This window comes from Phyllobates terribilis, unplaced genomic scaffold (assembly GCF_046119375.1).
Source record: "Phyllobates terribilis strain yellow unplaced genomic scaffold, ASM4611937v1 Scaffold_5__5_contigs__length_657084704, whole genome shotgun sequence".
NCBI classification, from domain to species: Eukaryota; Metazoa; Chordata; class Amphibia; order Anura; family Dendrobatidae; genus Phyllobates; species Phyllobates terribilis.
In genome coordinates this window covers 636,131,528-636,203,616 of record NW_027362765.1, presented here as the reverse complement: position 1 = coordinate 636,203,616, position 72,089 = coordinate 636,131,528, and positions in this window count along the sequence as shown.

Here is a 72,089-nt window from a genome sequence, read left to right as displayed (position 1 = left end):
TATGTGTTCCATTATTCTGTATCTATAATTATATTGGGCCCATTATTCTGGATGGAGCTTTATATTGGGCCTATTATTCTGTTTGGAGCATTATATGTGTTCCATTATTCTGTTTAGAGCATTATATGAGGTCCATTATTCTGTATGGAGCAATATATGAGGTCCATTGTACTTTACGGGGCATTATATGGCGCCCATTATTCTGTATGAAGCATTATATGAGGTCCATTATTCTGTATGGAGCAATATATGGGGTCCAATGTACTTTACGGGGCATTATATGGCGCCCATTATTCGGTATGGAGCAATATATAGGTTCCATTTTTCTGTATGGAACATTATATTGGGCCGATTATGCTGTATGGAGCAATACATGTTTTTTCTTATTCTGTTAGGAGTATTATACAGGGCCTATTATTCTATATGGAGCATTATATGAGGCCCATTATTCCATATGGAACAATGTATGGAGTTCTTTATTCTTTATGGAGCATTTTACGGGGCCCATTATTCTATATGAAGCATTATACGAGGCCCATTATTCTGTATGAAGCATTATATGGGTCCAATTATTCTGTTTGGAGCATTATATGGGTTCCATTATTCTGTATGGAGCTTTATATTGGGCCCATTATTCTGTATGAAGCATTATATGTTTCCATTATTTTGTTTGGAGCATTATATGGGGCCCATTATTCTGTATAGAGCAATATATGGAGTCCATTAATCTGTATGGAACATTGTATGGGGCCCATTATTCTGCATGGAGTGTAACATCCCTGGCGGCATGCTTGCATGGTGCACCACCTTCCACCATGCAAGACTGCAATCTTACCCATCAGTCCAGCCTGCAAGCTGTGCTCCAGTTCTTGCTGTGTGCATGCCTCTTGACTGTCTGCTTAGGGCAGCGGCCCGGTTTCTTCCTGATTCTTATAGCTGCTGTGGGCACACCCCTAATGCGTATCCAGCCTATTGCTGTGAGTCACTGGATATTTAAACCCCCTCCACCCAGAAGGAGGTGCCTGAGCAACACTATCATTCAGTGTGCTCCTTGCCTCTGAGTTGCCAGGTCTGTCCTGTTTCTAGCCTGTTTCTGCCTCCCTGGGGTCCGTATTCCCAGGCCTGTTTTCTGGGACTTCTAGTCCATTTCCGCCATCTCTGGGGGCTGCATGCCCAGACCTGTTATCTGTGACTTCTTGTCTGTTTCCGCCATCTCTGGGGGCTGTATACCCAGGCTCGTTCCTGTATCTCGTTGAAGTATCAGTTCCTGTCTGAACTGTCTCTTAGCCTGTTATCTGTTTTATCTCTATGTCTGTACCCTCCCTTTTCCTGCAGTGTCTGAACCAGCACCTAACTCCTACTTGTTGTCTCTGTACTTCTGTTTGTGAGTTTTGTGTCTACTCGCTACATCATTGCAAGTACCTTGTGTGTATCTGGTTCTGCTTGTCCCTTTTCCCTTCCTCCGTATCTACCTCCTGTGTTCTAACCATCTTCCTGTATCTTTCAGTCTGTTCCATGTGAACAGAGCCCTGTCCTCTCTGCCTACTTCGTCAACCTTGCTCTGCCTTGCTCACCGCTCCGGCGGTTCCCCTGTGTTCTACCTTGCTCACTGCTCCGGCGGTTCCCATCTGCTCTGCCTTGCTCACCACTCCAGCGGTCCCTCTCTGCTCTGCCTTGTTCACCGCACCTGCAGTTTAGTTCTGCTCTGCCTTGCTCACCACTCCAGCGGTTCCCCTCTGCCCTGCCTAGCTCACCGCTCCGGCGGTTCCTCTCTACTCTGCCTTTTTCATCGCACCTGCGGTTTAGTTCTGCTCTGCCTTGCTCACCGCTCCGGCGGTTCCCCTCTACTCTGCCTTGTTCACCGCTCCGGCGGCTCCTCTCTGCTCTGCCTTGTTCACCGCATCTGCAGTTTAGTTCTGCTCTGCTTGCTCACTGCTCCGGCGGTTCCCCTCTGCTCTGCCTAGCCCACCGCTTCAGCAGTTCCTCCCTGCTCTGCCTGTCTACCGCATCCGCGGCTCTGTTCCCGTCTCCCAGTCTGTACTGGCCTCTATCGAGCCTGCGCTCCAACCCGCTAGTACCTACCTGTCGGCATACCAGCCGTGCTTGCCAGCACGCACCTGTCTGCATACCAGCCGTGCTTGCCAGCACCCACCTGTCTGCATACCAGCTGTGCTCACCAGTACCCACCTGTCAGCATACCAGCCGTGCCTGCCAATACCTACCTGTCTGTACGCCAGTCTTACCTGCCTGTTCCTGCATTCCCCGGTGTGGGTCAACAGCTGTGACCGGGGTCTGACCTGGAGTAGCCCCTGGTCCCTCTGCTCAGTTCCTCCCTGGTTCACGGAGTCGTTAGCCGCCGTGCGACCTTGGTCGGATCGGGTTGATACTTAGTTACGCCCCTCCAGGCACTCCTCGGTTCATGGTACAGTGGGATCACTAATCACGCTCACGCCAGTCAGTCCGGGCGCGAGCGAAACATGGAGCTTTATATTGGGCCTATTATTCTGTATGAAGCATTATATGTTTCCATTATTCTGTTTGGAGCATTATATGAGGCCCATTATTCTGTATAGAGCAATATATGGGGTCCATTGTATTTTACGGGGCATTATATGGTGCCCATTGTTATGCACACGCCCGGGCTAAGCGGCGTGTGCGTGTGATTGTAGTGATTCCACTGGACCGTGCCGGAGAGTGAATGCCTGGAGGGGCGTGACTAAGTATTCACCCGATCCGACCAGGGTCGCACGACGGCATACGACGCCAGTGCACCAAGGAGGAACCGAGCAGAGGGACCAGGTGCTACTCCAGGACAGACCCCGGACACGGCTGTTGACCCACACAGGGGAATACAGGAACAGGCTGGTAGGCTGGCACACAGACTGGTGGGTATAGGCAGGCACGACTGGTATGCAGGCAGGCGGGTATGCAGGCAGGGGGGTAAAGGCAAGCACAGCTATAGTGCAGACAGGGAGGCACTAGCAGGTAGGAACACAGGCGGGATAGGACCCAGTACACACCGGGACTCAGGAACAATACAGGCAGAGGGTTACAGGCAAGCACAGCTAGAGTGCAGACAAGGCTGAGCAGGGCAGGACAGGACTGCCGGAGCATCGGGCAGAAGCAGGGCAGGACAGGACTGCCAGAGCAGCGGGCAGAAGCAGGGCAGGACAGGACTGCCAGAGCAGCGGGCAGAAGCAGGGCAGGACAGGACTCTGTTCACACGGAACAGACAGGAAGGGAAAGACAGAGCCAGACACCCACAGGGTACTTGCAGTGAAGTAGCGAGTGGACCACAAACTCACAAACGGGAGTACAGAGACAACAGGCAGGAGTTAGGTACGAGTTCAGACTCTGCAGAAAAAGGAAGGGAACGGACATAGAGGCAAAACAGGTAAAGGATAGGAGAGAGTTCAGACTGGAACTGAGTGTACGGAGGAGACCGACACTGCAGCGGGATACAGGAGCGGGTCTGGGAATACTGCCCCAGAGAGGCGGGACGAACAGGCAAGGAGCGTGTTCAGACAGGACAGACAAGATACAGGAGCGGGTCTAGGTAATCGGCCCCTAGAAGGCGGGAGGAACAGGCTAGGAGCGTGTTCAGACAGGACAGACAAGATACACAGAAAGGACTCAGTTCAGACACGGGAACTAATACCGCAAAGCAGGAGACATACAGGACTCAGTTCAGACACGGGAGCTGATACCGCAAAGCAGGAGACATACAGGACACAGTTCAGACACGGGAGCTGATACCGCAAAGCAGGAGACATACAGGACTAAGTTCAGACAGGCCTGGAAATACAGCCTCCAGGAAAGGCAGACAAGGAAACAAAGACGGGACCTGGCACCTTCAGAATGCAAGCACACACTGAAGGAAACACTATGCTCAGGCCGGGATAGAAGGGAGCTGCTGAGCTATATACCAAGTGTCAGACAGCAATAGGCTGAGGACGCACAAGGGGTGTGACCCACAGCAGGTACAAAAAGCAGGAAGTGATCGGGCGCCGCCCTTAAGCAGCAGAGACAGACACAAACAGACAGCATGGAGGGAAGCCAGAGAGACACTCTGGACAGGAGATCAAGTGCGCTCTCTTGCACAGTGGGAGATGGACCACCATGCAAGGACGCCGCCAGGTATGTTACAGTACCTCCCCCCTTACGCCCCCTCTTCTTCAGGCCTGCCAGAATCTTCCGCAGGGAATTCGAGGACCAGTCGTTCACTGGGTTGGAGGGGGACAGAGACTTGAGGGTAATCTCTGCTTCGAGGTACATCTTGTCAAGCTCACAGGAAAAAATAGACGGGTTATCAGGTACATAATGAGGAAAAGTCACTGTCTCTTTGTTATCTGGTGGTACCCCGGAGGATTCAGGAAACAACTGGAGGTCCTCCGCCGGGTCAGAAGAGTGCAGAGGCTCAGAGAAAACAACTGCTTCAGAGTACACTAGGTCGGACTCACTGGAGGAAGCAGGTGAGGTATCGGGTACCGAGTATAGGAAAGTCTCTGTCCATTCACCACCAGGTGGCACCCCGAAGGGTTCTGAACACAACTGGAGGTCCTCCGCCTGGTCGGAGGGGTGTAGAGACTCGGGAGTAACCTCTGCTTCGGAGTACACTAGGTTGGACTCACTGGACGAAGCGAGCGAGGTATCAGGTACAGGATATAGGAAAGTCTCTGTCCATTCACCACCAGGTGGCACCCCGAAGGATTCTGAACACAACTGGAGGTCCTCCGCCTGGTCGGAGGGGTGTAGAGACTCAGGAGTAACCTCTGCTTCGGAGTACACTAGGTTGGACTCACTGGACGAAGCGAGCGAGGTATCAGGTACAGAGTATAGGAAAGTCTCTGTCCATTCACCACCAGGTGGCACCCCGAAGGATTCTGAACACAACTGGAGGTCCTCCGCCTGGTCGGAGGGGTGTAGAGACTCAGGAGTAACCTCTGCTTCGGAGTACACTAGGTTGGACTCACTGGACGAAGCGAGCGAGGTATCAGGTACAGAGTATAGGAGAGTCTCTGTCCTTTCGCTACCAGGTAGCACCCCGAAGGGTTCAGGAGACAACTGGAGATCCTCCGCCTGGTCGGAGGGGTGTAGAGACTCGGAGGTAACTACCACTTTGGGGTACCCATTGTCAGGCTCACAGGACGAAGCGGACAAAGTATTGAGTACCGGGTGTAGAGAAGTCTCTCTCCATTTGTCATCGAGTGGTATCCCGGAGGATTCAGGAGGCAACAGGGGATCCTCCGCCAGGTAGTAGAGGTGCACAGACTCAGAGGTAACCACAGCTTTGGAGCATCCTTGGACATGCACACCGGTTAAAGAGAGAGAAGCATCTGATGCCGGGTGCAGGAAGTTCTCCTGTGTGGAGTCTGGATGGGCAGAAGTCTCTTCGGGCAGGAGAACTGGTGCACTACCCACGCACACTACCCATTGGGGTTTCTCCGGGATACAGGGAGATGAAGCTTCAGTAGGGACTTCAAGGTTGGGGTCAGGAGGTCTCAGGGAGGACAGGCCCTGGCGTGACGGCTTGCCTCTAAGTCTAGCACGTCTGGACTGCCTCTTGAGGTTGAGAGAAGTATTCCGGAAAGCGTAGTCACCCTGAGAGGATTCTGGGTGGGCAGTAGTCTCATTGGGCTGGAGGACTATTGCGCTACCCACACACATTACCCATTGGGGCTGCTCCGGGATATTGGGAAGTGAAGCTTCAGCAGGAGCCTCCGGGTTAGGATCATCGAAGACCATTAGAAAGGCCACCAGGAAGGCCATTAGGTCCCGGAGGATCGGATCCTGTGTTTCATATAGGGGGTTGATCCATTCCAAGGCATCACCCGCCAGGTAAGACATCATAAAGGCCACTTTAGCCCAATCGGAAGGAAAATAAAGAGGGTAGGCCTTAAAGTGTAGCATGCATTGCTCCACAAATGCACGACACTGTCTTGGATCCCCATAGTAACGTGGCGGATCCGCAGGAACGAGAGCTGATAGATCCATCTGGACGGTGCGTAATTCGCCTGGAACTCAGCTAAGGGAAAAAAAAATTTATTTATTTATTTTAATGCATATATTCGCTGGAAAACTTCTCAGAGGGCGAAGGCCGTGGGGCTCAACGGGAACCATGGCCTGAGCATGCTGTTATGCACACGCCCGGGCTAAGCGGCGTGTGCGTGTGATTGTAGTGATTCCACTGGACCGTGCCGGAGAGTGAATGCCTGGAGGGGCGTGACTAAGTATTCACCCGATCCGACCAGGGTCGCACGACGGCATACGACGCCAGTGTACCAAGGAGGAACCGAGCAGAGGGACCAGGTGCTACTCCAGGACAGACCCCGGACACGGCTGTTGACCCACACAGGGGAATACAGGAACAGGCTGGTAGGCTGGCACACAGACTGGTGGGTATAGGCAGGCACGACTGGTATGCAGGCAGGCGGGTATGCAGGCAGGGGGGTAAAGGCAAGCACAGCTAGAGTGCAGACAGGGAGGCACTAGCAGGTAGGAACACAGGCGGGATAGGACCCAGTACACACCGGGACTCAGGAACAATACAGGCAGAGGGTTACAGGCAAGCACAGCTAGAGTGCAGACAAGGCTGAGCAGGGCAGGACAGGACTGCCGGAGCAGCGGGCAGAAGCAGGGCAGGACAGGACTGCCAGAGCAGCGGGCAGAAGCAGGGCAGGACAGGACTGCCAGAGCAGCGGGCAGAAGCAGGGCAGGACAGGACTCTGTTCACACGGAACAGACAGGAAGGGAAAGACAGAGCCAGACACCCACAGGGTACTTGCAGTGAAGTAGCGAGTGGACCACAAACTCACAAACGGGAGTACAGAGACAACAGGCAGGAGTTAGGTACGAGTTCAGACTCTGCAGAAAAAGGAAGGGAACGGACATAGAGGCAAAACAGGTAAAGGATAGGAGAGAGTTCAGACTGGAACTGAGTGTACGGAGGAGACCGACACTGCAGCGGGATACAGGAGCGGGTCTGGGAATACTGCCCCAGAGAGGTGGGACGAACAGGCAAGGAGCGTGTTCAGACAGGACAGACAAGATACAGGAGCGGGTCTAGGTAATCGGCCCCTAGAAGGCGGGAGGAACAGGCTAGGAGCGTGTTCAGACAGGACAGACAAGATACACAGAAAGGACTCAGTTCAGACACGGGAACTAATACCGCAAAGCAGGAGACATACAGGACTCAGTTCAGACACGGGAGCTGATACCGCAAAGCAGGAGACATACAGGACACAGTTCAGACACGGGAGCTGATACCGCAAAGCAGGAGACATACAGGACTAAGTTCAGACAGGCCTGGAAATACAGCCTCCAGGAAAGGCAGACAAGGAAACAAAGACGGGACCTGGCACCTTCAGAATGCAAGCACACACTGAAGGAAACACTATGCTCAGGCCGGGATAGAAGGGAGCTGCTGAGCTATATACCAAGTGTCAGACAGCAATAGGCTGAGGACGCACAAGGGGTGTGACCCACAGCAGGTACAAAAAGCAGGAAGTGATCGGGCGCCGCCCTTAAGCAGCAGAGACAGACACAAACAGACAGCATGGAGGGAAGCCAGAGAGACACTCTGGACAGGAGATCAAGTGCGCTCTCTTGCACAGTGGGAGATGGACCACCATGCAAGGACGCCGCCAGGTATGTTACACCCATTATTCGGCATGGAGCTTTATATGGCTTAGATTTTTCTGTATGGAACATTATATTGGGCCCATTATGCTGTATGGAGCAATATATGTTTTATTTATTCTGTTTGAAGTATTATACGGGGCCTGTTATTCTATATGGAGCATTATATGAGGCCCTTTAATCTATATGGAACAATATATGGAGCTCTTTATTCCGTATGGAGCATTATACAGGGTCCATTATTCTATATGAAGCATTATACGAGGCCCATTGTTCGATATGGAGCATTATATGGGTCCAATTATTCTGTTTGGAGCATTATATGGGTTCCGTTATTCTGTATGGAACTTTATAATGGGCCCATTATTCTGTATGAAGCATTATATGTTTCCATTATTCTGTTAGGAGCATTATGTGGGCCCCATTATTCTGTATAGAGCAATATATGAGGTCCATTATTCTGTATGGAGCTTTATATTGGGTCCATTATTCTGTGAGAAGCATTATAAGGGTTCATTATTCTTTTTGGAGCATTATATTGTGCCCATTATTCTATATGGAGCATTATATAAGGCCCATTATTCTGTATGGTGTGATATATTGGGTTCTTTATTCTGTATAGAGCATTATATTGGGTCCATTATTCTGTATGAAGCATTATATAAGGTCCATTTTTCTGTATGGAGCAATATATGTTTTTTTTTATTCTGTTTGGAGTATTATAAGGGGCCTATTATTCTATATGGAACAATATATGGAGTTCTTTTTTCTGTATGGAGCATTATATGGGGTCCATTATTCTGTATGGAGCATTATATGGGTCCAATTATTCTGTTTGGAGCATTATATGGGTTCCATTATTCTGTATGGAGATTTATATTGGGCCCATTATTCTGTATGAAGCATTATACAGTACAGACCAAAAGTTTGGACACACCATCTCATTTAAAGATTTTTCTGTATTTTCATGACTATGAAAATTGTACATTTACACTGAAGGCATCAGAACTATGAATTAACACATGTGGAATTATATACTTAACAAAAAAGTGTGAAACAACTAAAAATATGTCTTATATTCTAGGTTCTTCAAATTAGCCACCTTTTGCTTTGATAACTGCTTTGCACACTCTTGGCATTCTCTTGATGAGCTTCAAGAGGTAGTCACCGGAAATGGTTTTCACTTCACAGGTGTGCCCTGTCAGGTTTAATAAGTGGGATTTCTTGCCTTATAATTGGAGTTGGGACCATCAGTTGCATTGTGCAGAAGTCAGGTTAATACACAGCTGATAATTCTACTTAATAGACTGTTAGAATTTGTATTATGGCAAGAAAAAAGCAGCTACAGTTAGGTCCATAAATATTTGGACAAAGACAACATTTTTCTAATTTTGGCTCTAGACATTACCACAATGAGTTTTAAACAAAACATTTCAGATGCAGTTGAAGTTCAGACTTTCAGCTTTCATTTGAGGGTATCCACATTAAAATTTGATAAAGGGTTTGGATGAAGGGTTTAGGAGTTTCAACTCCTTAACATGTGCCACCCTGTTTTTAAAGGGACCAAAAGTAATTGGACAATTGACTCCAAGGCTATTTCATGGACAGGTGTGGGCAATCCCTTCGTTGTGTCATTCTAAATTAAGCAGATAAAAGGCCTGGAGTTGATTTGAGGTTTGGGGCTTGCATTTGGAAGGTTTTGCTGTGAAGTAAACATGCGGTCATAGGAGCTCTCCATGCAAGTGAAACAAGCCATTCTTAAGCTGCAAAAACAGAAAAAACCCATCCGAGAAATTGCTACAATATTAGGAGTGGCAAAATCTACAGTTTGGTACATCCTGAGAAAGAAAGAAAGCACTGGTGAACTCATCAATGCAAAATGACCTGGGCGCCCATGGAAGACAACATTGGTGGATGATCGCAGAATAATCTCCATGGTGAAGAGAAACCCCTCCACAACAGCCAACCAAGTTGGAGGTAGGCGTATCAATGTGCAAATCTACCATAAAGAGAAGACTGCATGAAAGTAAATACAGAGGGTTCACTGCACGGTGCAAGCCACTCATAAGCATCAAGAGGCTAGACTGGACATTGCTAAAAAACATCTAAAAAAGCCAGCACAGTTCTGGAAGAACATTCTTCGGGCAAATGAAACCAAGATCAACCTCTATCGGAATGATGGAAAGAGAAAAGTATGGCGAAGGCGTGGTACAGCTCATGATCCAAAGCATACCACATTGTCTGTAAAACAAGGCGGAGGCAGTGTGATGGCTTGGACATGCATGACTGCAAGTGGCACTGGGTAACTAGTGTTTATTGATGATGTGACACATGACAGAAGCAGCCGAATGAATTCTGATGTATTCAGATTCATACTGTGTGCTCAGATCCAGCCAAATGCAGCCAAACTAATTGGTCGGCGTTTCATACTACAGATGGACAATGACCCAAAACATAAAGCCAAAGCAACCAAGGAGTTTATTAAAGCAAAGAAGTGGAATATTCTTGAATGGCCAAGTCAGTCACCTGATCTCAACCCAATTGAGCATGCATTTCACTTGTTAAAGACTAAACTTCAGACAGAAAGGCCCACAAACAAACAGCAACTGAAAACCACTGCAATGAAGGCCTGGCTGAACATCAAAAAGGAGGAAACACAGCACCTGGTGATGTCCATGAGTTCAAGACTTCAGGCAGTCATTACCAACAAAGGGTTTTCAACCAAGTACTAGAAATGAACATTTTATTTACAATTATTTAATCTGTCCAATTACTTTTGGTCCCTTTAAAAACAGGGTGGCACATGTTAAGGAGCTGAAACTCCTAAACCCTTCATCCCATTTGAATGTGGATACCCTCAAATGAAAGATGAAAGTCTGAACTTCAACTGCATCTGAATTGTTTTGTTTAAAATTCATTGTGGTAATGTCTAGAACCAAAATTAGAAAAAATTTGTCTCTGTCCAAATATATATGGACCTAACTGTAAGTAAAGAAAAACGAGTGGCCATCATAACTTTAAGAAATGAAGGTCAGTCAGTCCAAAAAATTGGGCAAACTTTGAAAGTGTCCACGAGTGCAGTTGCAAAAAAACATCAAGCGATACAAAGAAACTGGCTCACATGAGGACCACCCCGAGGAAAAGAAGACCATGTGTCACCTCTGCTTCTGAGGATAAGTTTATCCTAGTCACCAGCCTCAGAAATCGCAGGTTAACAGCAGCTCAGATTAGAGACCAGGTCAATGCCACACAGAGTTCTAGCAGCAGACACATCTCTACAACAACTGCTAAGAGGACACTTTGTGCATCAGGCCTTCATGGTATAATAGCTGCTAGGAAACCACTGCTAAGCACAGGCAACAAGCAAAAGAGACTTGTTTGGGCTAAAGAACACAAGGAATGGACATTAGACCAGTGGAAATCTGTGCTTTGGTCTGATGAGTTCAAATTTGAGATCTTTGGTTCCAACCACCGTGTCATTGTGCGATGCAGAAAAGGTGAACGGATGGACTCTACATGACTGGTTGACACTGTGAAGCATAAAGGAGGAGGTGTGATGGTGTGGGGGGTGGTTTGCTGGTTACACTGTTGGGGATTTATTCAAAATTGAAGGCATACTGAACCATCCGGTTTGCGTTTAGTTGGACCATCATTTATTTTTCAACAGGACAATGACCCCAAAACACACCTCCAGGCTGTGTAACGGCTATTTGACCAAGAAGGAGCGTGATGGGGTGCTACGCCAGATGACCTGGCCTCCACAATCACCAGACCTGAACCCAATCGAGATGATTTGGGGTGGGCTGGACGTCAGAGTGTAGGCAAAAGGGCCAACAAGTGCTAAGCATCTCTGGGAACTCCTTCAAGATTGTTGGAAGACCATTTCCGGTGACTACTAGTGTTGAGCCATCCCCGTAGTGTTCGAGTTCGGTTCGGTTCGTTGAACACCTGTGTGTTCGCCGAACTGTTCGTCGAACTGTTCGTCGAACACCTTCGAACACCGTTAAAACCAATGGCAGGCGAACAAAAACACATAGAAACACATAGAAAACACCTTCAAAGGTGTCCAAAAGCTGACAAACTGCTCAGAAGACATAACTAACACATGGAAAAGTGACAAGTACATATAGTCATGCAAAAAGAAAAGAGGTGGAGGAGTAAAAGGAGGGGGAGACACAGATATAGGCATGTCATGCCCTTCTAAAATCCAAAAAGTGAGAAGCCGACACGGCCAGTCCCTTCCTGCCCGTGCCACCTCCGTGTCGCCGGGTTTGTGCCAGAGCCGCGGTGGACCCTGACGGCCAGCCCCCCTCTCCCAATACTGGTGCCTGTCCGCTGGTGGGTCGAGCGAGCCCCATTGTGGTGGAGGCAGCTCTAAGCTTTTTAATTTAAATTGTCTCTCTAATTTGAATGAATACACTTTAAATCCTTTTACAAGGATCTATTGGAAGGCAAGTCTCATGCCAGCAGCCGCGTAATTCCAGCTCCAGTAGCGTCCACTAAAGCTGCTGCAGTTAAAAAGCTTTTATAAGGATCGAGCTCGGCTGTCCACCGCAAGGCGTCCTACCGCCAGTCCCAGCCCCTATGCCTTGGGGTGCCTCCTGATGCTCTTCACTGAGTATCCCGTGGTCCCGAAGCATTTCCTTTGAAAAAATTAAGTGTCCAAACTACAGGTGGTGTAGCTTGCTTAACAGCCGGGATAATCCGCTGACTAGCAGACGCTGCTACTAGGCACAAAGTATTTCCTGGGCTAGATGCAGTTAAAAATTTGTAATTAGATACTCTCGTTGGATGCTGAGAAAGCATTCCATAGAGTCTCCTGGCACGCCATATATTATTCTCTTAAAAAGCTTGGGGTAGGGGTCTAGGGGACCCTTTTATAGCCAAAATCACGGCCCTGTATCGCAATACGTCACCTAGGCTGAAGATAAATGGAACTGTAGCACCCTGAGGGCTCGGTTGCTACAGAGGTATTGCACCTCACCCAGAGGTGTGATATCTCACTCTCAGGTAAGGATGGAGTGTGGATCAGGACCCGACACCTGCATGCATTACACCACATTGCCGTGGGGCAGGGCGACCAATATGCCCCTGAGATGGGCACGACAGTCCCTGTCCCTGGCTGGAGTGGGGGGAGGGAACACTGAGGAAGGGGAACCCTGTAGTGCAGGAGCAGGGAGGAAGCAGTTCCTGGGTGCATTGAGAAGGGAGTATAAAAGGTGAGCACCATCTTAGTTCAGTGCAGAGAAGTCTGAGCAGAAGTGACAGGGAGCAGGGGCTCTGCATGAGCTCTGCTCCGGAGGCGGGCCTAGTAACAGAGGCCCAGGCCTGGAAGAGGGAGAAGGAAGGAAGAGGAGCGGAGAAGGCTCCAGGAACGAGGAACGAAGGGATCCCAGGGGTGCGGACGGGCGAGTCGCCACCGCACGCCCGAATCCACCTGCGTGGAGGGGTCAGGCCAAAGGGGGAGACCAGTCCCCGAAACTAGTGGAGGCGGGAAACGACCATCAGCTAGAAACCGGAGGCTGTGACATTTTATGTGGCGCAGCCCCTCGCTACACCCGCTAGGAAGGCACCACATAGGGTCAGGGAAACTGGCGCCAAGTTTACCAAAAGGAGGCCCGAGGCAGCCGGACAGAAGGGTTGGTAAGAAAGGCCAGACAAAGGACACACAAAGGGAGTCCTGTGAAGCGCTCCAAAGTTATCTGGGAGTTGTCTGAGCCACTCACCTGGTGAGCACAGTACGACGTGGACAGCCGTTACCTGCAGAAGTGGTCTGGATAATAAGAACTGTGAGTAAAGGCCCTGGACTTCATCACTGACTCTGTGTCGTTACTGCTGCTGCCCTGCACCATCACCCCCATCCTCCGCATACAGTGCCCTGAGGCTATACTCCTCCCGTGGGGAGTTATGCTACGCTCTGCTGCACCCACAACACCAGCCTCAGCGGTCTGCCCTGCAGCGGCGGTTCACTCTGACTGCAATCCACGGGTGGCGTAGTCGGACATTTAAACATCAAAACCACATAAATAGTTCCGCCACTGGTTTGACCGCCCTGAGCCACGGAACCGGGTCGCCGCCACGGAGACTACAACCACCAGCATCTACCAAAAAGGGTCCGGCTCCGGGTGTCCCAAGGCCCAAGGGGCGCGTCAGAACATTTTCATCACCTTTCATAATCACCAATGGGACAAGGCAGGGATGTCCTCTGTCTCCTCTCTTATACATCCTAGTGACGGAGCACCTGCTCTCATCAATTCGCCATAACCCCAATATTAGGTGAATTGAGGTGGGAGGCACCGAGTACAAGTGCTCTCTATTTGCTGATGATGTCCTAGTATATATCACTCAATCACATATATCCATCCCTGCTGTTATGGCTGAAATAGATCACTTTGTTACATGGTCAAATTTTAAAATCAATGCAGCGAAGTCTGAGGCCCTCGATGTCCCCCTCCCCAAATCCATACAGGATTCCATCCAGTCCAACTTTCCCTTTGCCTGGCCCTCACAGGGTATCAAATACTTAGGAATTCCTATTCATAGAGACCTCTCCCATCTATGTTATCTTAATTTTGGGCCCTTTATTGAACAACTACATACAGACCACGGTTGGCAAGTTAGAACTGTAAGATTCACTACGTGAACCACTGGTGTTTTGTGGAAAAGCACATGTACACTGTGTTCCAAATTATTATGCAAAAAGTGTTTAGGAGTGATAAGGGAAGAATTTGTTTGTTTGTCAGTTAAACTCATTGATGGTGATGTGTGTCAGGGCTCTTTATATCACTGTAAGCAATTGCAGACACCTGTGCTAATTAGTTTGGCAGGTGTGTCCAATGAAAGGCAAGACTACTTAAGAAGGCTGTCCCACTTTATTAAGCAGCCTACATTTTCTGCCAAAATGGGAAAGAAAAAGGCTGTGTGAGAAGCAACAAATTGTGGAGTGTTTAGGTCAAGGCATGACTACAATCAACATTGTGCGATGATCAGAATGAAGTGTCTTGGCAATCAAGAAGTATGTAGCTGATTCACAGTACACACGTGTGCGTGCTGATAAAGGCAAATTGAGGACTCTTTCCTACAGGCAATTACGTCAGGTTAAAAGAGCAGCGGCAAAAAAGCCTTGTCATAGCAGCAGACAAGTTTTTGAAGCTGCTGGTGCCTCCAACGTCCCCCGAACAACAAGATGCAGGGTCCTTCAGAGGTTTGCAGCTATGCGTACGCCATCCTGTCGACCCCCTCTATCCACTGCACACAAGCAGAAACGGCTCCAGTGGGCCAAACAATACATGAAGACTGACTTCAAAACTGTTTTGTTCACGGATGAGTGCCGTGCAACGCTCGATGGTCCAGATGGATGGAGTGGAGGATGGCTGCTTGATGGACACCCCACGCAAACACGGCTACAGCGCCAACAAGGAGGAGGTGGAGTAATGTTTTGGGCTGGAATCATGGGGAGAGAGATTGTCGGCCCCTTTAGGATCCCTGAAGGGGTAAAGATGAACTCCATAATGTATGTGGAGTTTCTCAAACAGCACTTCCTGCCATGGTTCAAGAAGAAGAACCGTGTATTCCACAGCAAGATCATTTTCATGCATGATAATGCACCATCTCATGCAGCACATAACACATCTGCATCTCTGGCTGATATGGGCATAAAAGGGGACAAACTTATGGTGTGACCCCCATGCTCCCCTGACCTCTACCCCATTGAGAACCTCTGGAGCATCATCAAAAGGAGTGTCTATGATGGCGGGAGGCAGTTCACATCTAAGCAACAGCTCTGGGAGGGTATTCTGTCCTCATGCAAAACAATTGAAGCAGAAACGATCCAAAACCTGACAAATTCAATGGACGAGAGAGTTCAGAAGCTCCTTTCGAACAAGGGGTCCTATGTGCAAATGTAACATCACCTAGAATAAATTTTTGAGTTGAAAACTGTTTGATTTCAGTTTCTAATAACCTGCTAATGCTTATAATTTCAAAAATGACCATTTTTTTGGTCTTTATTAAAATGAAAAGGTTGATCGAAGAGTGTGGGGGATCTAAAAGTGTGGCAACCCAGTAGTCAGGATTACTTCGAATTCTGACAATCTGAGGGTCATGTTGCAGGTAGTGCAGCAAGAAGGCACTTATGTGTCTTGCGCATCTCAGAGCCCCAAAATTATTTTCCGGGCTAGATGCAGCTAAAAATTATTATTAATTTTAAATCTGGTGGAGCTTAGTATAGATGGCCTAATAGAATCAGTACTGCACACTGCTACAAAGCCCAAATTATTTTCCAGCCAAGATACAGATAAACATGATTAGTAATTTTAAATCTGGTGGAGCTTAGTATAGATGGCCTAATAGAATCAGTACTGCACACTGCTACAAAGCCCAAATTATTTTCCAGCCAAGATACAGATAAACATGATTAGTAATTTTAAATCTGGTGGAGCTTAGTATAGATGGCCTAATAGAATCAGTACTGCACACTGCTACAAAGCCCAAATTATTTTCCAGCCAAGATACAGATAAACATGATTAGTCATTTTAAATCTGGTGGAGCTTAGTATAGATGGCCTAATAGAATCAGTACTGCACACTGCTACAAAAGCCCAAATTATTTTCCAGCCAAGATACAGATAAACATGATAAGTAATTTGAAAGCTTAAAACGGTTGGTGAGGTGATTTTAACCAATCATCAAGCTTTTACTCTCCCCAGGATGACACATGGGTAGAAAAGTCGTTTCGGATCCATGATTTGTTCATCTTTATGAACGTGAGTCTGTCTACATTATCAGTGGAGAGCTGCGTGCGCTTATCTGTCAGCACACCACCAGCAGCGCTGAACACACGTTCAGACAGAACGCTGGCTGCGGGGCATGACAAGATCTCCAAGGCGTAAGTGGCGAGCTCCGGCTATTTATCCAGATTGGAAGCCCAAAAAGAGCAAGGGTCCAGTGACATAGTCATGGCTTCAATGTTTACTTGGAGATACTCCTGTACCATCGTCTCTAGGCGTTGACTATGTGTCAGACTTCTTGTCTCCTGTGGCCTTGCAAAGGATGGGCTAAAAAAGTGGTGAAATTATTCCGCAAAATTGATGTTACCAGCAGATACTGTGTTTCTGTTACGGTTTGAGTGCTGAACACTCGACGGCCCCATGGTTGGCAAGTTGGAACTGTGAGATTCACTACGTGCACCACTGGTGTTTTGTGGAAAAGCACATGTAAGATTCTGCAACAGTCTCTGCTGATACTCTTGCATGCGTGCATCCCTTTCTATGGCAGGAATAATTTCTGCAAATTTACTTTTGGACCGGGGATCTAACAGTGTGGCAACCCAGTAGTCAGGATTATTTCTAATTCTCACAATTCGAGGGTCATGTTGCAGGTAGTGCAGCAAGAAGGCACTCATGTGTCTTGCGCATCCAGGAGCACCAAGTCCCTGTTGTGCTGGTGGCGAGGTAACAATCATGCTTCCTTCCTCTGTCCTCTCCCCCCAACCTCGCACAACAGAAATGTGATCAAGGTCTTCCTCATCTGATGAGTCTTCCATCAGTTCGTCCTCCACTTCTTCCTGGGCTCCTGCACCTTCCTCACTAGTTTGGCTGCTACCATGCGCCCTGGTAAAACCATCTCCCCCACCCTCACATGCCTGCTGCCTTGGTGCTGCCGACCGTCTGGACCTTGCAGATGTTAGCCCTTCAGCATACAACTCCTCCTCCTCTACTTCCTCCACCTCCTCTTTTGCCACCACCTGACTCCGAATTCTGTTTAACATGTGCTCTGTAGCGTCGGCGTCCCTGCCTCATGCTAGGCAGGGACGCTGTTCCCCTCACCTCTCCGCTCCGTGCCCGGCGTCTTCCTTCCACTCTGCTGGCAGCGCGCACTCCTCCCCGGTCACTGTGCTTAGGGCGCGCGCGCGCTTCCCCTCTCTTAAAAGGGCCACGCGCGCCGTCCTAAGGAGTCCCCGGCCAATGGCCGGAGAACTTCTCCATATATAAGGCACCTCCTCCAAAATGGAGGTGCCCGAGCAATTTTGTAGCATAGTTCATCACTCCGCTTCAGCCCTCAGGTCCCGTTTCCAGTTACCTGCCAGTTACCTGCCAGTTTCCTGTCTGATACCTGCCTGACTCGTGTCTATCTGCTGTTATTCCTGCGGTCCGACAGTCTGCCTACCAGCCCTGCCAGTCTGTCTATGGATCCGTCTGCCCGCTCACCTGGGAGCGCTCACCTGCTACCTGCCTGCTAGCCTACCTGGAGGCTCTGCCGTCACGTGTTGTGACCACCTGCCCGTCCAGAGAATCTTGCCCGCTCACCTGGGAGCGTCCACCTGCTACCTGCCTGCTAGCCTACCTGGAGGCTCTGCCGTCACGTGCTGTGACCACCTGCCCGTCCAGAGACTCTTACCCACTCACCTGGGAGCGTCCACCTGTTACCTGCCTGTTAGCCTACCTGGAGGCTCTGCCGTCACTTGCTGTGACCACCCGCTTGTCCAGAGACTCTCGTCCGCTCACCTGGGAGCGTCCACCTGCTACCTGCCTGCTTGCCTACCTGGAGGCTCAGCCGTCACTGGCTGTGACCACCCGCTTGTCCAGAGGCTCTCGCCCGCTCACCTGGGAGCGTCCACCCGCTACCTGCCTGCTGGCCTACCTGGAGGCTTAGCCATCACTTGCCGTGATCTCCTGCCCTCTTACCCAGAGACTGTCCCCGTCACTTGCCGTGACCTCCTGCCCTCTTACCCAGAGACTGTCCCCGTCACTTGCCGTGACCTCCTGCCCTCTTACCCAGAGACTGTCCCCGTCACTAGCCGTGACTGCCTGCCTGCCTTCCCTGGGTGTCACCCGCTTCCTTACAAGGACTGCCCCTTTGTATAGTTGCTCTGTGGTTCCACCTCCCAGACCCGTTACATGCTCCAGCATGTAAATCACCGGAATAGTCATGCTGATAATGGCATCGTCAGCACTAAACATCTTCGTCGCCATTTCAAAACTGTGCAGAAGGGTGCATAGGTCCCTGATCTGAGACCACTCCTCCAGCGTGATTTGCCCCACCTCTGGATCTCGTTGGCCCAGGCTATACGTCAGAACGTATTGCACCAGGGCTTGTCGGTGCTGCCACAGTCGCTGCAACATGTGCAGAGTTGAATTCCACCGGGTAGGCACATCGCATTTTAGCCGGTGAAGTGGCAGGCCCAACGACTTCTGTAGACATGTAAGTCGCTGAGCTGCGGGATGCGAACAGCGGAAGTGAGCACACAGCGACCGTGCCCTCTGCAGAAGGCCATCTAGTCCGGGATAGTGGGCTAAAAATTGCTGGACAACCAAGTTCAACACGTGAGCCATACAAGGCACGTGTGTGACATTGCCCCGGCGAAGTGCCGCACCCAGGTTTGCAGCATTGTCGCACACGGCCTTCCCTGGTTTCAGGTCCAGTGGAGACAACCATTCATGAAATTTGTTCTCCAGAGCTGACCACAACTCCTCAGCTGTGTGACTCACATTTCCCAGACATTTCAAAGTAAAAACCGCCTGATGACGTTGAGCCCTACTGCCAGCATAGTAAGGAGGTGTGCAGGATCCCTTCTGCGCAGTTAGAAAGCTTGTGGCATGACCAGACAGGCTTTGGGTGCAGGTGGAGGACCGAGAGGAGGTTATGGAGGCAGAAGTAGTGGAGGAACTTTGACATAAAGAGGATTGAAGCACAACTCGTGGGGACGGCAAGACTTGGACAGCAGCCCCTTGTCCTGCTGTCACCATAGTTACCCAGTGCCCAGTCAGCGACATGTAACGCCGCTGTCCATGCCTACTCGTCCAAGTGTCTGTGGTGAAATGCACCCTGTCACACACAGAGTTTCTCAAAGAAGCGGTGATGTTGTGTGCGACATGCTGGTGGAGCACAGGCACACCTTTCTTTGAGAAGTAGTGCCGACTGGGCATCTGGTACTGGGGCACTGCGACGGACATAAGGTCTCAAAAATCCTCTGTGTCCACCAGGCGGAAAGGCAGCATTTCTGTAGCCAAGAGCTTGCAGATGGTGAAATTCAACCTCTTAGCTTTCTCATGGCTAGGAGGAAATGGTCTTTTACTTGTCCACATCTGAGGGACCGAGGGCTGGCTGTTGTGCTTAGACAGGATTGATAAGGGTGTCCCCGGCAAACTTCCGGTCTGTGAGGAAGATGCAGGCGGACATGTTAGGTTGCCTTGATCCAAAGGTGGTGCTATCGATGTCGGACAGCGCTCAACACCAGCTGGTGTTACCACCTCCAAAGAAAATGATGACCTGCCAATCACGCTGGCTGTTGCGGGTAAAGAGGTGGCAGGTCTGCATCCCAAAACAGGTGTGACTGCTGTCCCCCCAGTCACAGAGGATGAAGAGGCCGCAGATGCACAAGATGGGGCAGACGGTGGTTGGCCCAGCCGGCTAGGCCGCATTGTAGCACAGTGAGCTTCCCACTACAACTTATGCTTCATGTCCATGTGCCGGTTCATGCATGAAGTACTCAAACTATGTATTTTTTGGCCTCTACTTAGCTTTTGCTGACAAATGTTACAGATAACACGAGTTGGGTCATCTTTATCCATCTGAAAAAATGCCCAGGCTATGCAAGGCTTAGAACCCATGCGACCTGAAGAGCCACCACGACTTGTGGTCAGAGGCAGAGTTGTGTTTGAGGATGCAGTTGTTGACGTGCTTCCAGTACTACGTCTCTGTCCAGGAAGGCGCAACCTGACCTTGTCGTCACTAGCATCCTCCTCCACCTCCTCTGCTGACCTCATCTCTTGGCTGACTGTGGGTTGACAGTAAGTGGGATCTCCAACCTCATCATCATCACCCTGTGTGTTATCACAGCCGTGGTCCTCAGAGCCAACCTGTTCCTGCCCTGACAAAAAACTAAAGTTGTCGCTCCAATCAGGTATTTGAGTCTCATCATCGTCTTCCTCATTCTCTCCACCAACAGGAGCTACAGTTTGGGAATGAGGGTTTACATTATGGTCAGAACCTTCTGCGTCTGGTACTGGATCTGACTCATAAAGATTCTGGGCATCAGTGCAGATCATTTCCTCGTCTGGATTCACAGAAGCGCTGGAGCCGACCTCTGATTCCCAGGCTATAGTATGAGTAAACAGCTCTGCAGACTCAACCATCTGTTCTACCTCATACTCAGACGGGCAGCTGGAGATTTGGGAGCTGTGAGGAAGCAAGTGCGATTGGGGTGACACGTCTGAGGACTGGAGTATTTGTGATGTTGAAGTTGATGTGGAGGAGAGCCCACTTAAAGGAGCACATGATATCAGTTGAAGCACCTGCTGTTTATGTGCCTCATCTGGAATTTGTAGTGATTGGCGTGGCCGTAAGAAAGGGATCTTATCACATTGTCCGCTAAAAGAAGTAGACATTTTACCTTGGCTGGAAGATGGTCTTTCTTCTGCAGATGTTACTGTTACTTTAACACCTACCCCACGGACACAGCCTTTTTTCCCCTTCCCAACACGCCTATTCCCCTTTCCACCAGCAGCAGGCCTTTTTCCACTCATTTTGGTGGTTAACTAATTCACAACTCTGGAGTTGTTTGCACAAAAAAACAATGGATGGGAACCGAGCAGAGCTGAGTGGCCAAACTGTGGTATTAGGCCAAAACTATTGGCTGGGTTAGATGCAGAAAAAAATTATATTCAATTTGCAACCTGATGGAGGTCAGTATAGATGGAATAATAGAACAAGTCCCACACATTGCTAGAAGCCCAAACATTTTTTCAGAGCTAGATGCAGAAAAAAATTATATTCAATTTGCAACCTGATGGAGGTCAGTATAGATAGACTAATAGACCAAGTCCCACACACTGCTAGAAGCCCAAATATTTTTTCAGAGCTAGATGCAGAAAAAAATTATATTCAATTTGCAACCTGATGGAGGTCAGTATAGATGGACTAATAGAACAAGTCCCACACACTGCTAGAAGCCCAAATATTTTTTCAGAGCTAGATGCAGAAAAAATTATATTCAATTTGCAACCTGATGGAGGTCAGTATAGATGGACTAATAGAACAAGTCCCACACACTGCAAGAAGCCCAAATATTTTTTCAGAGCTAGATGCAGAAAAAAATTATATTCAATTTGCAACCTGATGGAGGTCAGTATAGATGGACTAATAGAACAAGTCCCACACACTGCAAGAAGCCCAAATATTTTTTCAGAGCTAGATGCAGAAAAAAATTATATTCGATTTGCAACCTGATGGAGGTCAGTATAGATGGACTAATAGAACAACTCCCACACACTGCTAGAAGCCCAAATATTTTTTCAGAGCTAGATGCAGAAAAAAATTATATTCAATTTGCAACCTGATGGAGGTCAGTATAGATGGACTAATAGAACAAGTCCCACACACGGCTAGAAGCCCAAATATTTTTTCAGAGCTAGATGCAGATAAAAATTATTTTTAATTTGCAACCTGATGGAGGTCAGTATAGATGGACTAATAGACCAAGTCCCACAAACTGCTAGAAGCCCAAATATTTTTTCAGAGCTAGATGCAGATAAAAATTATTTTTAATTTGCAACCTGATGGAGGTCAGTATAGATGGACTAATAGAACAAGACCCACACACTGCTAGAAGCCCAAATATTTTTTCAGAGCTAGATGCAGAAAAAAATTATATTCAATTTACAACCTGATGGAGGTCAGTATAGATGGACTAATAGAACAAGTCCTACACACTGCTAGAAGCCAAAATATTTTTTCAGAGCTAGATGCAGAAAAAAATTATATTCAATTTGCAACCTGGTGGAGGTCAGTATAGATGGACTAATAGAACAAGTTCCACACACTGTAGATTTGTGCGAAAATTGGCTTTAAATTAACAAGGTATAGCGCACACAGCAACAGCGGTGCCGTCTAACACGCAGCTGCAGCAGTGAGAAAATGGTGGCGACGGGGAAAATGGCTGGGTCTTATAGGGCAAGGACATGTGACATACACTGCCAATGACACATGCCCTTGCTTGTGTGAAAAAAAGCAGTTCGCTCCGTGTGTGCGCTGCTGATAGGCTGACAGAGTGCACCTCCCCACTGTAAATGCGAGAAAGAGAAAAAAAAATGGAGATCTTCATTATTCCTGCAGAGATCCATCCCCTGCCCCTCCTCCCGCCCCACTGTACATTCAAACTGCGTATTAATTTTCAGCATTACTGAGAAAAAATCCAGTTATGATTTTGGTGCACGAACAGTTATCGAACATAACCTCGAACAGCTGAATTTATTTCAAATCGTTCATGTTCGCCGAACGGCTCGAACACCACCCAAGACAGCTCGAATTTGAGATTGGCGAACAGTTCGAGTCGAACAACGCTCATCTCTACTCTGAACTCCACGTCTCTTCCAAGGAGCATTAAAATCGTCTTGTTAAGCTACTGTGACCGCCAAGTCTCTTCCAAGGGGCATTAAAACAGTCTTGTTAAACCACTCTGAACTCCACGTCTCTTCCAAGGGGCATTAAAACCGTCTTGTTAAGCTACTGTGACCTCCACATCTCTTCCAAGGGGCACTAAAACTGTCTTGTTAAGCTAAAGTGACCTCCACGTCTCTTCCAAGGGTCATTAAAACCATCTTGTTAAACCACTCTGAAATACTTGGCTCTTCCAAGGGGCATTAAAACCATCTTGTTATGCTACTGTGACCTTCATGTCTCTTCCAAGGGGCATTAAAACCATCTTGTTAAACCACTCTGACCTCCACGTGTCTTCCAAGGGGCATTAAAACCATCTTGTTAAACCACTCTGAACTCCATGTCTTTTCCGAGGGGCATTAAAATCGTCTTGTTATGCTACTGTGACCTCCACATCTCTTCCAAGGGGCAATAAAACTGTCTTGTTAAACCACTCTGAACTCCACGTCTCTTACTAGGAACATTAAAACCGTCTTTTTAAGCTACTGGGACCTTCACGTCTCTTCCAAGGGGCATTAAAACCGTGTTGTGAAACCACTCTGTGACCTCCATGTCTCTTTCAAGGAGCATTAAAACCGTCTTGTTAAACCATGCTGAATTCCACGTCGCTTCCAAGGAGCATTAAAATAGTATTGTTAAGCTACTGTGACCTCCACGTCTTATTCCAAGGGGCATTAAAACAGTCTTGTTAAACCACTCTGAACTCCACGTATCTTGCAAGAGGCATTAAAACCATCTTGTTAAGCTACTGTGACCTCCACGTCTTATTCCAAGGGGCATTAAAACCGTCTTGTTAAACCACTCTGACCTCCACGTCTCTTCAAAGCGGCATTAAAACCGTCTTGTTAAAACACTCTGTGATCTCCACGTCTCTTTCAAGGGGCATTAAAACTGTCTTGTTAAACCACTGTGAACTCCACGTCTTTTCCAAGGGGCACCAAGTTAAGCTACTGTGACCTCCACGTATTTTACAAGGGGCATTAAAACAGTCTTGCTAAACCAGTTTGACCTCCACGTCTCTTCAAAGGGGAATTAAAGTCATCTTGTTAAACCACTCTGTGACCTCCACGTCTCTTCCAAGGGGCATTAAAACCGTCTTATTAAACCACTCTGAACTCCACGTCTCTTCCATGGAGCATTAAAATCGTCTTGTTAAGCTACTGTGACCACCATGTCTTTTCCAAGGGGCATTAAAACAGTCTTGTTAAGCTACTGTGACCACGTCTCTTCCAAGGGGCATTAAAACCGTCTTGTTAAACCACTCTGACCTCCACGTCTCTTCAAAGGGGCATTAAAACCGTCTTGTTAAACCACTCTGTGACCTCCACGTCTCTTCCAAGGGGCATTAAAACCATCTTGTTAAGCTACTGTGACCTCCACGTATTTTACAAGGGGCATTAAAACCGTCTTGCTAAACCAGTTTGACCTCCCCGTCTCTTCAAAGGGGCATTAAAGCCGTCTTGTTAAACCACTCTGTGACCTCCACGTCTCTTCCAAGGGGTATTAAAACTGTGTTGTGAAACCACTCTGTGACCTCCATGTCTCTTTCAAGGGGCATTAAAACCGTCTTGTTAAACCACTCAGAACTCCACGTCTCTACCAAGGGGCATTAAAACCGTCTTATTAAACCACTCTGAACTCCACGTTTCTTCCAAGGAGCATTAAAATCGTCTTGTTAAACCACTCTGAACTCCACGTCTCTTCCAGGGGCATTAAAATCGTCTTGTTAAGCTTCTGTGACCTCCACGTCTCTTCCAAGGGGCAATAAAATCATCTTGTTAAACCACTCTGACATCCACGTCTCTTCCAAAGGGCATTAAAACCGTCTTGTTATGCTACTGTGACCTTCCCGTCTCTTCCAAGGGGCATTAAAACCATCTTGTTAAACCACTCTGACCTCCACGTGTCTTCCAAGGGGCATTAAAACCATCTTGTTAAACCACTCTGAACTCCGTGTCTCTTCCGAGGGGAATTAAAACCGCCTCGTTAAACCACTCTGAACTCCACGTCTCTTACTAGGGACATTAAAACCGTCTTTTTAAGCTACTGGGACTTTCACGTCTCTTCCAAGAGGCATTAAAACCGTGTTGTGAAACCACTCTGTGACCTCCAAGTCTCTTTCAAGGGGCATTAAAACCGTCTTGTTAAACCACTCTGAATTCCACGTCTCTTCCAAGGAGCATTAAAATCGTATTGTTAAGCTACTGTGACCTCCATGTCTTATTCCAAGGGGCATTAAAACAGTCTTGTTAAACCACTCTGAACTCCACGTCTCTTGCAAGAGGCATTAAAACCGTTTTGTTAAGCTACTGTGACCTCCACGTCTCTTCCAAGGGACAATAAAACCATCTTGTTAAACCACTCTGAAATCCACGTCTCTTCCAAAGGGCATTAAAACCGTCTTGTTATGCTACTGTGACCTTCACGTCTCTTCCAAGGGGCATTAAAACCATCTTGTTAAACCACTCTGACCTCCACGTGTCTTCCAAGGGGCATTAAAACCATCTTGTTAAACCACTCTGAACTCCATGTCTCTTCCGAGGGGCATTAAAATCGTCTTGTTATGCTACTGTGACCTCCACATCTCTTCCAAGGGGCAATAAAACCGTCTCGTTAAACCACTCTGAACTCCACGTCTCTTACTAGGGACATTAAAACCGTCTTTTTAAGCTACTGGGACCTTCACGTCTTTTCCAAGAGGCATTAAAACCGTGTTGTAAAACCACTCTGTGACCTCCAAGTCTCTTTCAAGGGGCATTAAAACTGTCTTGTTAAACCACTCTGAATTCCACGTCTCTTCCAAGGAGAATTAAAATCGTATTGTTAATCTACTGTGACCTCCATGTCTTATTCCAAGGGGCATTAAAACAGTCTTGTTAAACCACTCTGAACTCCACGTCTCTTGCAAGAGGCATTAAAACCATCTTGTTAAGCTACTGTGACCTCCACATCTTATTCCAAGGAGCATTAAAACCGTCTTGTTAAACCACTCTGACCTCCAAGTCTCTTCAAAGGGGCATTAAAACCGTCTTGTTAAACCACTCTGTGACCTCCACGTCTCTTCCAAGGGGCATTAAAACTGTCTTGTTAAACCACTCTGACCTCCACGTCTCTTCCAAGGGGCATTAAAGCCGTCTTGTTAAGCTACTGTCACTTTCACGTCTCTTCCAAGGGGCATTACAAACGTTTTTTGAAACACTCTGAACTCCACGTCTCTTCCAAGGAGCATTAAAACCCTCTTGTTATGCTCCTGTGACCTCTGCGTCTCTTCCAAGGGGCATTAAAACCATCTTGTTAAGCGACTGTGACTTCCACGTCTCTTTCAAGGAGCATTAAAAACGTCTTATTAAACATCTCTGAACTCCACGTCTCTTCCAAGGGGCATTAAAACCATCTTGTTAAACAACTCTGAACTCTACGTCTCTTCCAAGGGGCATTAAAACCATCTTGTTAAACCACCCTGACCTCCACGTCTTTTCCAAGGGGCATTAAAACCATCTTGTTAAACCAATCTGCGATATCCACGTCTGTACCAAGGGGCATTAAAACCATCTTATTAAACCACTCTGAACTCCACGTCTCTCCCATGGACCTTTAAAATCATCTTGTTAAGCTACTGTGACCACCAAGTCTTTCCAAAGGGCATTAAAACAGTCTTGTTAAGCTACTGTGACCTACACGTCTCTTCCAAGGGGCATTAAAACCGTCTTGTTAAACCACTCTGACCTCCACGTCTCTTCAAAGGTGCATTAAAACCGTCTTGTTAAACCACTCTTTGACCTCCACGTCTCTTCCAAGGGGCATTAAAACCGTCTTGTTAAGCTTCTGTGACCTCCACGTATTTTACAAGGGGCATTAAAACCGTCTTGCTAAACCAGTTTGACCTCCACGTTTCTTCAAAGGGGCATTAAAGCTGTCTTGTTAAACCACTCTGTGACCTCCACGTCTCTTCAAAGGGGCATTAAAACTGTGTTGTGAAACCACTCTGTGACCTCCATGTCTCTTTCAAGGGGCATTAAAACCGCCTTGTTAAATCACTCAGAACTGCACGTCTCTTCCAAGGGGCATTAAAAGCATCTTGTTAAACCCCTCTGACCTCCATGTCTCTTCAAAGGGGCATTAAAACCGTCTTCTTAAACCAGTCTGTGAACTCCACGTCTCTTCCCAGGGGCATTAAAACTGTCTAGTTAAAGCACTCTGAACTCCACGTCTCTTCCAAGGGGCATTAAGATCGTCTTGGTAAGCTACTGTGAACTCCACATCTCTTCCAAGGGGCATTAAAACCGTCTTTTTAAACCACTATGACCTCCACGTCTCTCCCAAGAGGCAATAAAACCGTCTTTTTAAACAACGTTGACCTCCACGACTCTTCCAAGGGGCATTAAAACCATCTTGTTATGCTACTGTGACCTCCATGGCTCTTCCAAGGGGCATTAAAACCGTCTTGTTAAGCTACTGTGACATCCAGGTCTCTTCCAAAGGGCATTAAAACCATCTTGTTAAACCACTCTGAACTCCACGTCTCTTCCAAGGGGCATTAAAACCGTCTTCTTAAACCACTCTGAACTCCACGTCTCTTCCAAGGGGCATTAAAACCGTCTTGGTAAACCACTCTGACCTCCACGTATTTTCCAAGGGGCATTAAAACCGTCTTGTTAAACCACTCTGACCTCTACGTCTCTTCCAAGGGGCATTAAAACCGTCTTGTTAAACCATTCTGCGACCTCCACGTCTCTACTAAGGGGCATAAAAACCGTCTTGTTAAAAAACTCTGAACTCCACGTGCCTTCCCAGGGGCATTAAAATCGTCTTTTTAAGCTACTGGGACCTCCACGTCTCTTCCATGGGGCATTAAAATCGTCTTGTTGAACCACTCTGACCTCCACGTCCCTTCCAATATGCATTAAAGCCGTGTTCTCAAACCACTCTGTGACCTCCATGTCTCTTTCAAGGGGCATTAAAACCGTCTTGTTAAGCTACTGTGACCTCCACGTATTTTCCAAGGGGCATAAAAACCGTCTTGCTAAACCACTCTGACCTCCACGTCTCTTCAAAGGGGCATTAAAGCCGTCTTGTTAAACCACTGTGACCTCCACGTCTCTTCCAAGGAGCATTAAAACTGTGTTGTGAAACCACTCTGTGACCTCCATGTCTCTTTCAAGGGGCATTAAAACCGTCTTGTTAAACCACTCTGAACTCCACGTCTCTTCCAAGGAGCATTAAAACCATCTTGTTAAATCACTCTGACCTCCACGTCTCTTCAAAGAGGCATTAAAACCGTCTTGAAAAACCACTCTGTGACCTCCAAGTCTCTTCCTAGGGGCATTTAAACTGTCTTGTTAAACCACTCTGAACTCCACGTCTCTTCCAAGGGGCATTAAAATCATCTTGTTAAGCTACTGTGACCTCCACGTCTCTTCCAAGGGGCAATAAAACCGTCTTTTTAAACCACTCTGACCTCCACGTCTCTCCCAAGGGGCATTAAAACCATCTTTTTAAACCACTCTGACCTCCACGATTCTTCCAAGGGGCATTAAAACCGTCTTTTTAAACCACTCTGAACTCCACGTCTCTCCCAAGGGGCATTAAAACTGTATATTTAAACCACTCTGACCTCCACGACTCTTCCAAGGGGCATTAAAACCGTCTTGTTAAGCTACAGTGACCTCCACGTCTCTTCCAAGGGAAATTGAAACCGTCTTGTTAAACAACGCTGAACTCCACGTCTCTTCCAAGGAGCATTAAAACCATCTTGTTATTCTACTGTGACCTCCACGTCTCTTCCAAGGGGCATTAAAACCGTCTTGTTAAACCACTCTGACCTCCACGACTCTTCCAAGGGGCATTAAAACTGTCTTGTTAAGCTACTGTGACCTCCACGTCTCTTCCAAGGAGCATTAAAATCGTCTTGTTAAGCTACTATGACCGCCAAGTCTCTTCCATGGGGCATTAAAACAGTCTTGTTAAACCACTCTGAACTCCACGTCTCTTCCAAGGGGCATTAAAACCGTCTTGTTAAGCTACTGTGACCTCCACGTCTTTTCCAAGGGGCACTAAAACCGTCTTGTTAAGCTAAAGTGACCTCCACGTCTCTTCCAAGGGTCATTAAAACCATCTTGTTAAACCATTCTGAATCCACGTCTCTACCAAGGGGCATTAAAACCGTCTTGTTATGCTACTGTGACCTTCACGTCTCTTCCAAGGGGCATTAAAACCATCTTGTTAAACCACTCTGACCTCCACGTCTCTTCCAAGGGGCATTAAAACTATCTTGTTAAACCACTCTGAACTCCATGTGTCTTCCGAGGGGCATTAAAACCGTCTTGTTATGCTACTGTGACCTCCACATCTCTACCAAGGGGCAATAAAACCGTCTCGTTAAACCACTCTGAACTCCACGTCTCTTACTAGGGACATTAAAACCATCTTTTTAAGCTACTGGGACCTTCACATCTCTCCCAAGGGGCATTAAAACCGTGTTGTGAAACCACTCTGTGATCTCCAATTCTCTTTCAAGGGGCATTAAAACCGTCTTGTTAAACCACTCTGAATTCCACGTCTCTTCCAAGGAGCATTAAAATCGTATTGTTAAGCTCCTGTGACCTCCACGTCTTATTCCAAGGGGCATTAAAACAGTCTTGTTAAACCACTCTGAACTCCATGTCTCTTGCAAGAGGCATAAAACCGTCTTGTTAAGCTACTGTGACCTCCACGTCTTATTCCAAGGGGCATTAAAACCGTCTTGTTAAACCACTCTGACCTCCACGTCTCTTCAAACGGCATTAAAACCGTCTTGTTAAACCACTCTGAACTCCACGTCTCTTCCAAAGGGCATTAAAATCGTCTTGTTAAGCTACTGTGACCTCCACGTCTCTTCCAAGGGGCATTAAAGCCGTCTTGTTAAGGTACTTTGACTTTCACGTCTCTTCCAAGGGGCATTAAATCCGTTTTTTAAAACACTCTGACCTCCATGTCTCTTCCAAGGGGCATTAAAACCGTCTTGTTAAGCTACTGTGACCTCCACGTCTCTTTCAAGGGGCATTAAAAACGTCTTGTTAAACATCTCTGAACTCCACGTCTCTTCCAAGGGGCATTAAAACCGTCTTGTTAAAAAACTCTGAACTCCACGTCTCTTCCAAGGGGCATTAAAACCGTCTTGTTTAACCTCCCTGACCTCCACGTCTTTTCCAAGGGGCATTAAAACCATCTTGTTAAACCATTGTGACCAACACGTCACTTCCGAGGGGCATTAAAACTGTCTTGTTAAACTACCCTGCGATATCCACGTCTGTACCAAGGGGCATTAAAACCGTCTTATTAAACCACTCTGAACTCCACGTCTCTTCCATGGAGCATTAAAATCGTCTTGTTAAGCTGCTGTGACCACCAAGTCTTTTCCAAGGGGCATTAAAACAGTCTTGTTAAGCTACTGTGACTTCCACGTCTCTTCCAAGGGGCATTAAAACCGTCTTGTTAAACCACTCTGACCTCCACGTCTCTTCAAAGGGGCATTAAAACCGTCTTGTTAAACCACTCTGTGACCTCCACGTCTCTTCCAAGGGGCATTAAAACCGTCTTGTTAAGCTACTGTGACTTCCACGTATTTTACAAGGGGCATTAAAACCATCTTGCTAAACCAGTTTAACCTCCACGTCTCTTCAAAGGGGCATTAAAGCCGTCTTGTTAAACCACTCTGTGACCTTCACGTCTCTTCCAAGGGGCATTAAAACTGTGTTGTGAAACCACTCTGTGACCTCCATGTCTCTTCCAAGGGGCATTAAAACCATCTTGTTATACCCCTCTGAACTCCCCGTCTCTTCAAAGGGGCATTAAAACTGTCTTGTTAAACCACTCTGTGACCTCCACGTCTCTTCCCAGGGGCATTAAAACTGTCTAGTTAAAGCACTCTGAACTCCACGTCACTTTCAAGGGGCATTAAAATCGTCTTGATAAGCTACTGTGACCTCCACGTCTCTTCCAAGGGGCATTAAAACCGTCTTTTTAAACCACTCTGACCTCCACGTCTCTCCCAAGAGGCATTAAAACCGTCTTTTTAAACAACTCTGACCTCCACGACTCTTCCAAGAGGCATTAAAACCATCTTGTTATGCTACTGTAACCTCCACGGCTCTTCCAAGGGGCATTAAAACCGTCTTATTAAGCTACTGTGACCTCCAGGTCTCTTCCAAAGGGCATTAAAACAGTCTTGTTAAACCACTCTGAACTCCACGTCTCTTCCAAGGGGCATTAAAATCGTCTTCTTAAACCACTCTGAACTCCACGTCTCTTCCAAGGGGCATTAAAACCGTCTTCTTAAACCACTCTGAACTCCACGTCTCTTCCAAGGGGCATTAAAACCGTCTTGTTAAACCACTCTGACCTCCATGTCCCTTCCCAGGGGCATTAAAATCGTCTTTTTAAGCTACTGGGACCTCCACGTCTCTTCCATGGGGCATTAAAATCGTCTTGTTGAACCACTCTGACCTCCACGTCCCTTCCAATATGCATTAAAGCCGTGTTCTGAAACCACTCTGTGACCTCCATGTCTCTTTCAAGGGGCATTAAAACCGTCTTGTTAAGCTACTGTGACCTCCACGTATTTTCCAAGGGGCATTAAAACCGTCTTGCTAAACCACTCTGACCTCCACGTCTCTTCAAAGGGGCATTAAAGCCGTCTTGTTAAACCACTGTGACCTCCACGTCTCTTCCAAGGAGGATTAAAACTGTGTTGTGAAACCACTCTGTGACCTCCATGTCTCTTTCAAGGGGCATTAAAACCGTCTTGTTAAACCACTCTGAACTCCACGTCTCTTCCAAGGAGCATTAAAACCATCTTGTTAAATCACTCTGACCTCCACGTCTCTTCAAAGAGGCATTAAAACCGTCTTGAAAAACCACTCTGTGACCTCCAAGTCTCTTCCTAGGGGCATTTAAACTGTCTTGTTAAACCACTCTGAACTCCACGTCTCTTCCAAGGGGCATTAAAATCATCTTGTTAAGCTACTGTGACATCCACGTCTCTTCCAAGGGGCAATAAAACCGTCTTTTTAAACCACTCTGACCTCCACGTCTCTCCCAAGGGGCATTAAAACCATCTTTTTAAACCACTCTGACCTCCACGACTCTTCCAAGGGGCATTAAAACCGTCTTGTTAAGCTACAGTGACCTCCACGTCTCTTCCAAGGGAAATTGAAACCGTCTTGTTAAACAACGCTGAACTCCACGTCTCTTCCAAGGAGCATTAAAACCATCTTGTTATTCTACTGTGACCTCCACGTCTCTTCCAAGGGGCATTAAAACCGTCTTGTTAAACCACTCTGACCTCCACGACTCTTCCAAGGGGCATTAAAACCGTCTTGTTAAGCTACTGTGACCTCCACGTCTCTTCCAAGGAGCATTAAAATCGTCTTGTTAAGCTACTATGACCGCCAAGTCTCTTCCAAGGGGCATTAAAACAGTCTTGTTAAACCACTCTGAACTCCACGTCTCTTTCAAGGGGCATTAAAACCGTCTTGTTAAGCTAAAGTGACCTCCACGTCTCTTCCAAGGGTCATTAAAACCATCTTGTTAAACCATTCTGAAATCCACATCTCTACCAAGGGGCATTAAAACCGTCTTGTTATGCTACTGTGACCTTCACGTCTCTTCCAAGGGGCATTAAAACCATCTTGTTAAACCACTCTGACCTCCACGTCTCTTCCAAGGGGCATTAAAACTATCTTTTTAAACCACTCTGAACTCCATGTGTCTTCCGAGGGGCATTAAAACCGTCTTGTTATGCTACTGTGACCTCCACATCTCTACCAAGGGGCAATAAAACCGTCTCGTTAAACCACTCTGAACTCCACGTCTCTTACTAGGGACATTAAAACCGTCTTTTTAAGCTACTGGGACCTTCACATCTCTTCCAAGGGGCATTAAAACCGTGTTGTGAAACCACTCTGTGATCTCCAATTCTCTTTCAAGGGGCATTAAAACCGTCTTGTTAAACCACTCTGAATTCCACGTCTCTTCCAAGGAGCATTAAAATCGTCTTGTTAAACCACTCTGTGACCTCCACGTCTCTTCCAAGGGGCATTAAAACTGTGTTGTGAAACCACTCTGTGACCTCCATGTCTCTTTCAAGAGGCATTAAAACCATCCTGTTAAACCACTGTGAACTCCACGTCTCTTCCAAGGAGCATTAAGATCGTCTTGATAAGCTACTGTGAACTCCACATCTCTTCCAAGGGGCATTAAAATCGTCTTTTTAAACCACTATGACCTCCACGTCTCTCCCAAGGGGCATTAAAACCATTTTTTTAAACCACTCTGACCTCCACGACTCTTCCAAGGGGCATTAAAACCGTCTTGTTAAGCTACTGTGACCTCAACGTCTCTTCCAAGGGACATTGAAACCGTCTTGTTAAACAACGCTGAACTCCACGTCTCTTCCAAGGAGCATTAAAACCATCTTGTTATTCTACTGTGACCTCCACGTCTCTTCCAAGGGGCATTAAAACCGTCTTATTAAACCACTCTGACCTCCACGACTCTTCCAAGGGGCATTAAAACCGTATTGTTAAGCTACTGTGACCTCCACGTCTCTTCCAAGGAGCATTAAAATCGTCTTGTTAAGCTACTATGACCGCCAAGTCTCTTCCAAGGGGCATTAAAACAGTCTTGTTAAACCACTCTGAACTCCACGTCTCTTCCAAGGGGCATTAAAAGAGTCTTGTTAAGCTACTGTGACCTCCACGTCTCTTCCAAGGGGCACTAAAACCGTCTTGTTAAGCTAAAGTGACCTTCACGTCTCTTCCAAGGGGCATTAAAACCATCTTGTTAAACCACTCTGACCTCCACGTCTCTTCCAAGGGGCATTAAAACTATCTTGTTAAACCACTCTGACCTCCATATGTCTTCCGAGGGGCATTAAAACCGTCTTGTTATGCTACTGTGACCTCCACATCTCTACCAAGGGGCAATAAAACCGTCTCGTTAAACGACTCTGAACTCCACGTCTCTTACTAGGGACATTAAAACCGTGTTTTTAAGCTACTGGGACCTTCACATCTCTTCCAAGGGGCATTAAAACCGTGTTGTGAAACCACTCTGTGATCTCCAATTCTCTTTCAAGGGGCATTAAAACCGTCTTGTTAAACCACTCTGAATTCCACGTCTCTTCCAAGGAGCATTAAAATCGTATTGTTAAGCTACTGTGACCTCCACGTCTTATTCCAAGGGGCATTAAAACAGTCTTGTTAAACCACTCTGAACTCCATGTCTCTTGCAAGAGGCATTAAAACCGTCTTGTTAAGCTACTGTGACCTCCACGTCTTATTCCAAGGGCCATTAAAACCGTCTTGTTAAACCACGCTGACCTCCACGTCTCTTCAAAGGGCATTAAAACCGTCTTGTTAAACCACTCTGTGACCTCCACGTCTCTTCCAAGGGGCATGAAAACTGTCTTGTTAAACCACTCTGAACTCCACGTCTCTTCCAAAGGGCATTAAAATCGTCTTGTTAAGCTACTGTGACCTCCAGGTCTCTTCCAAGGGGCATTAAAGGCGTCTTGTTAAACATCTCTGAACTCCACGTCTCTTCCAAGGGGCATTAAAACCGTGTCGTTAAACAACTCTGAACTCCACGTCTCTTCCAAGGGGCATTAAAACCGTCTTGTTTAACCACCCTGACCTCCACGTCTTTTCCAAGGGGCATTAAAACCATCTTGTTAAACCATTCTGACCAACACGTCACTTCCGAGGGGCATTAAAACCGTCTTGTTAAACCACCCTGCGATATCCACGTCTGTACCAAGGGGCATTAAAACCGTCTTATTAAACCACTCTGAACTCCACGTCTCTTACATGGAGCATTAAAATCGTCTTGTTAAGCTACTGTGACCACCAAGTCTTTTCCAAGGGGCATTAAAACAGTCTTGTTAAGCTACTGTGACCTCCACGTCTCTTCCAAGGGGCATTAAAACCGTCTTGTTAAACCACTCTGACCTCCACGTCTCTTCAAAGGGGCATTAAAACCGTCTTGTTAAACCATTCTGTGACCTCCACGTCTCTTCCAAGGGGCATTAAAACCGTCTTGTTAAGCTACTGTGACTTCCACGTATTTTACAAGGGGCATTAAAACCATCTTGCTAAACCAGTTTGACCTCCACATTTCTTCAAAGGGGCATTAAAGCCGTCTTGTTAAACCATTCTGACCAACACGTCACTTCCGAGGGGCATTAAAACTGTCTTGTTAAACCACCCTGCGATATCCACGTCTGTACCAAGGGGCATTAAAACCGTCTTATTAAACCACTGTGAACTCCACGTCTCTTCCATGGAGCATTAAAATCGTCTTGTTAAGCTACTGTGACCACCAAGTCTTTTCCAAGGGGCATTAAAACAGTCTTGTTAAGCTACTGTGACCTCCACGTCTCTTCCAAGGGGCATTAAAACCGTCTTGTTAAACCACTCTGACCTCCACGTCTCTTCAAAGGGGCATTAAAACCGTCTTGTTAAACCATTCTGTGACCTCCACGTCTCTTCCAAGGGGCATTAAAACCGTCTTGTTAAGCTACTGTGACTTCCACGTATTTTACAAGGGGCATTAAAACCATCTTGCTAAACCAGTTTGACCTCCACATCTCTTCAAAGGGGCATTAAAGCCGTCTTGTTAAACCATTCTGACCAACACGTCACTTCCGAGGGGCATTAAAACTGTCTTGCTAAACCACCCTGCGATATCCACGTCTGTACCAAGGGGCATTAAAACCGTCTTATTAAACCACTGTGAACTCCACGTCTCTTCCATGGAGCATTAAAATCATCTTGTTAAGCTACTGTGACCACCAAGTCTTTTCCAAGGGGCATTAAAACAGTCTTGTTAAGCTACTGTGACCTCCACGTCTCTTCCAAGGGGCATTAAAACCGTCTTGTTAAACCACTCTGACCTCCACGTCTCTTCAAAGGGGCATTAAAACCGTCTTGTTAAACCATTCTGTGACCTCCACGTCTCTTCCAAGGGGCATTCAAACCGTCTTGTTAAGCTACTGTGACTTCCACGTATTTTACAAGGGGCATTAAAACCATCTTGCTAAACCAGTTTGACCTCCACATCTCTTCAAAGGGGCATTAAAGCCGTCTTGTTAAACCATTCTGACCAACACGTCACTTCCGAGGGGCATTAAAACTGTCTTGTTAAACCACCCTGCGATATCCACGTCTGTACCAAGGGGCATTAAAACCGTCTTATTAAACCACTGTGAACTCCACGTCTCTTCCATGGAGCATTAAAATCGTCTTGTTAAGCTACTGTGACCACCAAGTCTTTTCCAAGGGGCATTAAAACAGTCTTGTTAAGGTACTGTGACCTTCACGTGTCTTCCAAGGGGCATTAAAACTGTGTTGTGAAACCACTCTGTGACCTCCATGTCTCTTCCAAGGGGCATTAAAACCATCTTGTTATACCCCTCTGACCTCCACCTCTCTTCCCAGGGGCATTAAAACTGTCTAGTTAAAGCACTCTGAACTCCACGTCTCTTTCAAGGGGCATTAAAATCGTCTTGATAAGCTACTGTGACCTCCACGTCTCTTCCAAGGGGCATTAAAACCGTCTTTTTAAACCACTCTGACCTCCACGTCTCTCCCAAGAGGCATTAAAACCATATTTTTAAACAACTCTGACCTCCACGACTCTTCCAAGAGGCATTAAAACCATCTTGTTATGCTACTGTAACCTCCACGGCTCTTCCAAGGGGCATTAAAACCGTCTTGTTAAGCTACTGTGACCTCCAGGTCTCTTCCAAAGGGCATTAAAACAGTCTTGTTAAACCACTCTGAACTCCACGTCTCTTCCAAGGGGCATTAAAACCGTCTTCTTAAACCACTCTGAACTCCACGTCGCTTTCAAGGGGCATTAAAACCGTCTTGTTAAACCACTCTGACCTCCATGTCTCTTCCACGGGGCATCAAAACCATCTTGTTAAACCATTCTGAGACCTCCATGTCCCTTCCAAGGGGCAATAAAATCGTTTTCTTAAGCTACTGGGACCTCCACGTCTCTTCCATGGGGCATTAAAACCGTCTTGTTGAACCACTCTGACCTCCACGTCCCTTCCAATATGCATTAAAGCCGTGTTGTGAAACCACTCTGTGACCTCCATGTCTCTTTCAAGGGGCATTAAAACTGTCTTGTTAAGCTACTGTGACCTCCACGTATTTTCCCTGGGGCATTAAAACCGTCTAGCTAAACCACTCTCACCTCCACGTCTCTTCAAAGGGGCATTAAAGCCGTCTTGTTAAACCACTCTGTGACCTCCATGTCTCTTCCAAGGGGCATTAAAACTGTGTTGTGAAACCACTCTGTGACCTCCATGTCTCTTTCAAGGGGCATTAAAACCGTCCTGTTAAACCACTGTGAACTCCACGTCTCTTCCAAGGAGCATTAAAACCATGTTGTTAAACCACTCTGACCTCCACGTCTCTTCAAAGAGGCATTAAAACCGTCTTGTTAAACCACTCTGTGACCTCCACGTCTCTTCCAAGGGGCATTTAAACTGTCTTGTTAAACCACTCTGAACTCCACGTCTCTTCCAAGGGGCATTAAAATCGTCTTGTTAAGCTACTGTGACCTCCACGTCTCTTCCAAGGGGCATTAAAAACGGCTTTTTAAACCACTCTGACCTCCACGTCTCTCCCAAGGGGCATTAAAACCATCTTTTTAAACAACTCTGACCTCCACGACTCTTCCAAGGGGCATTAAAACCGTCTTTTTAAACCACTCTGACCTCCACTCTCTCCCAAGGGGCATTAAAACTGTCTTTTTAAACCACTCTGACCTCCACGACTCTTCCAAGGGGCATTAAAACCGTCTTGTTAAGCTACTGTGACCTCCACGTCTCTTCCAAGGGGTATTAAAACCGTGTTGTTAAACAAATCTGAACTCCACGTCTCTTCCAAGGGGCATTAAAACCGTCTTGTTTAACCACCCTGACCTCCACGTCTTTTCCAAGGGGCATTAAAACCATCTTGTTAAACCATTCTGACCAACACGTCTCTTCCGAGGGGCATTAAAACTGTCTTGTTAAACCACCCTGCGATATCCACGTCTGTACCAAGGGGCATTAAAACCGTCTTATTAAACCACTCTGAACTCCACGTCTCTTCCATGGAGCATTAAAATCGTCTTGTTAAGCTACTGTGACCACCAAGTCTTTTCCAAGGGGCATTAAAACAGTCTTGTTAAGCTACTGTGACCTCCACGTCTCTTCCAAGGGGCATTAAAACCGTCTTGTTAAACCACTCTGACCTCCACGTCTCTTCAAAGGGGCATTAAAACCGTCTTGTTAAACCATTCTGTGACCTCCACGTCTCTTCCAAGGGGCATTAAAACCGTCTTGTTAAGCTACTGTGACTTCCACGTATTTTACAAGGGGCATTAAAACCATCTTGCTAAACCAGTTTGACCTCCACGTCTCTTCAAAGGGGCATTAAAGCCGTCTTGTTAAACCATTCTGACCAACACGTCACTTCCGAGGGGCATTAAAACTGTCTTGTTAAACCACCCTGCGATATCCACGTCTGTAACAAGGGGCATTAAAACCGTCTTATTAAACCACTCTGAACTCCACGTCTCTTCCATGGAGCATTAAAATCGTCTTGTTAAGCTACTGTGACCACCAAGTCTTTTCCAAGGGGCATTAAAACAGTCTTGTTAAGCTACTGTGACCTTCACGTGTCTTCCAAGGGGCATTAAAACTGTGTTGTGAAACCACTCTGTGACCTCCATGTCTCTTCCAAGGGGCATTAAAACCATCTTGTTATACCCCTCTGACCTCCACGTCTCTTCAAAGGGGCATTAAAACGGTCTTGTTAAACCACTCTGTGACCTCCACGTCTCTTCCCAGGGGCATTAAAACTGTCTAGTTAAAGCACTCTGAACTCCACGTCTCTTTCAAGGGGCATTAAAATCGTCTTGATAAGCTACTGTGACCTCCACGTCTCTTCCAAGGGGCATTAAAACCGTCTTTTTAAACCACTCTGACCTCCACGTCTCTCCCAAGAGGCATTAAAACCGTATTTTTAAACAACTCTGACCTCCACGACTCTTCCAAGAGGCATTAAAACCATCTTGTTATGCTACTGTAACCTCCACGGCTCTTCCAAGGGGCATTAAAACCATCTTGTTAAGCTACTGTGACCTCCAGGTCTCTTCCAAAGGGCATTAAAACAGTCTTGTTAAACCACTATGAACTCCACGTCTCTTCCAAGGGGCAATAAAACCGTCTTCTTAAACCACTCTGAACTCCACGTCGCTTTCAAGGGGCATTAAAACCGTCTTGTTAAACCACTCTGACCTCCATGTCTCTTCCACGGGGCATCAAAACCATCTTGTTAAACCATTCTGAGACCTCCATGTCCCTTCCAAGGGGCAATAAAATCGTCTTCTTAAGCTACTGGGACCTCGACGTCTCTTCCATGGGGCATTAAAACTGTCTTGTTGAACCACTCTGACCTCCACGTCCCTTCCAATATGCATTAAAGCCGTGTTGTGAAACCACTCTGTGACCTCCATGTCTCTTTCAAGGGGCATTAAAACTATCTTGTTAAGCTACTGTGACCTCCACGTATTTTCCCTGGGGCATTAAAACTGTCTAGCTAAACCACTCTCACCTCCACGTCTCTTCAAAGGGGCATTAAAGCCGTTTTGTTAAACCACTCTGTGACCTCCATGTCTCTTCCAAGGGGCATTAAAACTGTGTTGTGAAACCACTCTGTGACCTCCATGTCTCTTTCAAGGGGCATTAAAACCGTCCTGTTAAACCACTGTGAACTCCACGTCTCTTCCAAGGAGCATTAAAACCATGTTGTTAAACCACTCTGACCTCCACGTCTCTTCAAAGAGGCATTAAAACCGTCTTGTTAAACCACTCTGTGACCTCCACGTCTCTTCCAAGGGGCATTTAAACTGTCTTGTTAAACCACTCTGAACTCCACGTCTCTTCCAAGGGGCATTAAAATCGTCTTGTTAAGCTACTGTGACCTTCACGTCTCTTCCAAGGGGCATTAAAAACGGCTTTTTAAACCACTCTGACCTCCACGTCTCTCCCAAGGGGCATTAAAACCATCTTTTTAAACCACTCTGACCTCCACGACTCTTCCAAGGGGCATTAAAACCGTCTTTTTAAACCACTCTGACCTCCACTCTCTCCCAAGGGGCATTAAAACCGTCTTTTTAAACCACTCTGACCTCCACGACTCTTCCAAGGGGCATTAAAACCGTCTTGTTAAGCTACTGTGACCTCCACGTCTCTTCCAAGGGGCATGAAAACTGTCTTGTTAAACCACTCTGAACTCCACGTCTCTTCCAAGGGGCATTAAAATCGTCTTGTTAAGCTACTGTGACATCCACGTCTCTTCCAAGGGGCATTAAAGCCGTCTTGTTAAGGTACTGTGACTTTCACGTCTCTTCCAAGGGGCATTAAATCCGTTTTTTAAAACACTCTGACCTCCATGTCTCTTCCAAGGGGCATTAAAACCATCTTGTTAAGCTACTGTGACCTCCACGTCTCTTTCAAGGGGCATTAAAAACGTCTTGTTAAACATCTCTGAACTCCACGTCTCTTCCAAGGGGCATTAAAACCGTGTTGTTAAACAACTCTGAACTCCACGTCTCTTCCAAGGGGCATTAAAACCGTCTTGTTTAACCACCCTGACCTCCACGTCTTTTCCAAGGGGCATTAAAACCATCTTGTTAAACCATTCTGACCAACACGTCACTTCCGAGGGGCATTAAAACTGTCTTGTTAAACCACCCTGCGATATCCACGTCTGTACCAAGGGGCATTAAAACCGTCTTATTAAACCACTCTGAACTCCACATCTCTTCCATGGAGCATTAAAATCGTCTTGTTAAGCTACTGTGACCACCAAGTCTTTTCCAAGGGGCATTAAAACAGTCTTGTTAAGCTACTGTGACCTCCACGTCTCTTCTAAGGGGCATTAAAACCGTCTTGTTAAACCACTCTGACCTCCACGTCTCTTCAAAGGGGCATTAAAACCGTCTTGTTAAACCACTCTGTGACCTCCACGTCTCTTCCAAGGGGCATTAAAACCGTCTTGTTAAGCTACTGTGACTTCCACGTATTTTACAAGGGGCATTAAAACCATCTTGCTAAACCAGTTTGACCTCCACGTCTCTTCAAAGGGGCATTAAAGCCGTCTTGTTAAACCACTCTGTGACCTTCACGTCTCTTCCAAGGGGCATTAAAACTGTGTTGTGAAACCACTCTGTGACCTCCATGTCTCTTCCAAGGGGCATTAAAACCATCTTGTTATACCCCTCTGACCTCCACGTCTCTTCAAAGGGGCATTAAAACGGTCTTGTTAAACCACTCTGTGACCTCCACGTCTCTTCCCAGGGGCATTAAAATTGTCTAGTTAAAGCACTGTGAACTCCACGTCTCTTTCAAGGGGCATTAAAATCGTCTTGATAAGCTACTGTGACCTCCATGTCTCTTCCAAGGGGCAATAAAACCGTCTTTTTAAACCACTCTGACCTCCACGTCTCTCCCAATAGGCATTAAAACCGTCTTTTTAAACAACTCTGACCTCCACGACTCTTCCAAGAGGCATTAAAACCATCTTGTTATGCTACTGTAACCTCCACGGCTCTTCCAAGGGGCATTAAAACCGTCTTGTTAAGCTACTGTGACCTCCAGGTCTCTTCCAAAGGGCATTAAAACAGTCTTGTTAAACCACTATGAACTCCACGTCTCTTCCAAGGGGCATTAAAACCGTCTTCTTAAACCACTATGAACTCCACGTCTCTTCCAAGGGGCATTAAAACCGTCTTGTTAAACCACTCTGACCTCCATGTCTCTTCCACGGGGCATTAAAACCATCTTGTTAAACCATTCTGAGACCTCCATGTCCCTTCCAAGGGGCAATAAATTCATCTTTTTAAACTACTGGGACATCCACGTCTCTTCCATGGGGCTTTAAAACCGTCTTGTTGAACCACTCTGACCTCCACGTCCCTTCCAATATGCATTAAAGCCGTGTTGTGAAACCACTCTGTGACCTCCATGTCTCTTTCAAGGGGCATTAAAACCGTCTTGTTAAGCTACTGTGACCTCCACGTATTTTCCCTGGGGCATTAAAACCATCTTTCTAAACCACTCTCACCTCCACGTCTCTTCAAAGGGGCATTAAAGTCGTCTTGTTAAACCACTCTGTGACCTCCACGTCTCTTCCAAGGGGCATTAAAACTGTGTTGTGAAACCACTCTGTGACCTCCATGTCTCTTTCAAGGGGCATTAAAACCGTCCTGTTAAACCACTGTGAACTCCACGTCTCTTCCAAGGAGCATTAAAACCATCTTGTTAAACCACTCTGACCTCCACGTCTCTTCAAAGAGGCATTAAAACCGTCTTGTTAAACCACTCTGTGACCTCCACGTCTCTTCCAAGGGGCATTTAAACTGTCTTGTTAAACCACTCTGAACTCCACGTCTCTTCCAAGGGGCATTAAAATCGTCTTGTTAAGCTACTGTGACCTCCACGTCTCTTCCAAGGGGCATTAAAAACGGCTTTTTAAACCACTCTGACCTCCACGTCTCTCCCAAGGGGCATTAAAACCATCTTTTTAAACCACTCTGACCTCCACGTCTCTCCCAAGGGGCATTAAAACCGTCTTTTTAAAGCACTCTGAACTCCACGTCTCTTTCAAGAGGCATTAAAATCGTCTTGATAAGCTACTGTGACCTCCATGTCTCTTCCAAGGGGCAATAAAACCGTCTTTTTAAACCACTCTGACCTCCACGTCTCTCCCAAGAGGCATTAAAACCGTCTTTTTAAACAACTCTGACCTCCACGACTCTTCCAAGAGGCATTAAAACCATCTTGTTATGCTACTGTAACCTCCACGGCTCTTCCAAGGGGCATTAAAACCGTCTTGTTAAGATACTGTGACCTCCAGGTCTCTTCCAAAGGGCATTAAAACAGTCTTGTTAAACCACTATGAACTCCACGTCTCTTCCAAGGGGCATTAAAACCGTCTTCTTAAACCACTCTGAACTCCACGTCTCTTCCAAGGGGCATTAAAACCGTCTTGTTAAACCACTCTGACCTCCATGTCTCTTCCACGGGGCATTAAAACCATCTTGTTAAACCATTCTGAGACCTCCATGTCCCTTCCAAGGGGCAATAAAATCGTCTTTTTAAACTACTGGGACCTCCACGTCTCTTCCATGGGGCTTTAAAACCGTCTTGTTGAACCACTCTGACCTCCATGTCCCTTCCAATATGCATTAAAGCCGTGTTGTGAAACCACTCTGTGACCTCCATGTCTCTTTCAAGGGGCATTAAAACCGTCTTGTTAAGCTACTGTGACCTCCACGTATTTTCCCTGGAGCATTAAAACCGTTTTGCTAAACCACTCTCACCTCCACGTCTCTTCAAAGGGGCATTAAAGTCGTCTTGTTAAAACACTCTGTGACCTCCACGTCTCTTCCAAGGGGCATTAAAACTGTGTTGTGAAACCACTCTGTGACCTCCATGTCTCTTTCAAGGGGCATTAAAACCGTCCTGTTAAACCACTGTGAACTCCACGTCTCTTCCAAGGAGCATTAAAACCATCTTGTTAAACCACTCTGACCTCCACGTCTCTTCAAAGAGGCATTAAAACCGTCTTGTTAAACCACTCTGTGACCTCCACGTCTCTTCCAAGGGGCATTTAAACTGTCTTGTTAAACCACTCTGAACTCCACGTCTCTTCCAAGGGGCATTAAAATCGTCTTGTTAAGCTACTGTGACCTCCACGTCTCTTCCAAGGGGCATTAAAAACGGCTTTTTAAACCACTCTGACCTCCACGTCTCTCCCAAGGGGCATTAAAACCATCTTTTTAAACCACTCTGACCTCAACGACTCTTCCAAGGGGCATTAAAACCGTCTTTTTAAACCACTCTGACCTCCACGTCTCTCCCAAGGGGCATTAAAACCGTCTTTTTAAACCACTCTGACCTCCACGACTCTTCCAAGGGGCATTAAAACCGTCTTGTTAAGCTACTGTGACCTCCACGTCTCTTCCAAGGGGCATTAAAACCGTCTTGTTAAATAACTCTGAACTCCACGTCTCTTCCAAGGAGCATTAAAACCATCTTGTTATTCTACTGTGACCTCCACGCCTCTTCCAAGGGGCATTAAAACCGTCTTGTTAAGCTACTGTGACCTCCACGTCTCTTCCAAAGGGCATTAAAACCGTCTTGTTAAACCACTCTGACCTCCACGACTCTTCCAAGGGGCATTAAAACCGTCTTGTTAAGCTACTGTGACCTCCACGTCTCTTCCAAGGGGCATTAAAACTGTCTTGTTAAGCTACTGTGACCTCCACGTCTCTTCCAATGGGTATTAAAACCGTCTTGTTAAGCCACTCTGTACTCCACGTCTCTTCCAAGGGGCATGAAAAACCGTGTTGTTAAGCTGTTCTGATCTCCACGTCTCTTCCAAGGGGTATTAAAACTGTCATGTTAAAGCACTCTGAACGCCACAGCTCTTCCAAGGGCCATTGAAATGTTATTTTTAATTAACTCTAACTCCACGATTCTTCTAACGGGCATTGCACTTCATCCTAATTTTAGTCAGCTTTTGATTTTCAATGCATAGGCGAACACTAAGGGAGACCCACTCCCCAATAATGGGTAGAAGGTTTTTAGTACGCTGTAATCCACTTCTGTTTCAAGGGGCATTGCAGTTCCTCAGAATTTTTGGAAAGCCTTCCATTCACTACTTAGGCCAACAGTGTACAGAACACCCATTTGCTATAAATGGAAAAAATGGTTTAGTTAAGGCACTCTGACCTCCATGTCACTTCCAAGGGGCATTGGAGTGCCTCGAAATTTTGGTAGGCATTGTACTCACTGTATGCCCTATAACTGTGTAGCCAAACCGCGCCTTTTGGTACAGAAACATATCCTACAAGACATGTGTGGTTGACTGGCCTGATATTGATGTGAATGGTTCCTGTTCCTCCTGCTCTTTCTCCTTTGCCACCACCTCATCCATCATTCATCACCTGAAGCTTTGTTTTAATGGGAGTCATAGAACTGGGATAGTAGCAGGAAAACATCCAGCAATCCTCGGAGGAGGTAGGATATGTGCCAAAACGCTGACCACCTCAGGCCTAGCTTCTATTACATACATGTGCTTGCATTCCAAGGAACAGAAAGCTAAGGAGATGGATGGCCTCATGATCATGAATAATTTACTCGTTGTGTAGGAGGCCGACCACTGCTGCTGTCTACCTTCTAAACTTTGTGTTGAAGCCTGATTGACCCAGGACCCGCAATCTTCTATGTCTGGAGAACGTGTTGCATCCCAGTGTCCAACTGTGTCCCGGCTTCCACGATATTAACCCAGTGTGAAGGCGTCAGTGAGATGGACCATCCCTGGCCACATTCACTTGTCCACGTGTTTGTGGCTGGGGACCGTGTGTGGGCACCCGGCCGCGGGGCGGCTGGGGACCGAGTATGGACACCCGTCCGCTCCCTGGCGGCTGGGGACCAAGCATGGACACCCGGCTGCCGGGAGACTGGGGATTGAGTATGGATACCAGGCCGCCGACGCAGCCATGATGTGGTGGCCAGATTCCGCCTCCACATGCCTAAAAAGCCCAATTTCAAGTGCAAGCAAGCAAGCAGTATGGTATTGCAGCCTGGGGGTGGGTGGGTGGTTGGCTGCATACTTGCACTTGCATTGCAAGGAATGAGGGAGGCACAATTGAACACTGCCCTGGGACAAGGACTTGCACGGGGATAGTTGCAAGTCTGCATCTTCTGATGCGGCAAGGATCACTTCTGATGGGCACACTTTTAGGCAGTGACCTGGGTGTCAGAGATGCTTCCAGGCAGGGCCGGCTCCAGGTTTTTCTGGGCCCCGGGCGTAAGAGTCTCAATGGGCCCCTTTAACACATACCACGATTCATGATGCAGAGATACAGCGGAGAAATATATATACAGTACAGACCAAAAGTTTGGACACACCTTCTCATTTAAAGATTTTTCTGTATTTTCATGACTATGAAAATTGAACATTCACACTGAAGGCATCAAAACTATGAATTAACACATGTTGAATTATATACTTAACAAAAAAGTGTGAAACAACTTAAAATATGTCATATTCTAGGTTCTTCAAAGTAGCAACCTTTTGCTTTGATGACTGCTTTGCTCACTCTTGGCATTCTCTTGATGAGCTTCGAAAGGTAGTCACCGGAAATGGTCTTCCAACAATCTTGAAGGAGTTCTCAGAGATGCTTAGCACTTGTTGACCCTTTTGCCTTCACTCTGTGGTCCAGCTCATCCCAAACCATCTCAAATGGGTTCAGGTCTGGTGACTGTGGAGGCCAGGTCATCTGGCGTAGCACCCCATCACTCTCCTTCTTGGTCAAATAGCCCTTACACAGCCTGGAGGTGTGTTTGGGGTCATTGTTCTGTTGAAAAATAAATGATGGACCAACTAAAATCGGATGGAATAGCATGCCACTGCAAGATGCTGTGGAAGTCATGCTGGTTCAGTTTGCCTTCAATTTTGAATAAATCCCCAACAGTGTCACCAGCAAAGCACCCCCACACCATCAAACCTTCATGGTGGGAACCAGGGATGTAGAGTCCATCCGTTCACCTTTTCTGCGTCGCACAAAGACACGGTGGTTGGAACCAAAGATCTCAAATTTGGACTCATTAGACCAAAGCACAGATTTCCACTGGTCTAATGTCCATTCCTTGTGTTCTTTAGCCCAGACAAGTCTCTTCTGCTTGTTGCCTGTCCTTAGCAGTGGTTTCCTAGCAGCTATTTTACCATGAAGGCGTGCAGCACAAAGTCTCCTCTTAACAGTTGTTGAAGAGATGTGTCTGCTGCTAGAACTCTGTGTGGCATTGACCTGGTCTCTAATCTGAGCTGCTGTTAACCTGCGATTTCTGGGGCTGGTGACTCGGATAAACTTATCCTCAGAAGCAGAGGTGAATCTTGGTCTTCCTTTCCTGGGGCGGTCCTCATGTGAGTGAGTTTCTTTGTAGCGCTTGATGGTTTTTGCAGCTGCACTTGGGGACACTTTCAAAGTTTTCCCAATTTTTCGGACTGACTGACCTTCATTTCTTAAAGTAATGATGGCCACTCGTTTTTCTTAGCTGCTTTTTTCTTGCCATAATACAAATTCTAACAGTCTATTCAGTAGGACTATCAGCTGTGTATCCACTATACTTCTGCACAACACAACTGATGGTCCCAATCCCATTTATAAGGCAAGAAATCACACTTATTAAACCTGACAGGGCACACCTGTGAAGTGAAAAGCATTTTCGGTGTGAATGTGCAATTTTCATAGTCATGAAAATACAGAAAAATCTTTAAATGATAAAGTGAGTCCAAACTTTTGGTCTGTACTGTATATATATATACAGTACAGACCAAAAGTTTGGACACACCTTCTCATTTAAAGATTTTTCTGTATTTTCATGACTTTGAAAATTGTACATTCACACTGAAGGCATCAAAACTATGAATTAACACATGTGGAATTATATACTTAACAAAAAAGTGTGAAACAACTGAAAATATGTCTTATATTCTAGGTTATTTAAAGTAGCCACCTTTTGCTTTGATGACCACTTTGCACACTCTTGGCATTCTCTTGATGAGCTTCAAGAGGTAGTCACCGGAAATGGTCTTCCAACAATCTTGAAGGAGTTCCCAGAGATGCTTAGCACTTGTTGGCCCTTTTGCCTTCACTCTGCAGTCCAGCTCACCCCAAACCATTTCAATTGGGTTCAGGTCTGGTGACTGTGGAGGCCAGGTCATCTGGAGTAGCACCCCATCACTCTCCTTCTTGGTCAAATAGCCCTTACACAGCCTGGAGGTGTTTGGGGGTCATTGTCCTGTTGAAAAATAAATGATGCTAAAACTAAACGCAAACCGGATGGAATAGCATGCTGCTGCAAGATGCTGTGGTAGCCATGCTGGTTCAGTATGCCTTCAATTTTGAATAAATCCCCAACAGTGTCACCAGCAAAGCACCCCACACCATCACACCTCCTCCTCCATGCTTCACAGTGGGAACCAGGCTTGTAGAGTCCATCCGTTCACCTTTTCTGCGTCGCACAAAGACACGGTGGTTGAAACCAAAGATCTCAAATTTGGACTCATCAGACCAAAGCACAGATTTCCACTGATCTAATGTCCATTCCTTGTGTTCTTTAGCCCAAACAAGTCTCTTCTGCTTGTTGCCTGTCCTTAGCAGTGGTTTCCTAGCAGCTATTTTACCATGAAGGCCTGCTGCACAAAGTCTCCTCTTAACAGTTGTTGTAGAGATGTGTCTGCTGCTAGAACTCTGTGTGGCATTGACCTGGTCTCTAATCTGAGCTGCTGTTAACCTGCGATTTCTGAGGCTGGTGACTCGGATAAACTTATCCTCAGAAGCAGAGGTGACTCTTGGTCTTCCTTTCCTGGGGCGGTCCTCATGTGAGACAGTTTCTTTGTAGTGCTTGATGGTTTTTGCAACTGCACTTGGGGACACTTTCAAAGTTTGGCCAATTTTTTGCACTGACTGACCTTCATTTCTTAAAGTAATGAGGGCCACTCGTTTTTCTTTACTTAGCTGCTTTTTTTTGCCATAATACAAATTCTAACAGTCTATTCAGTAGGACTATCAGCTGTGTATCCACCAGACTTCTGCACAACACAACTGATGGTCGCCAAACCCATTTAATAAGGCAAGAAATCCCACTTATTAAACCTGACAGGGCACACCTGTGAAGTGAAAACCATTTCCGGTGACTACCTCTTGAAGCTCATCAAGAGAATGCCAAGAGTGTGCAAAGCAGTCATCAAAGCAAAAGGTGGCTACTTTGAAGAACCTAGAATATAAGACATATTTTCAGTTGTTTCACACTTTTTTGTTAAGTATATAATTCCACATGTGTTAATTCATAATTTTGATGCCTTCAGTGTGAATGTACAATTTTTCAGTCATGAAAATACAGAAAAATCTTTAAATGAGAAGGTGTGTTCAAACTTTTGGTCTGTACTGTATATATATATATAAATATTTAGTACAATGCAAAGATTTCACTTCTTACATTACATGAGTGATATCTATTGTAAATTCCACAATAGCTCAGAAACCGGTGAATCGCTCCACACAGAATACTGGCCCCCATATAAGGCTCCATACGGAATACTGGCCCCCATATAACGCTTCATACGGAATACTGGCCCCCATATAAGGCTCCATACGGAATACTGGCCCCCATATAAGGCTCCATACGGAATACTGGCCCCCATGTAAGGCCCCATACGGAATACTGGCCCCATGTAAGGCTTCATACGGAATACTGGCCCCCATATAAGGCCCTATACGGAATACTGGCCTCCATATAAGGCTCCATACGGAATACTGGCCCCCCATAGAAGGCTCCATACGGAATGCTGGCCCCCATATAAGGCTCCATACGGAATACTAGCCCCCATATAAGGCTCCATACGGAATACTGGCCCCCATATAAGGCTCCATACGGAATACTGGCCCCCATATTATGCCCCATACGGAATACTGGCCCCCATATAAGGCTCCATACGGAATACTGGCCTCCATATAAGGCTCCATACGGAATACTGGCCCCCATATAAGGCTCCATACGGAATACTGGCCCCCATATAACGCTCCATACAGGATACTGGTCCCCTTATAAAGCTCCATACAGGATACTGGCCCCCATATAACGTTCCATACAGGATACTGGTCACCTTATAAAACTCCATACAGGATACTGGCCCCCATATAACGCTCCATACAGGATACCGGTCCCCTTATAACGCTCCATACAGGATACCGGTCCCCTTATAACTCTCCATACAGGATACTGGCCCCCATATAATGCTGCATGCAGGCTGTTACCCCCCACATAATGCCCCATACAGGCTGTCCCCCCCTTATAATGCTCCATGCAGGCTGTTATCCCCAACATAATGCCCCATACAGGCTCCCCCCTTTTAATGCTCCATGCAGGCTGTTACCCCCCACATAATGCCCCATACAGGCTGCCCCCCCTTATAATGCTCCATGCAGGCTGTTCCCCCCACATAATGCACTATGCAGGCTGCCCCCCCCTTTATAATGCCCCATGCAGGCTGTTCCCCACCTTATAATGCCCCATGCAGGATGTCACCCCCCCTCTATATAATGCCCCATGCAGGATGTCCCCCCTCTTTATAATGCCCCATGCAGGATGCCCCCCCTCTTTATAATGCCCCATGCAGGATGCCCCCCCCCCCTTATAATGCTCCATGCAGGCTGTTCCCCCCCACATAATGCCCCATACAGCCCCCCCCCTTTTAATGCTCCATGCAGGCTGTTACCCCCCCCCCACATAATGCCCCATACAGGCTGCCCCCCCTTATAATGCTCCATGCAGGCTGTTCCCCACCTTATAATGCCCCATGCAGGATGTCACCCCCCCCTCTATATAATGCCCCATGCAGGATGTCCCCCCCCTCTTTATAATGCCCCATGCAGGATGCCCCCCCCCCTTCTCTTTATACTGCCCCATGCCTCCATACATTAAAAAAAAAAAATCAAATACTCACCTCCCTTCTCCTCACCTGCTACCTGCTGCCCGCTGCTCGGGTCCGAACGCCAGCGTTGTCGGTGTATTCCCGCTCAGCGCTCCCTGTGACGGCCAGGGGAGGGCGCGGTGAAAAGACGTCACCGCGCCCTCTGACCTGAGACGTCACAGGGAGCTCAGAGCAGGAAGACAGCGGATCTGCGGAGGCACAGGGAGAGGTAAGTATCCAGCTGCCGGGGCCCTGAGCAAGCGGCGGAGAAGGGCGGGCGCTGACACCGCTCTCCTCCTCCCATAGCCCAGCGCGGTGCGCGACCGCCAGTGGGCCCCTCTGCCTGCTCAGGGCCCCGGCATTTGTCCGGGTGCGCCGGGTGCTGACGCCGGCCCTGCTTCCAGGGGTCTTCCCCATGCTGTTCCAATGTCTTTTCAACACTGTATGCCTGTGTCACACAGCACATGGCCAGATAAGGTTGTAAAATGTTAAAATGACATTTCCCGGTGAATGCATTTGTCACGGTTGAAAGCAATACAAAAGTGCAAAAACACATAAAAGATGCTACTTGTGAACATAGCCCAAGGTGTGGAGGAGTATTTTTGCTTTTGGTTATTTATTTTACTTTATACACAAGTCTTTACACTGGAAAGGATGTTCCTTAACATATTTCACAGGAAAACAGTTTCAGTTTCGTTTTTGAACGTTTTATTGTGAACCCGTAAAAATGGCTTAATACCTCTGACCACGTTGTTGACAGCAGTGACCTGGGGGTCAGAAATGTTTCCTGGGGCGATCCCCATGCTGTCCCCATGTCATTTGAGCACTGTCGCTATCGTTTTGGGCACTTTTTAGGCTTTCTACAGACCGCCGGGGGTGCCACGTTAAAAATGCTTGGGTCTCCCATAGACTAACATTGGGCTCGTTGCTCGGGTCGAGCACCCGAGTATCACAGTGAGCTCGGCCAGAACTTCGAGCATCCGAGCATTTTAGTGCTCGCTCAACACTATTGCTAATATGATAGTGCAAGCTGTGCTAGCCCAGTTTGTCATTTTTTTGGGGGATGAACTTCAGCTTTATGCACAGTAAAACAAATATTTTTTTGCTGTTGCTAGCCGCAGTCCACCAAAGATTTTTTTGTGTCGCAGATGTGTTACACTCTGCTATAAGCCACCTAGTGCTTTTAGTGGTGGTGAAATTCATTTGTTTTCAGAGTAAAAAAAATTGATATTTTCTTTTGCTAGCCAGTGCCACAGTCCACCAAAATCTTTTTTTATGTGGCAAACGTCATACACTCTGCTATACCTCAGCTACTATGTTAGTGGCGGTGAACTTAAGCTGTTTTCCAAAAAGTTTTTTTCTGCTGCTAGCCATAGTCCACCAAAGATTTTTATTGTGTCGCAGACTTGTTACACTCTGCTATAAGCCATATAGTGCTTTTAGTGGCGGTGAAATTCATCTGTTTTCAGAGTAAAAAAAAAAGATTTTTTCTGTTGCCAGACAGAGTCCAAATATATATATTTTTTTGCAAACGTGTTACGCTCTGCTATAAGCCACCTAGTACTTTTAGTGGCGGTGAAATTCAGCTGTATTCAGAGCTTGTGATGAATCAAAAAAATCTAGTTTTTGCTGTTGCTATTATTATACAGCAGCCTAGATCTGAGTTTGAAATCGTTTGGAGAACATCTCTTATGTTATACAGGCCACATCCACAGTTAAAAATACTTTGTTCGGTTGCTAGCAATGTACAGCAGGGAAATCTCAGTTTGAAATAGTTTGGAGAATATCTCCTATGTTATACAGGAGTCATCACCAGTAAAAAAAATGCAGTGGGGGAAATAAGTATTTGATACCTTTCTGTTTTTGTAAGTTTGCCCACTGACAAAGGCATGAACAGTCTATAATTTTAAGGGTAGGTTAATTTTAGCATTGAGATATAGAATATCCCAAAAAAATCAAGAAAATTACATTGTATAAATTAGATAAATTTAGTTGCATTTTGCAGTGAGAAATAAGTATTTGATCCCCTAAAACCATTATGAGTTCTCTGGCTCCTACAGACCAGTTAGACGCTCCTAATCAACTCGTTACCTGCATTAAAGACAGCTGCCTTACATAAACAAACAAAGTAGCCCACTGTAACGCTGAGTATGTAAATATGAAGTATGAAATATGAATAGCATTACTGCTGTAGAAAATAGAAATAAATGAGAAATTTTAGCGCATGTAAATATGAAGTATGAAATATGAATAGCATTACTGCTGTAGAATATAGAAATAAATGAGAAATCTTAGCGCATAAATTGGCCAATTCATGTGTACCTGACAGCCGCGGTAAGGCGTTTCTCGATGTCAGGACCTAACAATGTGAATACCTCTCTAAGGGACATCCGTCTGCTTATGTGTGGGAAAATAAGATCCTGATGCAATTAAAACCACCTGCGGCATGGGGGTGGAGTGCTCAGTCAAAGCTTAAATCTAGTAACAAAGAAAATGACGGCACTTCCACTACAAGAAATAGGTGTGAACAGGTGCTTACTAAGAGGAGGTAGCTTCTTGTAGTGGAAGTGCCGTCATTTTCTTTGTTGTTAGCTGCCTTACATAGTCACCTGAATAAAAGACTCCTGTCCACAGACTCAAATAATCAGTCAGACTCTAACCTCTGCAACATGGGAAAGACCAAAGAGATTTCTAAGGATGTCAGGGACAAGATCATAGACCTGAACAAAGCTGGAATGGGCTACAAAACCATAAGTAAGACGCTGGTGAGAAGGAGACAACTGGTGGTGCAATAGTAAGAAAATGGAAGAAATACAAAATGACTGTCAATCGACATCGATCTGGGGCAGTATGTAAAATCTCACCTCGTGGGGTATCCTTGATCATGAGGAAGGTGAGAGATCAGCCTAAAACTACACGGGGGGAACTTGTTAATGATCTCAAGGCAGCTGGGACCACAGTGACCAAGAAAACCATTGGTAACACATTACGCCTTAAAGATTTTAAATCCTGCAGTGCCCGCAAGGTCCCCCTGCTCAAGAAGGCACATGTGCAGGCCCGTCTGAGTTTTGCCAATGAGCACCTGGATGACTCTGTGAGTTATTGGGATAAGGTGCTGTGGTCAGATGAGACAAAAAATTGAGCTCTTTGGCATTAACTCAACTCGCCGTGTTTGGAGGAAGGATGAGTACAACTCTAAGAACATCGTTCCAACCGTGAAGCATGGTGGGGGAATCATTAGACCTTGGGGGTGCTTTTCTGCAAAAGGGACATGATGACTGCATCGTACTGAAGGGAAGATGAATGGGGTCATGTATCGCGAGATTTTGACCAACTACCTCCTTTCCTCAGTAAGAGCATTAAAGATGGGTCGTGGCTGGGTCTTCCAGCAAGACAATGACCCAAAACATACAGCCAAGTCAACAAATGATTGGCTCAAAAAGAAGCACAGTAAGGTCATAGAGCGGCCTAGCCAGTCTCCAGACCTTAATCCCATAGAAAATTTATGGAGGGAGTTGAAGATCCGAGTTGCCAAGCGACAGCCTCAAAATCTTAATGATTTAGAGATGATTTGCAAAGAGGAGTGGACCAAAATTCCTCCTGACATGTGCGCAAACCTCATCATCTACAAAAAACGTCTGACTGCTGTGTTGTTTGCCAAAGGGATCAAATACTTATTTCTTACTAGTGTTGAGCGAGCACTAAAATGCTCGGGTGCTCAAAGCTCGGGCTGAGCTCGCCTTTATACTCGGGTGCTCGACCCGAACAACGAGCCCAATGTTAGTCTATGGGAGACCCGAGCATTTTTGAGGCGGCACCCCCGGCAGTCTGTAGAAAGCCTAAAAAGTGCCCAAAACGATAGTGACAGTGCTCAAAAGACATGGGGACAGCATGGGCATCGCCCCAGGAAGCAATTCTGACCCCCAGGTCACTGCTGTCAACAACATGGTCAGAGGTATTAAGCCACTTTTACGGGGTCACAAGAAAACGTTCAAAAACTAAACTGAAAGTGCTTTACTGTGAAATATGTTAAGTAACTTCCTTTCCAGGGTAAAGACTTGTGTATAAGGTAAAATAAATAACTAAAAACAAAAATACTCCTCCGCACCTTGTGCTATGTTCACAAGTAGCATTTTTTATCCATTTTTGCACGTCTGTATTGCTTTCAACCGTGACAAATGCATTCACCGGGAAATGTCATTTTAACATTTTACAACCTTATATGGCCATGTGCTGTGTGACACATGCATACAGTGCTGAAAAGACATTGGAACAGCATGGAGAAGACCCCTGGAAGCATCTCTGACATCCAGGTCACTGCCTAAAAGTGTGCCCATCAGAAGTGATCCTTGCCGCATCAGAAGATGCAGACTTGCAACTATCCCCGTGCAAGTCCTTGTCCCAGGGCAGTGTTCAATTGTACCTCCCCCATTCCTTGCAATGCAAGCGCAAGTATGCAGCCTGCCACCCACCCACCCCCAGGCTGCAATAGCATACTGATAGGTTGCTTAGGCATGTGGAGGCACACGCTGGCCACCATGTCATGGCTGCGTCGGCGGCCAGGTATCCAAACTCAGTTCCCAGCAGCCCGGCGGCCGGTTGTCCACACATGGTCCCCAGCCGCCCTTATTTCTCCGGTGAACTTCCCCCACACTTTTCTTAGCCTGGCATGCTTTAGGGCAGCATTGGACGAGCCCACCAGAGAACCAGACTACTCCGGTGGGCCCTGGCTTCTCCATCAGGGGAGTTGAGAGTGCCAAGGGGAGGAGTATGATGATGATAGAAGTTAGCATCTGCTTTGTTTTATTGGAATGCAAGCGTGTGCAACCTGCCACCCACCCACCCCCAGGCTGCAATACCATACTACTAGCTTGCTTGCACTTGAAATTGGGCCTTTTGGGCATGTGGAGGCGGAATCCGGCCACCACGTCATGGCTGCATCGGCGGCCTGGTATCCATACTCAGTCCCCAGTCGCCCGGCGGCCAGGTGTCCACGCTCGGTCCCCAGCCGCCTAGGGGCAGACAGGAGTCCATAAACGGTCCCCAGCCGCCCCTATTTCTCCTGTCAACTTACCCCACACACTTTTCTTAGCCCGGCCTGCTTTAGGGCAGCATTGGACGAGCCCACCAGAGAACCAGACTCCTCCGGTGGGCCCTGGCTTCTCCATCAGGGGAGTTGAGAGTGCCAAGGTGAGGAGCATGATGATGCTAGAAGTTAGCATCTGCTTTGTTTTCTTGGAATGCACGCGTAAGTGTGCAACCTGCCACCCACCCACCCCCAGGCTGCAATACCATACTGCTAGCTTGCTTGCACTTGAAATTGGGCTTTTTAGGCATATGGAGGCGGAATCTGGCCACCACGTCATGGCTGCGTCGGGGGCCTGGTATCCATACTCAGTCCCCAGCCACCCGGCGGCCGGGTGTCAACGCTCAGTCCCCAGCCGCCAGGGAGCGGCCGGGTGTCCATATTCGGTCCCCAGCCGCCCCGTGGCCGGGTGTCCACACATGGTCCCCAGCTGCTTGGGAGTGGCCGGGTGTCCATAAATGGTCCCCAGCCACCCCTATTTCTCCTGTTACCTTCCCACACACTTTTCTTAGCCTGGCCTGCTTTAGGGCAGCATTGGACGAGCCCACCAGAGAACCAGACTCCTCCGGTGGGCCCTAGCTTCTCCATGAGGGGATTTGAGAGTGCCAAGGTGAGGAGCATGATGATGATAGAAGTTAGCATCTGCTTTGTTTTCTTGGAATGCAAGCGCATGTATGTAGTAGAGGCTAGGTCTGAGGTTGTCAGCGTTTTGGCACATATCCTACCTCCTCCGAGGATTGCTGGATGTTTTCCTGCTACTATCCCAGTTCTATGACTCCCGTTAAAACAAAGCTTTAGGTGATAAATGATGGATGAGGTGGTGGCAAAGGAGAAAGAGCAGGAGGAACAGGGACCATTCACATCAATATCAGGCCAGTCAACCACACATGTCTTGTAGGATATGTTTTTGTACCAAAAGGAGCGGTTCGGCTACACAGTTATAGGGCATACAGTGAGTGCAATGCCTACCAAAAATTTCGAGCCACTCCAATGCCCCTTGGAAGTGACATGGAGGTCACAGGGCCTTAAGTAAACCGTTTTTTCCATTTATAGCTACTGGGTCTCCTGTACACTGTTGGCCTAAGCAGTGAATGGAAGGCTTTCCAAAAATTATGAGGAAATGCAATTCCCCTTGAAACAGACGTGGATTACAGTGTACTAAAAACCTTCTACCCATTATTGGGGAGTGGGTCTCCCTTAGTTTTCGCCAATGCATTGAAAAGCAAAAGCTGCCTAAAATTAGGAGGAAATGCAATACCCGTTGGAAGAATCGTGGAGGTTAGAGGTAATTAAAAACAACATTTCAATGCCCCTTGGAAGAGCTGTGGAGTTCAGAGTGGTTTAATAAGACGGTTTTAATGCCCCTTGGAAGAGACGTGGAGGTCACAGTAGCTTAACAAGACGGTTTGAATGCTCCTTGGAAGAGACGTGGAGGTCACAGTAGCTTAACAAGACGGTTTTAATGCCCCTTCGAAGAGTGGTGGAGGTTGCAGTGTAATAAAAAGACAATATCAATGCCCCTTGAAAGAGACGTGGAGGTCACAGTAGCTTAACAAGACGGTTTTAATGCCCTTGGAAGAAACGTGGAGGTCACAGTAGCTTAACAAAAGGGTTTTAATGCCCTTGGAAGAGTGGTGGAGGTCGCAGTGGAATAAAAAGACAATATCAATGCCCCTTGGAAGAGACGTGGAGGTCACAGTAGCTTAACAAGATGGTTTTAATGCCCCTTGGAAGAGTGGTGGAGGTTGCAGTGGAATAAAAAGACAATATCAATGCCCCTTGAAAGAGACGTGGAGGTCACAGTAGCTTAACAAGACGGTTTTAATGCCCCTCGGAAGAGACGTGGAGGTCGCAGTAGCTTAACAAGACGGTTTTAATACCCCTTGGAAAAGTGGTGGAGGTTGCAGTAGCTTAACAATACGGTATTAATGCCCCTTACAAGAGCCATACGGTACAGCATCTTAAAAATATTATTCCCATTATTGGGGAGTGGGTCTCCCACAGTCTTTGCTTTTTCCTTCCAAGCAAAAGCTGACAAAAATAAGGATGGAGGAACTTTCTATAATGCCAACACGGACCATGGTCACACTGGTGGTATAGTGGTGGTGGAGGCTGAGGATAAGGAGAAGAACATAAAACAGACGAAATGAGTAAGCGTATACCCATGTGTGGGTGTGAAGCGGTGCATGTGAATACACCTCCCGAAATAACACAGTGGATTTGACTTTATGTTACTCTGCTGTCATTTGGTGGTGATGAGAAGTCTGGCCCAATCCAGCCCTTGTTCATTTTGATAAGGGTCAGCTTGTCAGTTGACAGGCGAGTGCGCTTATCAGTTATAACTCCCCAACGGCGGCACTAAGAACACGCTCCGATAACACGCTAGCGGCAGGGCAGGCCAGGACCTCCAAGGCGTACAGAGCGAGTTCATTCCAAGTGTCCAGCTTGGATACCCAATAATTAAAAGGCACAGAGGAATCAGGGAGGACACTGGTACGGTCGGCAAGGTACTCCCTCACCATCTTTTGAAACATTCCACTCCTTGTGAGAGTACCCCATGCCTCAGGGTCTGTCCGAAGGGAGGGTCTGAGAAAACTGTCCAAGAACGTTGACAGTGTTCCCCTGCCTCTGCTGGATTGGAGTTGCGTCTCTCTTGCATGTACGCCTTGGTTGGGCAACGAACTGTGACCTCTGCCGCTAGCGTGTTCAGATGGGAATTTTTTTAACAGTTCTGCAGCAAGGGCCTTCTGGTACTGCCCCATTTTTGTAGACCTCTCCACCTCAGGAATAAGAGAGTGAAAGTTCTCATTGTAGCGGGGGTCTAAAAGTGTCACCAACCAGTAATAACTGTCACCCAACATTTTGACAACGCGAGGGTCACGGTTAAGGCAGCATAACATAAGGCCAGTCATGCGTGCCAGACTGGTAACGGGCAAGATTTCCGTGTCCTCACCAAGATGACGACTGACCATGCTCTCCTCCTCCCTCCTGTCCTCAGGCTACCCACGCTGACCGACGGTATGACAGTTGTACAGGTACTACCGTCTACAGTGCATCATACAAGCTCCTGTTCTTCCTCCTCCTCCTCTCCCTCATTGTCCCCCAATGCATGTTGGGATGAGATGAGGCTGGGCTGTGTGTAATCGACTGCTACGGCTTCTTGATCCATCTCAACATACTCTGGCTGCAATGCCTCCTCTTTAATTCTCTGCAGAGAGCGTTGCAAAAGACAGACAAGTGGAATGCTGACGCTAATGATGGCGTCATCGCCACTCACCATCTTGGTGGACTCCTCAAAGTTTGTCAAGATGGTACAGATGTCAGACATCCAGGTCCACTCCTGAGGTCTTATGTGTGGAGTCTGACCTGAATATCGACGGCCTTGTTGCAGCTGGTACTCCACAACTGCTCTCTTCTGCTCACAAATCCTTTGCAACATGTGGAGGGTAGAATTCCAACGTGTGGGGACATCACACACGAGTCGGTGTGACTGAAGCTGCAAACGCTGCTGCAACATAGCAAAGGCAAAGGAAGCTGTAGCCGACTACCGAAAATGAGCTGACTGGCGGCGTACTTTGACGAGCAGATCTGGCAACTCGGGGTACGATTTAAGAAACCGCTGAACCACGAGGTTAAACACATGAGCCAGGCATGGTACGTGTGTGATCTCGCCTCGCCTCAGTCGCCACCAGGTTATGGCCATTGTCACACACGACCATGCCTGGATGTAGGTTCAGCAGTCTCAGCCACAGATATGCCTGCTCTTTCACAGCTGTCCACAACTCACAAGCAGTGTGAGGTTTCTCACCTAAGATTAAGAGTTTCAGCACAGCCTGTTGCCGCTTGGCGGAGGCAGTACTGCAGTGCTTCCAGCTTGTAACTGATGTGGCGATATCTGAGATGGAGGCTGAACATGAGGAGGAGGATGATGCGCAGGAGCTGTACACTGTGGGGGCAACTCTGACTGACATAGGGCCCGCAATCCTCGGTGTGGGGAGGATGTGTTCCGTCCCAAGGTCCGACTGGGTCCCGGCTTCCACTATGTTTACCCAGTGTGCCGTCAGGGAGATGTACCGTCCCTGGCCACAAGCACTTGTCCACGTGTCCGTTGTCAGGTGGACTCTCCCAGTAACTGCGTTGTTGAGGGCACGGCAGATGTTTTGGGACACGTGCTTGTGTAGTGCGGGGATGGCACACCGGGCAAAATAGTGTTGGCTGGGGACCGAGTGCCGAGGGACGGCCACTGCCATAAGGTTGCGGAAGGATTCCGTCTCCACCAGCCTAAAAGGCAGCATTTCCAATGCAAGCAGTCGTGAAATGAGCGAATTTAGGACTGTGGCCTGTGGGGCGTTAGCTGCGAATTTCCGCTTTCGTTCAAAGGTCTGGGATATGGACAATTGAACGCTGCGGTGGGACGTGGACGTGGAAGTTGATGCTGTTTCTTGAGAAACTGCCATAACAAGTGAAGACTGAGAGGAGGGGGCATCTTTGCATACAGTATGGACAGGGGATTGCCTTGCACACACAACAGGGGGTTCTCTTGCACGCACAACAGCGGAAGAAACAGTGGTGACACCCGCTGACACTGGTCGTGGACCCTGGGGTTCGCCCCACAAAGTTGGGTGCTTTGCTACCATGTGCCTGATCATGCTGGTGGTGGTCCGGCTGGTAGTTTTGTTACCCCTGCTGATGCTGGCATGGCAAGTGGTACTAATGGCCTTTTTGGGGTTATCAGCAGAGTCTTTAAAAAAATTCCAGACTCTGGAAGACCTACAGGTTGTACTGGCAACGTCCCTCGTGTTGGTGTTACGGGGAACTGTTGCCTGCCTTCTGTGTGCGGCCACCATACTGCTTCATCCTGCCTGTTGTGGTACTCCGCCTCCCTCACCCTGTGTGCTGCTGGCCTCGCTCTGCATGTCCTCCTGCCATGTTGGGTCAGTTACTAGATCATCCACCACCTCCTCCTCTTCCACTTGCGCACCACGATCCTCCTCCTCACTTCCTGGCAATTGTGTCTAGTCATCGTCCACCTCTTGTGACAAATTGCCAGCGTCGACTTCCTGTGGCCGTGGCTGTTCAAATATTTGGGCATCGCTACATGGGATCTCCTCTTCCACCACTTCAAGCGGAGCAGGCGAGGGGCACAAATCTGGAAATGTACCAGTGAACAGCTCTTCAGAGTGTCCAAATGTGGGATCAGTTGCTGTTTGACGACACTCGGCATGGTGGGAGGAAGGAGCATCAGGGTGAGGAAGAGTATGCGGTTGAGACTCACGGCTACTAAGATTTGACCGTATGGAAGACAGACCGGAGGTGGTGGTGCTTAGGTAACTGGAAGTATTATCTGCTATGCAATTAATAACCTGTTCACCTAGTAATTCGGTCAAGAAGTGAGAGCGAGAAGATGTGGCTGTTGGTTGTGGCACATTTTCACTTTGGCCACGGCCCAGTCCTCTGCACGCACCATCACCAGAACGTCCAGTTCCACGTCCCTTGCGATGCGCCTCGCCCATTGTAAAGGAAGTACACTATCGCACTATCAATGGAAAAAGGGTAATAAAAAGTAGATTAGAACCGTGGAAGAGGAAAACCACAGTTCTATTTATCTGGCCTACACCCGACTCTTTTAAACAATCTGAACAATCAGGGAGAAACTATTACTGTTTTTCTTTACGGAAAAAATACTAAAAGCTGAATAATAGAGATTTTTTACCGTGGAGTGGCAAAACCACAGTTATTGTTTACTGGGGTATACCAGACAATTTTAAATAGATATATTTGCGGCTGAACAGTGAGTGACACACTCAAACTGTTTTTTTTTAGGTAAAAATGGCCCAAAAGTGGATAATACAGAGGTTTGAACCGTGGAACTGCAAAACCACACTTCTGTTTCTCTGGCCTACACCAGATTATTTTCAACAGATATATTTGTGTCTGAACAATCAGGGAGACACTATTACAGTTTTTTTTTTTTACGGCAAAAAAAGTCAAAAGCAGGATATTAGAGATTTTTTACCGTGGAACAGCAAAACCACAGTTATAATTTACTGGTGTATACCAGACTTTTTTAAATATATATATTTGAGGCTGAACAGTGAGCGACACACTCAAACTGTTTTTTTTTAGATACAAATGGCCCAAAAGTGGATAATACAGAGGTTTGAACCGTGGAACTGCAAAACCACACTTCTGTTTCTCTTGCCTACACCAGACTATTTTCAACAGATATATTTGTGTCTGAACAATCAGGGAGACACTATTAATTTTTTTTTTTATGGCAAAAAATGTCAAAAGCAGGATAATAGAGATTTTTTACCGTGGAAGGGCAAAACCACAGTTATAATTTACTGGTGTATACCAGAGTTTTTTAAATATATATATCTGCAGCTGAACAGTGAGCGACACACTCAAACTGTTTTTTTTTTAGATACAAATGGCCCATTAGTGGATAATACAGAGGTTTGAACCGTGGAACTGCAAAACCACACTTCTGTTTCTCTGGCCTACACCAGACTATTTTAAACAGATATATTTGTGTTTGAACTGTCACAGACACACTTTTTTTTTTGGGGGGGACGACACACCAAAAGGTTAATAAGACGGGTATTTCTACAGTGTGAAGGAGGAAAAAAAAAGAGGATTTAGATGAAAAAAAAAGGATTATTCCTGGCCCCCGAGACTTGGAGCTAAGCCCAGCAATTTCAGCAACAGGAGCACACAGGACTGTAATGCAGTGTTTGCTGGTATAACCACTGCGTCTCCTATACAGCCTGCCTGATATCTGGGATGGATATTAGTCCTGAGAAGGACTGTTTGTTTGATCTGGCAGCCTTTACAGACCCTACACTAACTATTTCGCAGTATATATCTCTCCCTAAATTAGCAACGCTGTCCCTACACTGTCTGATCCCAGCCGTCAGTGTCCAAGATGGCGGCGCCCGGTTTTAAATACTCGAGGTGACGCTGTGCGGCCAGCCAATCAATGTAATGCCCACAACCAACATGGCTGCGGAATTACAGTGACTGGCTGGCAATCCCTGCATGTTCATTGGCTCTGTAAACAGCGCCAAACATGCAGGGCGGAGACCCGAGCTCCCGCCCGAGTAACCCGGAAATGCGCGGTCCCGAGTAGCGTGATGCTCGGGCGAGTACTGAGTAGTGTCGAGCATGTTCGCTCAACACTATTTCTTACTGCAAAATGCAAAAAAAAATTATTTAATTTATACAATGTGATTTTTGGGGGTATATTCTATCTCTTAATGTTAAAATTAACCTACCCTTAAAATTATAGACTGTTCATGTCTTTGTCAGTGGGCAAAATTCCTTCACTGTACTTTGTTCGGTTTTTAACACTATACAGCAGGAACATCTCAGTTTGAAATAGTTTGTAGAAAATCTATGTTATATAGGCGTCATCCACAGTAAAAAAAAAGTACTTTGTTCGGTTATTAACGTTATACCGCAAGCCATATTTTACCTTGTCATTAAGTGCCGCTGAAGTTCAGGTGTGTGCAGAGCTGTTGCACAGTGAAAAATCTAATTTTGTTATGCTAATAGCGTGCTCCTACTACAGTATCTGAGCAACATGAGTGGAAAAAAGAGAGGTCATGGTGGAAGGGGGAATAGGCTTGGTGTTCAAGGTATAGGTGGGGTAGGTGGTAATGTTAGTGAAAGCACTAGTGAGCACCCTAATTACCCTTGCTTCCCCCCATGTCATAACTGTCCAAGTGCCCAACTGACTGTAGTGAACCACAGATGGTTGAGTCTGTAGAACTGTTCACCCATTCTATACCATGGGCATCAGAAGTGTACTCCAAACATTCAGAGTCAAGAAAAGGAGGAAAGCATCTGCACCGATGTCCAAAATTTTTTTATGTTGGATTCGGAGCAGGAGGGAGTAGGATCCGAGCAGGTTCCTGATCCTCGTCACCAGACGTTAACCACCGGGGAGGGAGGTGATCCGGATGAGACTAGATACCTGTTGCTCATGCGGACTCAATTGTGCTGTCAGGGCAACAAGAGGAGAAGGTTCACTCTGAGGATGAGTAATGGGATAACATATTGGATGATGACAAGGTTGAATATCCTACTTGTGTGAACCCAGAGTCACGCAGCCACGTAGCTCATCTGAGCAGGTGGAGGAGGAAGATGAGGAGGTTATCTTCTGCTCTATGGCGCAGACACGGAGTAATGCAAGCACGAGGAGCACTGCATCCTTAGCCACATCTGTGGCTGTGGCCAGCAGCGGTCACAGGTCTGCAGCTTGCAGGGGTGGTAAGGGTTGCCTAGCCTGGACCTTTTTTGAGACTGCAAAGGATGAGCCAACTCACGTTATCTGCACACTTTGCAACAAAAACCTCAGTAGAGGGAAAAAGTGCAATAATTTGACTACTACATGCATGAACCTTCACATGCGCACACAACATGTGTTACTCTGGGAATCTCGCTGCGCTAAAATGCAGACCAACGAACCTTAACCATCAGCTGTCCCATCAACCGCATCCGCTGCTTCTTCTTCCCACTCCTCGGTTACTGTGCCAAGTATTGGCATGCAGGTCTCCCACCTCAAAATTTCTGGTTCCCTACCTGCTATAGTCAGGCTGAGTGAGAGCCCGTCAGCTGTAACGGAAGCGGACATGCCTGCTGTGTTTGTTTCACTGAGCACACCACACTTTTCTCAATCCACCATAACATCTGCACCTAACTCACAGTCCAGCAGATTGTGGGTGTCACCGTACTCCGCCCTCTCTTAGCACCGCAGCCAGCCCTCGGTCCCGCAGTTGTGGTCACGTAAAAGATAGTTTCATCCTACATATGACAAAGCTAAGAGGTTGAACTTCACCATCTCAAATCTGTTGGCCATGGAAATGCTGCCTTTCCGCCTGGTAGATACAGATGTTTTCCAAAAGCTGATGGCCATCGCAGTCCCCCAGTCACCATTACTTCTCTAAGAAAGCTGTTCCTGTGCTACACCAGCATGTCACAGACATCTCCCATTCCTTGACTACATCTATATCTGCCAGGGTGCATTTCACCAGACACCTGAACAAGTAAGCATGGCCAAGGGTGTTACATTTTGCTGACTGGGCACTGGGTTACTCTGGTGGCTGTGGGGACATGCAGGGAAAGGGAATCTCCACAAATCTTGGAATCTCCAAGGCTTCCAGAACAAACCTCTGTATTTCACACTTCCTCAACTGCTTCTGCGTTCTCCATCTTCTCTAGGGACTCCACCTGCGCAATCAACCTCTGTCTTAACGAGACACCTGTTCCAACAGTGCAGAGCGAATCCACACCACCTCTGTACTGCGCAGCCAGGGCTCACCACAATCAGGCAGTCTTCAAATTAATATGCCTTGGAGATCTCAGTCATACAGCTGAAGAGTTGTGGACAGATCTTCAGGCTGTTTCAGCAATGGCTGTCTCTGATGAACCTGGAGCCAGGGAAGGCCATGTGTGATAACAGTGCAAACCTGTTGGCGGCCCTACGCAGAGGCGAACTCACACACGTGCCTTGCATGGCTCACGTCTTCAATCTGGTGGTACAGCGATTTCTCCGCCACTATCCCGGCCTGAATGAGCTGCTTTAGAAAGTACAGAAGCTGTGTACTCACTTCCACCATTCGCATCCCTCATGTCATCGACTTGCATCGATCTCTGTCCTTTTCCATGCCAGTTAACAGGTTGATTTGTGATGTGCCAACGCGTGTTAGCCTTCAGGTGCCTCACAGGAATTCTTGTAGTGTAGAAGGAAATGCACTCTTCATTATTAGTGTGGAAGGAAAAAATTAACATTTAACTTTTTTCACAAAAATTTTACTTTGAACCCAAATTTCTTTATTTTCACAAGGGTAACTGGAAAAAATGGACTTCTATTTTTTTTCCGCTGAAGGAGCTATATAGTGGCTTGTTTTTTTGTGGGACAAGATTTTATTTACATTCGACTTTTTGATTGTGTTTTATTCCACATTTTGTTTGGCGGTATGATGATAAAGCATAGTTTTTTATTTATTTTTTTTACTGTGTTCACTGAATGATTTAACTAGAGGGACAGTTTATAGGTCAGGTTGTTCTGGACGCGATCCCAAATACGTGTACTATTTGTGTACTTTTTTATGTTTATATTTGTTATTACATAAATGAGTAACATTTTTTTCTACAATATTTTTTCTAAACTCTTTTATTCTTTCCCAATATGGGACATCAAAGTTCCACTGACTGATCTCTGATCTAATACTCTGCAATGCTTTTGCATTGCATGGCATTAGAACAGTGCAACGCAGGCAGGGAGGAACAGTGTTTGCTCCTCCTCTGAGCAGGAGCTACCAGATCACCATCCCGGGCTGACCCCACAGCCATCTTAAAGCCCGGGGTCACCATGGAGAGCATTAGCACAAAGCAATCACACTCATGTTGTCGATGGGAGCACAGAGGGAGCTCCCTACCTCTGCGATACCCATCGATGTTGCTGTCACTACTAACAGCGGCATCAGAGGGGTTAAATGCCTGAGATCGGTGCTAACACTGATCGTGGGTGTTGCTGCAGGGTGTCAGTACATATACAATCCACATAACAGGCCACACATAGCCTTCCCTTTGCTATTGCAGTGGCATCAGAGCACACCCTTTCTCGTTGGCGTGCCACTGGAGTACATCCTTTCCCATTTCTGTGCCACCGGAGCACACCCTTTCCCGTTGGCGTGCCACCGGAGCACATCATTTCCTAGTGGCATGCCACCGGAGCACATCTTTTACAGTTTTTTCACATAACCCTCCATTCAATATAAGGGGACCCATATAGCCCTCCATTATAATACGCCCTACATAGCCTTCCCTTTAATATAATGGGATCAACAAAACCCTTCATTTAATATAATGGGCCCCACATATCCCTAAATGTAATAAAATGGGTCCCACATAGCTCAATATTCAATATAATGGGCCCCACATAGCTTTACATATAATATAAAGGGCCCTACAAAACCCTCCATTTAATACAATGGGCCCCATGTAGCAATGCAATTATTATAATGGGTCTCACAAAGAATACCATTTAATATAATAGGACCTATATAGCTTTCTATTTATTATAATGGGCAACACATAGCTTTACATATAATATGGGCAGCACAAAACCACTTAATTTAATATATGAAGCCTTCCATTTAATATATGGGCCCCACATAGCCCTATATTTAATATAATGGGCCCAACATAGCCTTCCATTTAATATAACCAAAAACATCCAAATGACCCGGATCAAAAGTTCACATACCCCAGTTCTTAATACCGTGTATTGCCCCCTCTAACACCAATAACAACTTGAAGTCTTTTGTGGTAGTTGTGGATGAGGTTCTTTATTTTCTCAGATGGTAAAGCTGCCCATTCTTCTTGGCAAAAAGCCTCCAGTTCCTGTAAATGCCTGGGCTGCCTAGCATGAACTGCGCGCTTGAGATCTCCCCAGAGTGGCTCAATGATATTGAGGTCAGTAGACTGAGATGGCCACTCCAGAACCTTCTTTGTTCTGCTGTAGCTAATGACAGGTCGACTTGACATTGTGTTTTGGATCGTTGTCATGTTGGAACGTTCACGTACGTCCCATGCGCAGCTGATGAGTGCAAATTTGCTTCCAGTATTTGCTGATAACATGCTGCATTAATCTTTCCTTTAACTTTTACCAAGTTTCCTGTGCCTTTGAAGCTCACGCATCCCATCATCAACGATCCACCTCCATGCTTTACAGTAGGAGTGGTGTTCCTTTCATCATAAGCCTTGCCGGCTTCTCTCCAAATGTAATGTTTATGGTTGTGGCTAAAAAGTTAAATTTTGGTCTCATCACTCCAAATTATCTTGTTCCAGAAGTTTTGAGGATTGTCTCTGTGCTGTTTGGCGTATTGTAGGCGAGATACTTTGTAGCATTTGCACAGTAAGGGCTTTCTTCTGGTGACTTGACCATGCAGCCCATTTTTCTTCAAGTGCCTCCTTATTGTGCATCTTGAAACAGCCACATCATTAGTTTTCAGAGAGTCCTGAATTTCAGCTGATGTTATTTGTGGGTTTTTCTTTTGCATCCAGAATAATTTTCCTGACAGTTGTGGCCGTAACTTTTGTTGGTCTACCTGACCGTAGTTTGGTTTTTACAGAGCCCCTGATTTTCCATTTGTTAATCACAGTTTGAACGCTGCTGACTGGCATTATCAATTCCTTGGATATCTTTTTATATCCCTTTCCTGTGTTATATACTTCAACTACCTTTTCCCGTAGATCCATTGACAATTATTTTGCTTTCCCCATGACTCACAATCCAGAAACGACAGTGGCTGGTTGAAAGATGCAAGAGTCTGTCTGGATCCCAGAAACTCACTCAGCTTTTATGCACACACACTGATTACAAGCAAACAGGTCACAGGAATTTGTGTCACATTCTGTGCATGGTTTCAGGCCAAAATCACCAGGGTATGTGAACTTTTGATTAGGGTCATTTGGATGTTTTTGGCTGTCATTAAGATTTGAAAAGAGAAAACACAGTAGTTTGACAATAAATGGTTTCACTCAACCAATAACCATGAGTGGAGAAAAAGTTTTTTTGTTATCATTCATTCTCTGAAACAAGGCCAAAAAAGCAAAAATTCTGCCGGGGTATGTAAAGTTTTAAACACAACTGTAGCTTTCTATTTATTATAATGGGCACCACATAGCTTTACATATAATATGGGCCCAACAAAACCCTTCATTTAATATGAGCCCCACATAGCTCTCAATTTAATGTATTGGCCCCACAAAGCCCTCCATTTAATATAGTGAGTCCAACATAGCCCTCCATTTAATATAATGGGCCCAAAAGGTCTTCTATTTAATATAATAGGCCCCACATAGCCATCCATAATATATCACGGGACCCACATAGCCCTCCATTTAATATAAGGGGTCACATATAGCCCTCCACATAATATAATGGGTACCACATAGCTCTCCATTTAATATAAAGGGCCCCACATAGCACTAAATTTAATATAACAGCCCCATATACCCTTTCATTTAATATAATGTGCCCCATATAGCCCTCCATTTAATGTAATGGGCACCACGTAGCACACAATTTAATATAATGGGTCTCACATAGCCCTTCAATTAATGTAATGGGCACCACATAGCTTTACATATAATGTAATGGTCCCCATGTAACCCTCCATTTAATATTATGGGCTCCACATAGATTTTCTCATAATACACTGCTCAAAAAAATAAAGGGAACACTCAAATAACACATCCTAGATCTGAATGAATGAAATATTCTCATTGAATACTTTGTTCTGTACAAAGTTGAATGTGCTGACAACAAAATCACACAAAAATCATCAATGGAAATCAAATTTATTAACCAATGGAGGCTTGGATTTGGAGTCACCCCCAAAATTAAAGTGGAAAAACACACTACAGGCTGATCCAACTTTGATGTAATGTCCTTAAAACAAGTCAAAATGAGGCTCAGTATTGTGTGTGGCCTCCATGTGCCTGTATAACCTCCCTACAACGCCTGGGCATGCTCCGGATGAGGTTGCGGATGGTCTCCTGTGGGATCTCCTCCCAGACCTGGACTAAAGCATCCACCAACTCCTGGAAAGTCTGTGGTGCAACGTGACGTTGGTGGATGGAGCGAGACATGATGTCCCAGATGTGCTCAATCGGATTCAGGTCTGGCGAACGGGCGGGCCAGTCAATAGCTTCAATGCCTTCATCTTGCAGGAACTGCTGACACACTCCTACCACATGAGGTCTAGCATTGTCCTGCATTAGGAGGAACCCATGTCCAACTGCATCATCATATGGTCTCACAAGGGGTCTGAGCATCTCATCTCGGTACCTAATGACAGTCAGGCAACTTCTGGCGAGCACATGGAGGGCTGTGCGGCCCTGCAAAGAAATGCCACCCCACACCATTACTGACCCACTGACAAACCGGTCATGCTGAAGGATGTTGCAGGCAGCAGATTGCTCTCCACAGCATCTCCTGACTCTGTCACATGTGCTCAGTGTGAACCTGCTTTCATCTGTGAAGAGCACAGGGTGCCAGTGGCGACTTTGCCAATCCTGGTGTTCTGTGGCAAATGCTAAGCGTTCTCCACGGTGTTGGGCTGTGAGCACAACCCCCATCTGTGGACGTCAGGCCCTCATACCACCCTCATGGAGTCGGTTTCTAACCTTTTGTGCAGACACATGCACATTTGTGGCCTGCTGGAGGTCATTTTGCAGGGCTCTGGCAGTGCTCCTCCTTGCACAAAGGCGGAGGTAGCGGTCCTGCTGCTGGGTTGTTACCCTCCTACGGCCCCCTCTACGTCTCCTGGTGTACTGGCCTGTCTCCTGGTAGCGCCTCCAGCCTCTGGACACTACGCTGACAGACACAGCAAACCTTCTTGCCACAGCTCGCATTGATATGCCATCCTGGATGAGCTGCACTACCTGAGCAACTTCTGTGGGTTTTAGAGTCTGTCTCATGCTACCACGAGTGTGAAAGCACAACCAACATTCAAAAGTGACCAAAAAAATCAGCCAGAAAGCATTGGCACTGAGATGTGGTCTGTGGTCCTCACCTGCAGAACCACTCCTTTATTGAGGGTGTCTTGATAATTGCCAATAATTTCCATCTATTGTCTATTCCATTTGCACAACACCATGTGAAATTGATTGTCAATCAGTGTTGCTTCCTAAGTGGACAGTTTGATTTCACAGTTTGATTTACTTGGAAGTTATATTCTGTTGTTTAAGTGTTCCTTTTTTTTGAGCAGTGTATATTAGGACCCACATAACCTTCCATTCAACATAAGGGGTCCCATATAGCCCTCCATTTATTATAATGCACCCTACATAGCTTCCATTTATTATACTGTGACTCACAAAACCCTTTATTTAATACAATGGGCCCCACGTAGCCCTGCAATTAATATAATGGACCCCACACAACCCTCCATTTAAAATAATAGACCCCACACAGCCTTTCATTTAATATAATGGGCGCCACACAGCCAGCCATATAATATCACAAGACCAACACAGCCTTCCATTTAATATAAGAGGTGACATATAGGCCTCCACATAACATAATGGGCCCATGGCACTAAATTTAATAACGGCCCCAGATACCCTTTCATTTAATATAATGGGCCCCACATAGCCCTCCATTTAATGTATTGAGCACCACATAGCCCTCAATTGAATATAGTGGGTCCAACAAAACTTTTTTCACTTTTTGCTTGCTTCTATAGTCTCCATAGGAGACTAGAAGCAGCAACTATCCGATCACCTCTGCTACATACAGGGGATCAGCAGATCCCCTGCATATGGCAGAATTGGTCCCGTGCTATGAGCGCCAACCACTAGGTGGTGCTCACAGCGACCAGCTCATGACAACCACAGGCGTCTGCTGCAGACCCTGGGTGGTCATGGCCCCCATCGGTGACCCGCGATCACGTGACTGGGGTCGCCGATGGGCGGGGCTTAGGACGCGCTTCCCGGAAGCAAGCGTTAAATGCCGCTGTCGGAGATTTGAAAAGTGACATTAATATTTAGTAGATCCTCCTTTTGCAAAAATAACAGCCTCTAGTCGCTTCCTGTAGCTTTTAATGATTTCCTGGATCCTGGATGAAGGTATTTTTGACCATTCCTCTTTACAAAATAATTCCAGTTCAGTTAAGTTTGATGGTCTCCGAGCATGGACAGCCCTCTTCAAATGATCCCACAGATGTTCAATGATATTCAGGTCTGGGGACTGGGATGGCCATTCCAGAACATTGTAATTGTTCCTCTGCATGAATGCCTGAGTAGATTTGGAGCGGTGTTTTGGATCATTGTCTTGCTGAAAGATCCATCCCCTGCATAACTTCAACTTTGTCACTGATTCTTGAACATTATTGTCAAGAATCTGCTGATACTGAGTGGAATCCATGCGTCCCTCAACTTTAACATGATTCCCGGTGCCGGCATTGGCCACACAGCCCCAAAGCATGATGGAACCTCCACCAAATTTTACTGTGGGTAGCAAGTGTTTTTCTTGGAATGCTGTATTTTTTTGCCGCCATGCATAACGCCTTTTTGTATGACCAAACAACTCAATCTTGGTTTCATCAATCCACAGGACCTTCTTCCAAAAAGAAATTGGCTTCTCCAAATGTGCTTTTGCATACCTCAGCCGACTCTGTTTGTGGCGTGCTTGCAGAAACGGCTTCTTTCGCATCACTCTCCCATACAGCTTCTCCTTGTGCAGTGCGTTGTATAGTTGACCGATGCACAGTGACACCATCTGCAGCAAGTTGATGCTGCAGCTCTCTGGAGGTGGTCTGAGG